The 71678-nt window shown below is 42.6% G+C and overlaps 7 protein-coding genes across 7 annotated transcripts; 3 read left to right on the top strand and 4 right to left on the bottom strand.

Moving 5' to 3' along the window:
• Window positions 1-12335: 12335 nt before the first annotated feature.
• LOC128714671 (insulin-like growth factor-binding protein complex acid labile subunit) lies at window positions 12336-14240 on the bottom strand. The gene is made up of 2 exons (XM_053809547.1): window positions 14215-14240; window positions 12336-13623 (listed from the first exon to the last, which is right to left on the bottom strand). Exons 1-2 carry the CDS (start codon window positions 14238-14240, stop codon window positions 12336-12338), a joined length of 1314 nt encoding a protein of 437 aa, XP_053665522.1.
• A 21515-nt stretch (window positions 14241-35755) lies between these two features.
• Window positions 35756-36658, top strand: LOC128712094 (brachyurin-like). Its single transcript, XM_053806990.1, has one exon. It carries the CDS (start codon window positions 35756-35758, stop codon window positions 36656-36658), a length of 903 nt encoding a protein of 300 aa, XP_053662965.1.
• A 3323-nt stretch (window positions 36659-39981) lies between these two features.
• Window positions 39982-40530, top strand: LOC128712095 (protein LLP homolog). The gene is made up of 2 exons (XM_053806991.1): window positions 39982-40158; window positions 40231-40530. The coding sequence occupies exons 1-2, from the start codon at window positions 39982-39984 to the stop codon at window positions 40528-40530; spliced, it is 477 nt and encodes a 158-aa protein (XP_053662966.1).
• Window positions 40531-40820: 290 nt separating this feature from the next.
• Window positions 40821-41847, bottom strand: LOC128712093 (syntaxin-17). Its single transcript, XM_053806989.1, has 2 exons — window positions 41526-41847; window positions 40821-41440 (listed from the first exon to the last, which is right to left on the bottom strand). Exons 1-2 carry the CDS (start codon window positions 41845-41847, stop codon window positions 40821-40823), a joined length of 942 nt encoding a protein of 313 aa, XP_053662964.1.
• Window positions 41848-43081: 1234 nt separating this feature from the next.
• LOC128712091 (uncharacterized) lies at window positions 43082-44754 on the top strand. The gene is made up of 2 exons (XM_053806987.1): window positions 43082-43260; window positions 43590-44754. The coding sequence occupies exons 1-2, from the start codon at window positions 43082-43084 to the stop codon at window positions 44752-44754; spliced, it is 1344 nt and encodes a 447-aa protein (XP_053662962.1).
• A 483-nt stretch (window positions 44755-45237) lies between these two features.
• Window positions 45238-55120, bottom strand: LOC128712092 (epidermal growth factor-like protein 8). The gene is made up of 7 exons (XM_053806988.1): window positions 54588-55120; window positions 46180-46278; window positions 46006-46088; window positions 45705-45926; window positions 45525-45622; window positions 45356-45451; window positions 45238-45285 (listed from the first exon to the last, which is right to left on the bottom strand). Exons 1-7 carry the CDS (start codon window positions 55118-55120, stop codon window positions 45238-45240), a joined length of 1179 nt encoding a protein of 392 aa, XP_053662963.1.
• Window positions 55121-63040: 7920 nt separating this feature from the next.
• Window positions 63041-63464, bottom strand: LOC128715270 (uncharacterized). Its single transcript, XM_053810152.1, has 2 exons — window positions 63319-63464; window positions 63041-63224 (listed from the first exon to the last, which is right to left on the bottom strand). Exons 1-2 carry the CDS (start codon window positions 63462-63464, stop codon window positions 63041-63043), a joined length of 330 nt encoding a protein of 109 aa, XP_053666127.1.
• Window positions 63465-71678: the final 8214 nt, after the last annotated feature.

Below are 71678 nucleotides of genomic sequence, written 5' to 3'. Positions count from 1 at the left end.
GTTTCGCGCTTGCGTCCAGCAATGTTTCGCACTCGAAACATGTACATTAATTAGCAGCAACAAGAGTATGAGAGGAAAAAAAAAGCGGAAAATCTCCCTCGGAGTTTTCTTTTCCCCCAAACGTGGCCCTATCATCGCCATCATCAGCATCATGATCGTCAATGTCTTGGGCATTAACGAGCGCATAAAAAAAGCACAGAAAACGGACTGGAATATTCGCATGTATTTGTTTCGACGGAGGTTACGGCGTGGGCAAGCATACCGGCACGACCACCCAGATACGGGAAGGAAATTGAACCGTGCTGTGCTCCATGCTGGAAAACGGTAGAAGCATGGTTACCCACACCCAGTACTAAGGTTTCCTGTGAGGTTTCTTGCAGCGAGGCGGTTCTGATGGGCACTGTGTGTGTGTTTTTTTTCCTTTCGCTCCCATTCATCCAGCATGGCTTCGGTGAAGTGTCTTTTCCTGTTATTTATTACGCACGCAATAATCTGCACTCGAGATCTCGGGCATGAGCGCGGGGATGTGCAAAAGAAGCAAAACAAATCAACAAAACACTCCGTAACTAAACGGTGAACATCTTTGTCAAAACATTTCATGCGTTGAAACGATATATAATAAAATCAAAACAACAATCGAACTCCATGTAGCTAACGTATGTTTAGAAATTTGTTTAAAAACATAATCTTAGTTTGTATCGTACTAAATCCTTGCATCCTTAAACACAAGGACTAAAAATATGGATTGGTAGCAAAGATAATCTTTGATTTATTTGATCTTCTTTTCTTTTATGTATATTTATTCATTGGGAACTTGCTTAATCTATTGCTCTGTTTTCTTATAATTTTATTTATTTATGAAATTATCATCCTAATCAGGGAGTCATTATCGAGTAGATTTTTTTAACTATAAACCAAGCATAAATATAGTGAATAACACAACATTCTATAAAAATTAACCAGAATCGCCAATACACTTCACCCTTCCCATCGTTTCTGCTTAGTCCGACGATCAAAACACTTGTTTGTAACTGTGGCTGTGGAAGTCAACCGTTGGCAAACGAAACGCCATTCTGAATGAAAAGCCACTCTCCCGAAGCCTATGTACATGTGACAGTAGAAAAAAGAAATGACAAGCAAGGATAAAGCTGTTTTTCTCCACCAACTCCAACTCCAACGCTACCGCCTTAAATCCTTCAGGCTGCAGCCTCATCAAGGACAGCCCATCTCCATGGTCGCATCCAGGAATGTCTGGTCGAACGGGGATATCCAGAAACGTGGGCATCTGGAGCGGGAATGAATCGCGTCTGCTAATGAGGCCCCTAAAGATGCCGGTTGACGGTTTTTGACGAGTGGCGCACACTTTCATCAACCTCGCAACCAAGACGCACCCTAATGAAGAAAGAATCCGGCGACCGGAAGGGGTGGAACGCAGGTGTGCGGGTAGACGGTGGTACTATTCAAAAGATTTTTCAATTGCGCACTGGCTAGAGTGGAGCCTTTCGGTCGGTTCGCTCGGATAGAAACACTTCCGACGAGTGCCGGATGCGTCCTTCCAACCGCACCATTTCTATTGCTGTGAATTCGGTTGGATTCTTTTTTTTTCTGTCCCTGGTGTACTGCCGTGTACAATACGCGTGCATTTGTGTATGCAAGCAAAGTGTGCAAACCCGCTCGAAGCAATGGCATATGAGCCCGAGAGGAAGTATAGTGCAAAAATTGCATACAAATGCTAATTGCGATAATGCCGCTTAAGGCCCACCAGCGAAGGTGGTACTTCTCAACGCGATTTTTTGTTCCACATTACCTCGCATACGTGCATTGCGGTACAGTTTTGCACTTCCTCACACAATGCCCACACTTGCCACATTCATCGTTCGACAGCCGGTGCACATTCAATGTGCCCTACTCATGGTACAGCTTATGGTTCGCCTATTGTGAATATGTTGTCACCGGAAAACCCTATTGTTTTGTCCGCCGGGTACGCCCGGTGCACGGCGGTGAAGTGCAGCGCGTACAATTTTCCAACCATTTCACGCGAAAAGTGAATAAAGAACGCAACACACTGTGGTACGGGTTCAGCATTTTCCATTAGGCATATGCAAGTTACACTGCAAGAACATGTGTGCATAAGTGCGCATTTACAAGCGTCAATATATCATGCTGCTGCAAGTGTTTTCCTTGTGGCTATTGGTGGGTTTTACCGGGGTGTACAAAGTAGTGTAATTTGCACCATAATTATCATTCGGTATACGGGAAATGTCGTTTGTACACTTTCTTATCGATACGTTATGTTGAAAATGCCAGATTTTGCAGAATTTTCAGTGATAAAATTTGATGCAGGAAGGCTTTTTTTCTGTTTCAATAGAGCATTCGCTTAATTTAAATATAATAGAAGGGAAAACTGAAATTATAACGAATACTGTTTGTAAAAGCTATTCTACGATACTATTGCACGTGCTGGAAAGACGCTAAAAAAGAAGAACTAAAGAACTATATTCCAAACACGTGGAACATGGGACTTTTCCGAAATTATATGACTAAAATCCTTTTGATGAGTTTGTGACTCACGCGCGTTTAGTTGGACTTGAAACTCTGAGGTTTTTACACGTAATTTGGTTACGTAAAGAACTGTGGTGATCCTTTCTCTACAGACAGAAGCAGTCATCCACTCGCTAGATCTCAGATCGCGTTAAAATTGATTCTCTTTTATTATCATTACGAAAGCATCGTCCCTCTCAGTCCCATACCCCTCTCAGGACTTCATCATCATAAAATTCTTTTATTCTATATCACCCTCAGAGTGTGTTTTATGTTAGTCGATCCGATAGAAGAATGTTATATAATAATCGGCTATCCATAATCGAAACAATCGATCTCAAGAGCGACACATTGGTGCTTACTCTGGAGAGACCACAATTTCTTATCATCATAGTGATAACGTTGCCTTACACTCGGGCTGGAGTCACTAGTCAGCTAGTGAAATAATAATAAAGCTTTATTTCTTTATGTCGTGCTTGATGACAGCTTCGATACCGGAGTCGTATTGAAAATTATAAATATTCACGTATGCTGTCTTGTCATTAACAGCTATTTCTAAGTTATAACTGGAATTTTAAAGCGTGATGTATGATCTGCAACCAATCGTCTACACGTAGCGTCTTTAATCTCTTTTATTGCGCGCGTTTTTGTTTTGACAGCTTGTCGTACAATGGAAATGCATTGTGGGTAACGCATCAACGCCATAATGCCAACGCCACTTCATCTCAATTTGGGTCAACCACGATCCTCTATCGACTGCTCTATTCATGTGGACGGTTTAATGGGTTGGTGACTCATACGATCTCGTTGCCGGTCTCGGACCAGCTCAAAGTTGTCTCAGATTGCTAAAATAAACAAAAAATATCAGCCAACACTCGTAAGCAGCACAGTATGAAAGGTAAGCATGTACAGACGACATGAAGAAGGATATTAAGTATTTTTTTCTATTTTGTTTTGAATATATAATGAGGAAAATTTAAAATCAAGATAATTGATAAATATATCTATAAATACAAGAAGAAAAAAAAACTCAAATTAGGCACAGACATAAGCCAACTCCAAGACTGAAATTAATTACCTCCCACTGATTGTTTTCTATTACCCAGCGAACAAGTACCCACTCTAGAGCTGGTCTCCGTTGCATCGAGAGCACCAATTTACCTTACGAGACGCTAAATAATATCAAGTAATTTGTTTTTACCGTTTACCCACACGAACTCACACACTATCGGGAGTATTAGATTCCACCAATTAACGAGTCTATCGAACAGAGCAGATTTCCACTCACACGAACGTTATCGGAACCCACAAACCGGCACCCACCGTACCGATTAACCCAAAAAAGGATCGCACAAAATCGAGCTACCTTTCCACCACAGAGCTACTGCCTAGACCAATTCCAAAGCTTGCAAATGGTGGAAAATGAGAAAAATTACTTACCGGTGCACCGGTCGGGACATTCCGTGTTACAGCAAACGGAAGGCGGTGGCATCATAAATCAATTTAGTTAAATTGCACATGAAATTACCTTTCCCTGATAAATGGCACCGTTTAATAGATTGATTAATGTGCGCTACGTACCACGCGCGGTTCCGCCAACGACGCAAAGGAATACCCGGCAGCTAACGAGCTGCCGTCGCCTTGTAACGCCAGCCTTTGCCAGGATAGTCTCAAGGTGAAGGAGTTGCAGTTTGCACCACAGCGGGTCTCTGGTCTTTCGCAGCGGAAGACCCCTTTCGGAATCGATCCCGTAATTGGCCGTAACTTGAGTGGTCGGTTTCAATTTGTGTGTGTATTATGCTTGCGATCGGCAAGCGTTATAGATACCTTCGACATGTCGTCACAGGAACTGATAGGAAACCGATCGAGGAGTCCTACTCGATCATGCTTACTTAATTGTTCGATATTGAAACACTGATTAAGTTATTGAGCTTACCGGGACAAATAACGTTCCAGTGCCGAGGTGATTAATTGGACCGGGAGCTTATGGGAGGAGGGTGAACAGCCTTGGCCAATTTGCATGGAATGTCTTGGGTTCATTTATTTTTATGTGTACCATCAATTCCTTACCGCAAATCGTAAACGTGGCTGTTGGATCACCGGATCGGATGATGTCTGTGTGGTCTCAAATAGCCAAAGGAACAGGTTTAACTACGCCGAACGTAAAGTTTTACACGCGGCGCTCAAAGCCGCCACATTCGATCGGACCATTTTGTTATCCTCGCCACCATGGCTTGTCTTGGTAAACCATTTAAAATTGGTCATAAAAATCATAATCTCATTTCTACCCAATTACGCAGCCACGCGATGAAGCGGCAGTAGCCATTTTGCCGTCCACACACCGCACCACACCACACCTGTCCCACCTAACCCAAACGATGTCGGCCGTGGATTTGTGCAAAAGATCCCCTGGATAGAAAATCAATTTCCACCTGCTTCTTGCTCATTCCCGTTCGGTTTCCACAGCGGTGTACAAAGGAAAATGGGAAATTCTTCAGAAAAGAAGACAATTTTTCGATGAACGACAAACCGGAAGCAGTGCGAGGGAAAGAAACTTTTGCAAAGCAAAACCGGAGATTCGTTCTCTTCGTTGCCTAGTGGCTTACCCAACGGTTTTGTACGGAGGTTTGTACATTGAGCTCGGGGAAACTCCTACCGGTTAGAGGCGGGCAAGTGGGATGGAACGTAATAAATTTTCATTCAATTAGTGATTCGAAATCTAATTTTCGATACGGTTAGGGGGAGGAATTTGAAGAGCACGTCCAAAATTGGGATTTTATTTGTACGCTCGTTTGCATCGAGAGTGTGTGCAATCTAATTCGGTTTTTGAAAGAATTCCTGTTAAACAGTTTTTTTGTTAGCGCTTAAAACCATTCAACGCATATCAAAAATCAAACACTGGTTGCCACACTTTAGCAGCAACCTGTAAACTGTAATTCGAATTTTAAGATAAATGAATGCGTTTATAAATAATGTATGCAAACAATATTTGTTAAAATAACAACTTCTAATGTTATAAACATTCATTGAAAACAAATGAATGTCATCACAAATCTTATGAATAACGAAAAATAATCTTCCGGTAAACAATACTCAATAGAAATGAAACAATAATCATAGAAAAATTTGGACTAAGTACAAGTGATCTAAGTCAATTTAAGTAACACCTGTAACTATATAAATACGAAGGTTTATGACAACGATAAAACAACGCTAAAAACGCAAAAAATAAACATCGAATAAGATTCCAACAAAAAAGAAAAAAAAATATAAACGAATATTCAATCACTTTGTTAATATTACATTACATCTTGAGGATCTTAATAAGCTAAAGTTAGTACTACATATCCAAAGAAGGCAACCATCGAGTGCCTTTTCGAAATGTTTAATTATCAGAAGAACATCACCGAACGTCCAAAATAGGATCCAAAATCAAATAATCTGTTCGTCTTCCATAATCCCCAGAGTCGTTCTGCAAATGCAATAAGAAAAAAAGTCCTCTTTGAAAGAAAATCCTCAAGATGCCTGCCATCCCGTAGAAAGCCATACAAGTTGTCGAAAAATGCCTCAACTTCATTTTGTTTTTCTTCGGAAATGAAAAACTCCGTGGGTGGGAAAAAGTAAAATGGTAAACCCACCACCACCGCCACCCTCCTTTTCCGCTCACATTTCAACGCGGCCAGTCGATCCAGTCGACGCAAATCCGTCCGGAAATGGTTTCCTTCTGCAGAGGGCTGCCAATCTGTCCGGCGGACTGGGAATGCAAACAGGGAGAAGTAAAAAAAAACACACACACACACCAACGTCCAACACGATAATGAACGACTCGGCGAGATCCATTTTATTTTTTCTTACCCCCTGGCGCGTTCGTTTCAACCGAGGGGGTGGTCAATATGGTTCGCGGCTCATCAGGAGGTTTGCTAACGCCATCATCGTAGGGGCAAATATTGCCACCGCGCTCCGGAATTGGTCGGGGAGTGGAAAAATGAAAATCAACGTCCACACCGCAAAAGGTTTCTGCCTATCCCCGCTACCGATGGCTTTTCCATTGCGTCCTGAACTTAATGGACTTTGACATGTACTTCTTTCGCTCATGGTTTTGCTTTTATCGTTTTGGCTTTTATGTGTTTGTGTGTGTGTATTTGTCCGGGAGAGTGAATGTACTTTTTTTTGCTTTGGTTTCCTCATAAAAGTCAAGACATTTTTAAAACGAAAATGTTCATCTCCGAACATTGAACGGGGGATCCACTCAGGAAATAGCGGCTTGAACCTTACAGAGCTCTCCTGTCCGTTCTAACCGCCTTTTGGAAACCATTATTTCTTAAGACAAGAAATGTCCCTCAGAGAACTGAGCCACCCTGAGGCAATGTGTACTAGAATGTTATTTCTATATTTGGACAGCCATTAGCGAATGGAAAAAATGTTCGATTGTTTGCATATCAAATTGGCATAATGAGAATGATGCAACTATTGAGAATTTTATAAGAGTTTTAGGCTGTTTGATGCAAATACTTTCGAATTCTTCTTGTTGCTTGTTGTTATAATTGAATCATTTGTAACTAATAATACAATGATCAAGTTTATTTAAAAGACATAAAACAATTTGATCAAATTATTGTTTTTTAACTGTGTATAGCTTCAAGCATTATATTGCCAATTTTATTTGTTTTCTGCATTCGTTATAAACAGTTATTAATAAAGAGAGCGATTTGTTTTATTACTTTCGCTCATAATAAGCCTAATTAAACACTCCCCGAACCCAATGAATCGATCGCAGTTAACAAACAAACTGCAATTACCAATTGCATCTTGCATGCTCACAAAAACTCTTCAACCCTCAAGGCGTTCCAGAATTCCATTTTTTATGGCAATAATATACCAAATAATTGGTGTAATATTTTCTGGATTTTTTTTGTTACCAACCAGATGATTGTTATTATTTGATGCTTTTATATATAAATTTTTTACTGCTTCTGCAGGCAGTATCATTGGATCGATCGTATAGATAAAGGTTAAAGAGCGGTGCAAAGAAAGAAAGCAAAAACAACCACCAAGCGTTCCCGATCGTTGCGTCACACGTCAGTGCATTTTTGCAGCCATTTTATTTTTTATTTCCACCCAGTGCAGTTGGAATTTGTCCCAGAGGGAGCACAACAAAAAAGCTATCACCCATTCGTCGCCTCAAAACACTCAAGTGGTAGCGCGTGAACAAACATACATTGGCTCCCTCCCATAGTTTACGCTGACACGACCGATCCTAGGCACGTCACTGCAGAACAGCACTCGTATTTTTGCACGCTTTACCCTTTCCGCTATCTGCCAGGGCTCGTGGGTAAAACCATTTCTTTTCACCCAAATAGCCCGCACATATCGTAGGGATTCATTGTGGCTTTCGTTCCCGTGCGTCTTTACCTTTTCCCAGCAAATGTGCAGTTTACTTCCCGGAGCAGCTTCTTCAAACATTCGTTCCAAAGAAAACCGAGAAAGAGAGTGGTTGGAAAACGATCTAAAGCTCACCGAAGCAACAACAAAAAAAACGGCCCCGTCCAACGTTTGACTGACGGTTTTCCTTGCACTTCACGCAAGAGTGACTCTTGAGGCGGTTTTCTGCAAACACACTCACAAACACACGATCGCATGCACACATTCACGTTCGATGCATTCGGGCAGTGCAGTTTCACCCGGGGGTTGCACAAAAGGATAAGCCCTCGAACGAACCGGCAACCCCTAACGACGTCGACAAATTGGCAAGTGCGAAATAGAGAGGGTATACGACGCTCAGCAGCAACCGACAAAAAAAATGGCGACTCGCTGCACCACACATAAAACTACTTCTAGCACTCGAAAATGGCTCTACGCTGCAAAAACCCAACCCCCTTATGGACGAACCCGAAACCCGTAGCCGGATTGATGATTACGAGCGAAACACACCGATGTTTGCCCTGCTTGCATCGCAATTTTTCCACCCGGAATATTTTCTAAGGAATATTTCTTTTTATTTGCATTTTTATTTTCCCCACTGCACTAGCGCTATCCGCCATTACTACGGTCTGTACGCCAGTACTCCTGGACGGATCCAGGGAAAAAAGCAAAACCGGTAAAACATTTCAGTGCAGCCGGCAGAAGAATTTGTAATTTGCACTTATGGTTAATGCACACGCTAGTGCTGCTCAGTAGCGCGTGTGTGTTTGTGTGGATTTGGATGCGTTTTTTCAAATCTTCACTATTACTTCTCATTGCCACTTAGACGCCCAAACCCATTCGAATGGGCGTAGACACAGTTTTTTTCAGTTTTTACATCTCACATTCGTTAGTAAACTTGCAGCACATCTTCCATTACAATCATACTTTGGGAGATAACCGTTAGGATGTACATGTCGAGTTGCCTGTTCAAGGTACGCCAAACGATGTCCTAAACTGATCTACAAACTTTGGTAGAACAGGAACCAGATATTTATATAGGTTTATGAAAGATTTTGCAGCGTTGAAATAAATATTTCACTGTTTTTCCTTTAATTTCTTGTTATCAACATATTGATTACATTCACTAAAAACAGTCAAAACCTAGTCAAAGCCTAGTAAGTTGTTGTGCAATAAATATGAGCTATACTTAATCAACTATTTTGAGTATCTTCAGTGTTCAGTTTGCTATTTAGTCATTTATTAAAGACTTATTTAGTGTTACAACAGTCATCCAACTTCATAACCATATTAAACAACAATAAACTAGGAGTAGAATAGTTTCGTTTGGGTCAAAACGTTCTTGAATTGAGCTACGCAAGGTTAGCTTAACTTATCCTAGCACTACGAACGACTAAGCTGTGAGTAATATGAGCTGAGCTGAAATTACTATTTATAATATATCAATATAACATAGTTTTATAATATAATAACAATCAAGTCATTAATTTCAAATTAGCTTAAAATGTCTGCAAGGGGCACGAAAGTTGGACATGAAAGTTCGAGAATCAATACCCCTTTAATGGACCACCCGATAATATTATTTTAAAAGGCATTATGCTGATATTTGCCTATATCTGAGGGATTCCAGCCTGAATAGATGACACCTAGCATGTCATGATAAATATGTCATATCACTAAACCAAGGCACACGATAAAAGAGCACAGGTGTAAATGCAAGCCCTTCTATTAAATAGAATAGAATAAGAATATAGAATAGAAATAGAAATAAAGTTTACCTGGTAATAGCAAAATAAAGAAAGGTTAGACTGTGAAGATTCTTAAGGCCCTTACCTACACGATAGTTAAATCCTAAGAAACAAAATACGTGAGACGTGTTGAGCTCATAATGTTTGCGATGAGTTAACACACAGTCTTTGTTTAATTTAATAACTCTTAGCTAAAATTCTACCTTATTAGTTAGTTATCCCGTGGCCCATATTTCTACTCCTTTTTATAAAATACAATAATTTTGCACTGTGATAAATTTAAAAGAAAAGTAAACGAGCAATATTCAAGCGTGATGTTTAAAAGCGTGTTGGCAATTCTTATTCTTTTATTGCTACAAGTTACCCAGTCGCTTATTTCTGCTGCAACATGAAAAAAACACACACGAGTCCCAATAAACAATGTTTCGCTCGTAACACAGCTGATCGAAGATACGAAGTACTAAGGTACAGAAAACCTCATTACAAACAATGTAATGGGTTGTGTATGATAACGTAACAAAGAGCCCATAATGTAATGTGCCTTACTGCATCATTACCACGGACACCATCTTTATGCCGCTTAAAACCGTTCGTTTCATCGTGATCGCGTGTGAATTCGGAAAGTACCCGAAATATCTGCCCAAAAAAAAAACAAACTCGTTCATCTCCACCTCAATAACGACCGGAACAGCAGTGGCCAGCTGTCGGAGTGTTGTGCACCGCAGGGGATGCTGAGCACTGCGATAATAACGGTCCGATTGGGCGATCTTGTACACCGCAGCACACTCTGGCGCTCGGGAGCAGTAGCAACACTCATTAAATTATGCATACACACTGTCCAAAAGCAGACGAGCAGGACGCATGTTAAACGGTGCGAAACGGCACGGCGACCCGCTAATTGTGGTGACCGACGGTGAGTGGCTTAAGGCTCCTGTCCAAAAGCAGATACGCAGCATCCGACGATGGCAGCTGCATCACTAATCAGCTGTTCCATCCTTTCCATGGCCGATTAGAAGACCTACAGCAGTGGACCATTATCCGGTAAAGTCCGATTGAACCGTTTTCCTTTCGTTAGGGATCCCAAAATTAGGTAAATTTTCATTCAACCTCGGCCGGCCTCAAGAATGTCCTTTCAAACAGCACTAGGTAAAATTATTGTTGTACATTTTTTGTTGTTCAATCCCTTTTTTATTCTTCCGCTACTAGGGCCAAACGGTCGGCCTTCCATGGTCGTCCTAACCCTTTCGCCAGCTTCTGGACATTCGCATCCGCGTGCCCTACCGTAGTGTGCGCATATGAGTGTGAATGTGTCCAGATGCGGTAAAAAAAGGACACCAAATCCCAAAAACCGTGCAAAGCAAACAATATCCCCTCCCCGAGCTGCATTCCACGAGGGCCAAACATCTTTCCGTGGCCGTGGTCCAAAACAAGAGAGTCTCAAACAGGCTGGTAAAAGGGGAAAAACAACACAAGCACAAACACACATACTTCGAAAGCTTTGTTTGCATTATTATCAATCTAGATATTATTCAATTTTCCCATTCTGGCGTTCCGTTTCGGCCACAGACCCGGCTTTTGTTTTGTTTGGTTCAACCCTTTCACGGGGTGCGCCACAGACCAGCGGAAGGGGTTTTCCTTCGATGCATTTGCGCTTCGCATGACAGCTGGAACGATGGAAAGGGAACGCACAGGACATTCACTACAACAATCGTCCGGGGACGCTCATGGGGTCAAATGGAAAGGACTCGCTGTGCGTTTGTTTCTCATGCACCAAATCACAACCAACGGATAGAGTTTTTTTTTTCCTTAGTACACTTTAATAGCAAGTTTGAAACCGACCCTTAACCCCTTTCCACATGCGAGTTCGCTTTATGCCACGCTGACAGGACACGCGGTACGTGATTCCTTTTATTCAAATTACCAAACCCGGCTTGTGACCCATTCCCGGTGCGAGCAGCTTGAATTCCGGAGCCGCATCAAGCTGGATGGAAAACCAGTTTTCTTTCGAGGAAAATTTAGCAGAGTTGGGATTTTTTTCCTTCATTTACACTCGCTAATGTGTGTGAAACTTTACGTCGCAGCGTTTTATTTCGCTCGTATGTAGTAAAAACTTCCCTCGTTTGTAGTGTGAAATAGGTAACGCTTCTAGCAAAAGGTACACCAAGTCTTTCTGCTGGCCATGGCTTAAGAACTATTCCTAATGGTGATGTCCAAAAGGAAAGATCGTGTGTATCAGTGCTCAGTAAAACTTAAAGAAAATGGTTAGTGATGGCATTCTTGGTGAAATACATCTTTTGGTGTAGGAGAAAAGCTTAAAATGCTACAACGATTTTGAAGTGACACAAATGAGAATAGCAATATTGTTGTATTAAGTTCGTTCAGGGTGTTCACTGTTAACTGCAAGGTCAATTAAGTGCTATATTAATATTGACATTTAAACAAAAGAACCGAATGTTTAACAGTAGTTGAATTCATGAAAACTAAAAGATCTATCGATAAGGTGTTTTTCTAAAGAATAACTTATTATTGAAAACACAAGCCCAGCACATCTACAAAATGCACGCTTTATTCATTCTGCATCATCGCATCAAATCACGCAAAAACCACATCAATCCTCTCAAACACCTACGAGCAACAGATTCCATCGATAAGATTCTGATCCTTGCGACAATCAGCGCGCGTCATGGCGTACGCCGTAATAGATCCTTTCAGTTGCTTCAGCAATGGCTGGCTATCCTCGCACCCGAACCGATTGCCCTCCAGCATCATGCGCACCATCACCGGGAACGAGCCGGACAAATCCGTCACCGTGATCCGTTCCAGCATGTTCCGACGCAGGTCCAGCTTAAGAACGCGCGGTACCGTCCGCAGCACGTCCAGATCGAGATGGACGAATTGATTGTCGGCCAGATGGACGTACTTGAGGTGTGTGATCGGTTCCGTCAAGCCATTGCTGATCGATCCCAGCTGGTTGCCATCCAGCTTGAGCAGTACCAGCTTCTCGAACCGTGCGACCGAACGGAAATCAAACTCACGGATCCTGTTGAACGACAGATCGAGACTGATCAGCTTGTTGAAAACGGGCAGATCGTCCATGCTCGTTAGCTTGTTGTGCGGCAGCTTGAGAAGTATCAGCTCCGACCCATTTATGGCAGTGCTTTCCACCGTGCGGATTCCATTTCCGATTGCGACCAGTTGGCGCAGGTTCGGTGGGATTCTCACCGACCCGAGATGGTTGTAACTGGCATCGATCAAATCGAAATTCCAACGGCGCTCGAACTGGGCCAAATTGAACGTTTTCAGTGCGTTGCGTGATACGTTCAGTGTCGTCAGCGAAGGACAGCCACTGAAAACTGCATCACGGATTGATGGCAGCGCATTCTGTTGCAGTTCCAAATTTTCCAGCTCGGATAAATCATCGAACACGTTAGCATCCAGCTCGGTGATTTTGTTGCCACCCAGCAGCAACGTCTTCAGGTCGCGCAACCGCTTGAACGCAGTGCCATCGATCGTGGTGATCGCATTGTTCGAAAGGTCTAGTAGCTGAAGCCGATTGGCACCGAAAAATGCTTCGCGCGGTAAATCATGGATCTTGTTGCCGTCCAGGAACAGCGACTGCAGTGATTTCGCACCAGCGAAGTTGTTCGGCTGCACCTGCTTAATGTCACTGGCGGTTGCGTTGAGTGTTTCCAGCTTGGTGAAGGTTTGGAACATGGCCGGTGGAATTGCTGCTAGTGTGGAGCGCGAGAACTGTACCCTGGCGAGGGTGGATGGGTTGGGACTGGTGAACCCGGTTGACGCGATCTCGTCCGTGGACACTTTTGCGCCGACCAAGCTGCAGCTTCGGTTCGGCTCCATGGTACAAACGAGTTGTTTCGAATAGGCGCTTTGAGGTAGCGCGATGGCTACCATCCTGGAAAGACGAAGGAGTTTCGTTGTTAAATTGTGCAGAGAAATTCGAAATACAAAGTGATGTTTAATAGAGTCTTAGTAAGAAAACACACAGATAACACAGAGTTTAGCTACTAGACCGGACATTTTGATCGAAACGCTTCATTTTAATCACATTATCACTTTCCTTAACGAACTCAAACAACAGAGGAAGGTTTTAAAATTAGTTTTTGGGACTTAAAGTATGCAATATGTAATGCGTGTCTTTGATTGCGTAACTACAGTCTTTCAGTTAGATTTGAGTGAATGTTATTGTGGTTCATCGCACTGTTTCTATTATCGCATAATGTTTCTGTGCATGAAAATTATTCACTACACTGGATAATCAAATTCATATTCAAAGTTGGATGTTATTTCGCATTCCAGCTCCTAGTAATGCCATAAAACATAAGCGTTTGCTATAAAACCCCCCAGAAATCACAAACACAACTACACAATTCACATACAGCTACACTTTTGCACACAAGATGCAAATAAAGCTTAAAACTAAATCATTTCACGGTCATTTTCACACAACGGATGTTAAAATCATCACATTATTCTGTATACTTACACCAAAACTACACACAGTTTAACCATCTTGAATAGTGAATGGAGTGAAACTGATTCGTCCGTACGCTGCCCGTCGGTTTTAACTCACCATTAGCCACGGTATCATCATCCACATGAGATAAGGAAGCGACCGGAATATGTTATTGCTTACCCTCAACTTTAACCCATCGGCCGTTTGTAATCGCAATTCCTCATGTATTCTTATAGCTGGCAGTGCTTATTGTGACAGAACGTATTTTCCTAGTAAACTCATGCAACGCGTTTATTTTGCGTCCCATAAAACAAAACATGTTTACAAAGTGCGTTAAACTTCATCGTAAAAGATATGAGCTACATAAAATTTCCAAATCATTAAGCGTTGTTGGAATCTGACTATAAGATTATCGTACTGGGGCTACCTTGAACAGAATTCAACTCATCGCCAAAGCTTGTTATCGCGTGAAATTGCATTCAACGCACGTCATACGCCGTCCTGATCATCTTGGGAATCACCCGCTTCAGAGTGAATCGCTACACGGTCGCGTTACATCAAATCGGCATTCCGATCGCAATGTTTTTTTGCCGTCGGCATCTGGTTCGTTGCGGTTTTATGTCGTATTTAAAGCGAGCTCATTTGAAAGGAAATCGGTTTCATCCCACTAGTTTGTTTATATTCATGGCGTGTAGTAAAGCAAAAGCTCGAACATGGTCAAACACAACTAATGATGATTTTCCCACATTGGAAAACGATCTCAAGCGCTCCGGGTGAGAGCCGGATATCCTAATCACCAACAAACCTGTTCGATTCAATGATGTTTAGTGTTCAAATCATCTATTTCTAAATATATCTTGAAACAATTTGTTCAATTAATCAATAAAAAAGTAATTTCAAACCAGATAACCAATGTAACAATTATTTTCCCCAAGAGAGCTGCAAGCTGATCCGAATTAATTGCATCATTTGCTATATTTTTGTTAATTGAAGCAGCGATTACAAAATAATTCTATTCATCCGAATTGCAACACATCAATTATGCTTTCAATTGACACACTAATAGAAACAAATGATGCCCTAATAGATGAAGTTATCCACTGCAAGGCCCACATCCTACACCAACCACCAATCATCAAAACCAAGCGAAACAGCAACAACCAGTGGGCCCTATCTCACCCTAATGAGTCTAATTTATCAAAAACCACAGTAAAACTCCTCACTTTTGCACCTTACGCGCGCTAAACTTCCTTTTCCCTGGTTTCACACATTTTTCAGAGACAATCCGGTGGAGCGACACGATACGGGCTCACGCTAATTTAGTCGACGGTCACGGTTGATTTAAAAGCCGCCGAATAAATCATACTCAAACGCATCGTTCTAGCCTCTGGAAGGTTGGACCAACGCTACTTACTCCGTCAATCAAAAGTCCATCAACATGCAGCCCAGCTGGGCCCTGGCAGCAAGGGCATTTGACCCATGGAAGACCCGTAAGAAAAGGGAGATCTTTTCCCGTTGAGAAGCAGACACAACATTCTTCGTGGTGCTTGCGTCAGCTGAGAACGCATATCGTCCCGTCAGCCCGGGAACGGGATGAATTCCTGCTTTTTTTTGGTCGATTTTTTTTTGCTGCCCCACGTGCTAGCCACCCCGAAAAACCAATACTTCGTGCAGGAAGCAAATGGGCCCACGGGTGCGGGAGATGGGCGTACAGCCGGCAGTGGTGGAACTGTCCATTACCGACCGTTTGGCCGTCAGCGGCAGCATCACCATAAACATCCACTTTAATAATCATTATTTGAAAACATTTATTATAAACTGCTTAATTACAGAGGCTCGCTCAGCCGGAGCGCTCACGTTGCTGGCACTTTCGGCTTTTCTTTGCTCTTTCGCATCTTCTACTCCAACTGTTTCGGCAAACCGTTCGGCAACGGGTTTTTGTGCAAGTGTTAGGGCTCTAAGGTTCACCGGGACAATACGGACCCGTGGATGACAGGACGACAGGCGTGTGCAAATTTTTTGAAGGTTATACCGAAACAGAAGGCCTGCTGTTGGAATGGTGCACGTAAAAGCTTAACTGTTGAGAAGGCAAAAACCATCCATCGCTAACTGGATTGGTACCACCTGGAAGCTCTTCAGATCGCACCGGGAGTGTGTTCACGTAATCTTTCCGTAATGGTGATGAAAAAAAAAACTATTTACGCAAGGTTTCCTGGACTTCGTTTAAGGATAAAATAATAATGTTGAGTAACAAAAAAAAAACAAACAAGTTCCGACGATTTCGTAATATTGTCTTAAGTATTGCACACATTTTATTCCAGAAGACCTTTTTAATAGAACTTCATGGGAGTTGTACAAATCTTCGTAATCTCTCATACAATCAATTCACGAACCAAACACGATAAATCAATCAAATCTATTGGTCAAATCTAATTACATTTAACAGCATGTTTAACTAACATGAAACTCAATTACTCCAACGCACCTCATACTTCCGCAATCAATTCTGGACAAAATGCACCCAAATAGGTCAACACGTTAATCAATGATTCAATCATCAATGTAGAGTAATTGACGAATGAATTGGCTCGTGCAACAATGAGCGTTTTATTAGTTTTAACTAATTAGTTTTAACAATCGAATTTGTTTCACGAGTTCGTTTAATGCATCACTGCGATCTATTCCACATGCAAATGAATTGATTGCTGGTGGTAGATGTGTGAAGCCTCTTGCCAATTTCATCACATCAATACTAATATTGATGTTGTATGAATGTTAACTGGTAAAATACGATTGTAAACTACTCGAGCAAAATGAATTTTAAATCGAAATCTGCATTCATTTGTGCCCAAGCATCACTGTTGACTCTAGTGGAATCCGTCTCATTCCACAGTGCCATTGCAAACCACCTTCACACAGCCCCATATGCGGGTTAATAGTGTCATGAATTATTTTTAGCACCGATACGCGTCCAAACAACCGCGACCCGTCTTGTGGCAACATTGTGTGCATTCGTTGCGCCACACAGGACCTGCAAACGGGTCGGTGCTGGTCGATCATCATGCCGTCATAAACTTTATACGATCACCTACATCCGCCCGAGCAGCGAGCCCGATCGTTTACATGCGACCCGGCCAAAGCATTAGCGCGCGTGGTCAACACCCACCGGAGCGAGCGTGGTTTCTTCGCGGTTAAACGGCATCAGCATCGCACCGGTACGATCCATACGAGCTCCACACCAAGTTAGTTTTTTTATGAATGAATACACCACCCATAATGACCACCGCGCGCGGAAAAATACAACTGCAAGCGGAGGGCGTGTGTAATTTTGTCGATTCCCGATACAGCTTCCATGCCCGTCAGTTCAGGTTGTACGGTCCCACCACCGCGTGCACGAATTGCATCTTGGATTGGTTTCGAAGGGCCGAAGGTTTGGTGTGGCATTCCCCTTTTATTGCAACACCACCGGCACGAAACGCAAGGTTCGTCATCGTCTCGCGTGTACAAGTCACCGTGCATATTCCAGTGCTAGGATTTACTGTGTCATAAGTTACGTGAAATTGATTCGCGACGCATCGACGACCGCTTGTAACGATGGACAATTTTTCCCGAGCGTTGTGGTTGTGTGTCTATTTTCTATTACTTTGTGAACATGTGTGGAATCATTTCATATGTTTTCTACCGTTAATGATGCTGTGGAATAATGATGCAAGGGTAATTTGAGGTTAGATAATTCGATATTATTACAGCGTTTTTACTACTTCATAAGAATTGAAAAAAAGCATTATTAGTTCCCTTTTTGGATAGAAAGAGTAAAAAGTATAATAACGATCATACCAGCAAGTTAGTATCAATTCCTTCTCGGCTCCGCTCCAACGTGACTTTAAATTTGTACAATAATTTTCCCCCCAAACGACAACATCTTCTTTCATCATAAGTTAACTCTTTGTCATAATCCACTCGATAGATGATTTACCCTAAGTTGCCTTAATCCCGCAACGAAATACCCACTAAGTGGTTTTGCTTTAATCTGATCCACCATCATTACTTGATGTCTCCCAGTGCAATTACTCCGCTCGGCCCAGTATCAAAACCCAGCATGCATTCAATACAATTTCGCTCCCAAAGATACCACAATCACCCACAACCGAATGGGAAATGCACGCGTGGGAGCTATCGAACCGATCGAATCACCGTCGAATGCGAAGTAACCGGGCCCGCAACCGTTCAACCGTGGGTCGCTTCCAATAACCGGCGCAATAAACTGATGATGACGATAATTTGTTGTCTACATGTGTTTTGAATTATCGCAATCGTTTAACCGGACCGAGTTAGAAGCTACGGTCCCGAAAGCTAGCAGCCCTTTCTAATTCGCGAACACGGCGGTGGTATAGTCACAAACGATTACGAAGTCTTCAGTCTATCATCATTCACCGAAGCCCGGGAAGGAATAAACGATCCAGGCACACCACGACGGCAGAAGAGATGCGCAAACGCTTGATAAAACCACGAGGCACACGAGTATGGCACGGGTCAGGCAAAAGGTTAAGCCATAGCGGCGGTGCACGATTGTCGTCTGTGTTGTTCTCTAAAAACCAAGAGTCAGTCCCGTTCGTAACATCAAACGTTTGATCTTCTCTCTGGTTTGGGTACAAGCAAAGCTTTAGGAGTTCTGCCTATCCCAAGGGTATCGGGGCTATACCCTCACGGGAACGGGCATTAAGAGCTCCACTCGATCGTGGTCCGTTGATAGTGGAAAAGTGGAAAACGGTATTAACACCTTCGATAAAGTCCGGTGCGGGTTTGGCGAGATTTTCACATGCACATTCCTGGCCTTTTGACCGCACACATTTTTCCCATTCGCCGTGGAATGGAGGTAATTAAAGGTGAATTAAGGAGTTGGCGGCTTTTGCGGTTAGATGTGTAAATCTTTATGTTGTTTCATAGCGTTAAAGGATCGCCTAGTCACAACAACAATTTCGTCCCTTCTGGTTTATCTCTAAAGTTGTGGCCATCTAATGTGGTGGTCTACCTTGCTGGCTAATAACGGATTTAATCCGTTTTAAATAGTTTTGTATACCTGGATGACGATCTCGCGTGTTACTGAATCACTCGTCATCACAGTCCATCTAGTAATCTATCTAGTAATGTCCATAAACAGGTGACTTGTGCTCTGTATTAGTTAAACCAACTTCGATAGTAGAAAATTCTTAAGAATAAGATTTAATTTAACCTCTACAACTTTTGTACAAGCATCTGTTTTACAATTATCATTCTTACAGTTTGTCATTTTGTCACAATTGAATACAATATATAGAATCTTTTAAAAATTTGAATTTTGATATCAGTTAATCCGAAGTTTGTACACTGCATAAAACAACAAAAACGACCCAGTATTGAACCCCGTTCAAAGCTAGCTGGACACTTTACTTGTATATATCAAGTCTAAAAGATCCTTCCAGGAGAAAACCGAATATTCTAAAGAATTACTCCTGATCAAAGATTAACAATATACACATTCAAGGGTGCTTTACAAAATTTTACTTCAAAATAACTCTAAATTTGACATATATAAGGGTTTTGTTCGGAGAAATTTTATTTAAAAAAATATCAGCAATCAGTACTTGTCACGGGAGATTATTAAATTTTCATTTTATGTTTTACAAAGTGGCGGTGGAAGTAAAGAATTGCAAATTCACATCGAAAATTAGTTAATATGTTATAGATGATACAAATAGACATCATTTTTTTAATCGAACAAATACTTTTAAATCATGCAGACCACAGATTTTGATGAATTTTCGGTGCCGATTTGCAAAACATTGTTCTGATAAAAACGCATTTGAATTCGTAAATTTGCGTTTCGTTGGTGTATTGGTTTGATTTTTACTAGGTATTCCTGAAAACTTTAGTTCCCAGAAAATGAAAGTTTTTTGCAATGCTTTTTGCATTTTTGTTCGTGCTTACTGTATATCCTTCGTAAACCATCGAGGAACTTTAAAGATTATGAATTTTAGGTTCTGATTCTTGATTTCCCGGATTCAGAGAATCTTTATCTTTACAGGTTGAATTGAGCTGTGATTAAACATCACCGCAATAACTATTATATGTCTCCAGTGTAATAGGTCCAGCTTTTAATTGAGTAATATAGGAATTTTCTCGGTTAATTTTTTGAAAGAAGCTTCAATAGTTGAATATGTATTCTTTGTTTGTCTTATTCTAACTAATTCATTTATAATAAACTATTGCACTGTATCATTCCTTCGCTAAATCAAATCAACGTACAATGTAAAGGTTGCGTAAAGATTTCGCTACCATTAAAATACACCTCTGCTGGGACATTAAACGGAACCACCAGCCACCGTCCACCATTTACCCGCTTCGTACCTGCATCAGCTATATCTTCATCATTACGTCTGTATGCTGATTATACATGCTCCCGCCGAACCGAACCTTATTATCATAAACCGTTAGCCCGTTATCATTGCTAATGCGTTCGCTTTACGGCTCCGTCACGATCACACTTCGCTCCGGCTGGTGCGCGATGCGAGCCGTTCCGTGGTAAAACAACATAATGAAAGGTCCTTTTTGGCTTTGTCTTGCCTCGTACGGTGAAAATGCATGCGGAGCGAGCGAGCGAATTGCGTGCTTCGAGCAACGTGTCAATAATTTCTTCGGCAAAAATAATAAATTCGAGCCACCTCGCACCGCAGAAGGACACCCGAGCGAATGGAGGGAAACGTTTTTGCTTTTTTATTTTAATTTTTGTTTTGCTTTTTTTTCGGTAGCAACATGATTGATGACGAACAGAAAACATCTTTTTGACCCCACCTTAACAGGCCCAGGACTCCGGGAGTGGATGGGGCTGACAAGGGCCTTTTGCCTTGCGGTTCAATCGATAATGAAAAAGCGATAAGAAGTCCGAAGTGGCAAGAGTTTACTTTTCCTGCTGCAAGTGATTTTTTGTTACTTTCCAAATCCACAACTCATTGGATCATGGTACAGACGGAATGGAAGGATGAACTGTGCTTTTTAAACTGCACAAAGCGATGATAAATTAACTCACGAACCAATAAAAGTGCAACGGAAAACGGTGCATCGCGAAGACTTGGAATCGGCTGCAGATATTGCAATAAAAGAAAATACGCAGTAAGAAGCACCTTCTCATGCCGATTGCACGATTGTTCCGTGGGACCCTGGAGACCCTTTCCCAATGCTGAAGTATCACCGCAGGTCTATACGCAGGATATTAATCAAGCACTTTGTCGATGATTGTGAAATTGTCATGTCAGCACAAACTATTCCTTTACAGTTTCATTTGCTTCATGCTTTATTGTTTTATTGCAGTGATAGTTTTCGGGGTTTTCCCCCTCGCAATGCCTTCGTTTTAATTTCCCCGAGGACCCTCCGGGTTGGGCATGATGGCGCCCGCCCGCTCCATCGCAAACCCGCTCAAAGTAGGTCATTGAAATTCTGTACTTTATTTCCGCCCGAACCAGTTCTGACCCCGTTGCCAGCTGGACGGCAGCGTACGGTTTTGGATCTCATCATGCTTCACCGTTCCACAATCGTCCCACAGTGTACATGGGGCGCCCGGACTGTGCCGATCGACATCCTTCCGCCCTAAAGCACCCATTATGGAGATGCAACATTGGCAGCAGCAAAAACAGCAACAAAATCAATTACATGTATCATGTTTCGATGAAATTATGATTGCTGTCGATTCTTATTTATCGCTTCGCATACCCTCAATCCCCGTCCCACTCTCCGAGGCCGGGCGATGATCGTCCGACCGAATGGAGTCCAATTACGCACAAAAGCGACATTTTGGGCCGATCGCGGTGAATCTGGCATAATGACCGATTATCGTAGCTGGTGGGCAATTGGCACGAAACGGAAAGGAAGGCATACTGAAATACCTGTCCGTTTGGAATGCGAGCTTTAGCGTACCGGTTGGTATGCATGGTTGTGTGGTCATTTCAACCAGTAGGACACATTTACACACTGGTTCAGTGCTAGCGAAAAAGACACAACTGATACATCATACATTAAAGAGTGATACATCATTCGTTTTATTTATTAATTGTTTAATGATTTCATAAAATTTATTATGTTGAGACCTAAATCATCAAATTAGGATGAACATGCACGTGAAATAATCTATATTGGTCTGGTATAATGGACCGGAGACTTATTGAAGTAAATGGGCCAAATATCACGTAAATACAAATGCAATGTGTTTTAAAGAGCGAAGCTGTTCACGAAAAAAGAAGCCTGATGGAAAATAAACTGCTGATGGCAAGGAAGGACCAGATTAGGCTCCAAATGAGATGTTATGAGATGAGATGTCCAAATGAGAATTTATGAGATGTTGATCACAAATTACTCTGCCTGTTGAACACGTCGTATATCATGGTAGAATTATTTGTGACCATAGAAATGCGATACCTTGCAAATAGGCAAAAATTGTCAGAGAATGTCTCCAAGCCATTTATTCTAATATTAAATCGAAAATGAAGGACCACGGGTTAGTAAATCATGCTGTTTCCATCGACTAATGCTCTTTTCTACCCGGTTTGCATCAAGAAACCATCACTTCTAATAGTTTTTTGTTCCTTCGGTCATTTTTGCTTTCTTTTCATTAAACTTTAAATTGGTCTAAAACATTTCAACATTTAACGAAAAACATGTGACGCATCATCATGGCCCAAAAATTAAATCTGGTTAATGCTATCATTCTGGGACACAGTAGCATGGCTCAAGCATGAAGTCATTTATTGGAATCGGCAATAGTTTATATGCTTTAAGTGTTACAATTTGTGATGAAATTTTAGCTAGCTTGATTTGGGAAGAATCGTTTTCGATAAAGCGCCACAATGAAAATGTAGAAAACTCACCTGCAGCCGCGTGTCAAAACCTTGCCGACCACTGGTCTAGTCTAGCCTAGTAACTCTGCATAGTAGTGTACATGGGAATGATAAAGAAGATGAATTAAATTTCGTGTTTAGGCCCTTATTTACTTGTAAGGATCAAACTGAAAATTGATTATTTGATAAATAAACGAGCTTTCAGATTTAAGTTTGGCAACTAATTATATTCATAACTATCGACTAATCCCTTCTATCAAATAGGGCCATGGCTTTATGAACAAAAAAAGGTAATGTAGTCAGTTTCAATATTTACAAAACGTTTACCATCAATACAACCGAACGCACGGCATCGCTCCCTGTCGTATGCTGTCTATTATACCATTAGACGAAGAGTTTGAATGCAGTACGCCCCATCATCGAACGGGAGGTCTGACTGATTCATTAGGTTAACCTGCAACCTCCACGACCCGGGTGGTGCCAACAGCGATCAGGCGAAAGCAAACGTCGTCTTCTTAGCCTAAAGGTTCGTCTCCTTCTTTGCTTTACTCTCCAGACCGCCTCGATCAAACTCAAAAGTCGTGGGGTTGATTCAATTGACACCATTTTCGAAAAACCACACAACTCCTAACTCATGCTAACTTGCATTGCTCGTTCACTGTGCCGTCGCGCAATGCTACAATCCTTCCCCAATGGGGTCCACCACTGTGTCGTAGATCCTATGTTTGCATCGTTTTGTTGCTGGATGAAAATCCCACTTGACAGCACCGTTCGTACCCGGTTTCCCTACCCAAAGTGCACGCGCAAGAGGTCATCTCTCGGTGACGTTTTCATTTATTATTCCGAGCCCGATGCTTGTGCACGGTACGTCGAAGTTCCGATGCACTCATGCACTTTACCCGCTTTTGCTGCATTTTGTCTTCAGCAATCGGACACGGTGCAAACGCAAAGACGAAACCCCCGTACGTAACCAAGACAGTTCTCGCTAAACGGTACTGGCCGGTGTTGTTTTGTTTTCTTCTCTTAATTTAATCGTTCAAACGAACGGCATGCAAAAGGATCGGCTCAGGTGCATTCGTAAATCATGCAGACAACATGAGAGAAAGACCCACACACACACACACGCTCCTTGTCGTTGTGGCCGTCGTCATCGTAATAAAGTTGTGCAACATGTCGATGGACATGGTTTGATCTTGTAGTATAACCTTTGCTGGCACCGTACCATCAAACCGTCGTGGATTTGGTCGATGATCGTCGGTTTTGTACGGAGCACCGAACGGAACCTCAAAGCTGAACATACGGAACATACATAACAAACTGAACCCAATTAGGGAAATACTTAAGATCGTAAGTTCGTTGCATTTAATAACAATTGTTAGTGAAAATAACGCCATTGGTGAAGGAGCGCAGGATTCATTAAAGGTGGAGCTGAAATTGAAGACGGCCTGATTTCAGTTATTTTTACGTATTATCTTATAATTATGAATTAATAATTTTTGAGACTACCAATGATGAGGTATGAGCTAGAAGGATGTATATAACAACTAGCAGTTCAAATTCGATCTTCCAATCGACATGTCTCTGTTTTCTCTCAAGCTTTTCGTCAATGTTTTGTTGAGAGATGTTATAAATATGTATTATTTCCAAAACATTAGGCTTTTATCAATACCTAGCTGTAATCGCATTCTTTATTGTTACCAGATTGTTTTATGCTCAATAAGTTTTCGGTAACTGATAATGCAAGATGAAAGGTTTAACTTCAGTCTAATTCAGCAAACAATTGTGTAAAATTTATCCACATAATTTAGACTTTATAGATGGAGCGCTTTCTTGGGATTTACGATAAATTTCAAAGAATGCGCATCAATCTTTATGCTAAACATCCTGATTTCATAATTAATTCTTTTAAAAAAATGTACTCCACAACCCAAAATGAACTGCAAATAGAATCATTATTATTTTATCATCGTTATTGTTATTATAAATATTAATCACAAGTATTTTGCAATACGCAGTACGCCGAAAACAATCAATCGGCGCTATGTGTGCTATTGTGCAACAAAAATCGAAATAATTTATGAGGTTTTCCTCAAAAATACAATTGATAAGTGATTCTAGCTATGGAAAATGTAATGTTTTGACAGAAAGATTTACCATTCTGATTTTAAATAAATCTCTACAATACGCATCGTCTAGAGACGCTGTTATGATATAACGATGATTTATTTTAAGATAAGTCTCCATACTGCAGACATTTATTTTTAGTTGTGTCGTATTACCTCGTATATTTTGTATATGGTATTTATGATGATGAGTCCCATAAAAAAACTTACAATTACAATACAAACATTATTTTTATTATACACTATAATATATTATCGGGTATAACTAATCACTGTTTTCTAGCAAATTTTATTTTCTTTATTCTGGGGAATTTCCAACATTGTGAAGTTTTCTTCAGGATAGGTTGTTAGGAAGTTAGGTTATAATATTAAAAATACTTGAATAACAGAAAAGTTTAACAATATAAACATACTTTTAAGCTTTGTCATCTAGTAGAGAGTAGCTCACGGGTATGGAATCAGATACTGTGCAATATTTGTCTGGTCTAAGCAAACGTCTGTCATTCTAAAATTCAAACATACCACCAACAATGTAAATGTCTCCTCCCGAACGAATCATTTCTATCAGCATTCCAATCTTTGAATTCTTTTTAGAACAAATTTTTCCTACTAACCGCTACCATATGGCAAGCTTCAACCCGTTTTGCACCAATCTTGTATTCAATGTAATGTCAAGGGTTTGATTTTTTTGTGCAAATAAAATTCTTCCATCCCTACCGTATGCTATCTGTCTAGCTGCATCGAGCATTGAAATGCCATTGTTCCATTGAACAAAACCCCATTTAAACGGAAACATGACACGGACCACATAAGCCCGAAAAGAAAAACCATCCATCCAACTTTGCTAAAAAAAAAAGACATCAGAAACAAACCTGCAGAATGCAAACAGACAAACTTGTCACAAAAGAAATTTCACCAAACAAACCTCATCTGTCGGACAGCCTTGATTTTGGTCCAAGCGTTTATATGTGTGTGTGTGTGTGTGTGCTGCCTTGCGGTCGATTCACTCTTTCGGCAGCGCCACCAAATTAAGTGCATGTTGTGTGCACTTTCCACCCTTCCAGTTGGATCATGCACCATCCCCATAATTTTCGTGTCGAAAGTATGCCCTTTTTTCCTCTTTTGCCTTTGCCCGAATTCAACAAAGAACGCGTCTGCCCCAGGCAAGGTAAAGGACGTCGGCCCTCGTTGCTATTATGAGCGGTGCATTCGGTGCAGCACACACCGGTCAAAAATGCTTTACACCGTGCACGCATGTGTGTATGTGTCGGGGTGCGCGGGGTCATGCTTGGGGAGGGATTGCTTGAGCTGAAGAAAGAAAAATATGCAATCTCATCATATTTCCGTACCGAAATACAACAACAAAAAAATCCCCCAAATTGCATCCAACCGGGTGGTCATGTGGTGTGCAACGGAGAAAGAAGAATTGCATCGGATCAGTCGCGTTCGCGGAACGCCATCCGCTTCCCCGGCAGCGATCCCCCCTTTTGGCTTGAAGTTAATTAGTTTGATATCGGCCACAGTTTTCCGTCACACCACGTCCACGAGTACGTCCACCAAAGGGGTTCATTGGCCTGCCCCGTCCTATCGGCATCCGCGCAACAGTTTGCAGTGCAGTTATTTTGCAGTTATAATAATGATATCAGCTGTAACAATAATGAAAAGCACATCCGTCGATAATGATTTCTCGCAATCGGCGACTCCTTCAGCTTCCGCCTGCTGCGCACAGTTTTTTTGAAGATTGGCCCAGACCACTCCTTCGGCTGACGGAGTCGAGAACTCTCGGTGGCACACACGGATCTTTGGTTGGATTTTTTTGCCTGTCTGCCTGTTACACCACCATCGCCACCGTGCTCGAAATCCCTTTTGTGGGGTGGTCCGGGTACGCAGTTTTCCACGTATTTCGCGGCTAAAAGAAAGCAACCCGTACCGAGGTCTACCGGCAAAAGGGAGGTTTACTTACCAAACATTAATTAAGTAAATGTAACTCAACTGTAACCATCAAGATTAATACATTTTTTTTTGGTTGGTGCGTTCATTCCTTTTTCTGCGGCCCCCTTGTACAAGTGCGATCACAGTACGATCGCTTTTGTTTCACCAAGATCGTCCCTTGGCCCGCCGAGAAGATAGTCTGGTTCTTTGCTCTCCCACTCGCGCGTCATCGTAATGGGGTACGGGCTGATGAAATTAATTACCCGAGATAACATTTTTCGAAATTGTTTCATTGGAAAACCATCGGCCGGTCTTAGACGGCAGCCGGCAGCGAGAGGAACGTATGCGAATAATAAAATAATTAGATTCCATGTAATAATTACCACCGGATGGTGAATCAGTGATGTGTGGCGAGAAATTGCACAAAGAACAAAGCTGCGAGAGTGTGTGTGTGTTTTTTTGTAGCTAAATGTTTAATGTTATTGTGAATGTAACGAAACGTTGTAAAATAAAACAATGTTGGGCAAATTGGATTAATTAAAACTTCATTAAAATAACAGCAGTGGATTAATACATTCGCAAACTTATGTTTTATCCATGTCTGTTTATTAGTTTTGCATGAGGTGATCTTTTCCAAATCAACATATGCATTTTAAAATTATATTGATTTTTTTTTTGCTATTATTCATAAAGCTGCACTGTCAGCTAGAGACGAGTCCAGCTAAGCTATAACTTTTGTGGCTTGCTATTCTGCATAGACTAGTTCCGTGACGAAGTGACGTAGTTAGACGACACAATGCATTGCCTGTCTGCCGGATGTAACCAAGAATTGAAGATCCAGAGCTCAAGAAACCTATAGACGAATCCAGCGAAGCTTAGACTTTTCCTGCATAGACATGCTCAATGCCGAAGTGAAGAAGTGAGACACCTTGAGGTATTTCGGGTCTCTCGGATATAATCAAAAATTAGAGATCCAGAGTCTAATTGTATCCTTCTAATTGTATTGTATTGTATTATTGTATTGTAAGAGTCAAAAAATGTCTAGTTTTAAGAATAAGGTGTAAAATCCTATCCAAAAGCATTTGTTAAGGCCATCCGCATCTGCTCAGCAAGTAACCCTGTAAGAACGACTGAAGGTGCTGAAGAAAAATATCATTCCATAGAAGTTAATTGATGGATACGGACGTATCCAAGGACGTATGGATCGTATACTTGATGTAATTTCTCAAGAATCTACAAGATATGGTTCCAGGACCATATGACTCTAGTAGTCGAAAACCAAAGAGACTGAAAGCTCCTTAGTCATAGTAGTATCCTTAGTATCCTGCTCAATTAGTAGTATAGGGTAGTATCCTGCTCAATTGATTTAAGAAGCAGAAAGCTTACTCAGCATTTTTCTGTAAAATGTTCTTGTATGGTTAACAATTAGCAAAACAAACATATGATAGCCTGAGTTATGGTAATTCAGTCTCCTCCGAAAACAGCCGCTTTCGTCATGAAAATTTTTGCACAAGTATACACGAAATAAAACTAAAGCGATTGCTCTAAAATCTTAAAAAATATATGTTTCTTTTTTAATTTTCTCTATTTTACAACACCCTAAAAGGGAAGTTAAAGAATCTTCTTTGATATGATGCAAGCAAATCTATTTCTGCGCACGATTTAGGCATAGAAATACATCAAACAGACCGTGCCAAACATCACACCACAAACCAATTCACCCTGCATGACTCGACGATCTCGACGACACTTATTATCTGATCCAGGTGCATAACGAAGTTGTAGGTATTTAATTATTTTTGGCATTCTAATTCACTCCACCAGTGCTTGCAGCATCACGGGCCTGGCAATAAACAAACAGTTAATCGTTACTCCAATCATCCATGTTCACGCTCGCTCGGTACACTACCATTTTTTCCCCCGCACACACATGTGCCTTCGATTGGTGCCGATGACTTTACAGCCATCGGTGCCCATTCTGGCACCAAGCAAAGGCCATAAAGTCTCGCTTTCATTCGCCCCTGCTGCACGGGGACGGAATCTTAAAGTGGCCCAGCAACATCGGCTAGTCACGCTTTTGGCTCACTTTCTGCTGCATTGCCACGGGATTAGCCGAGCCGCCGAGAGCCGCCTTGGGAAATGGGTGCCGTGTGTCAAACAAATTACCTAGCCCCGGCTTTTGGCAAAACACGGCTGCACACAGCATAATTGAATCTGATATTGATATATCCTGCACAATTTTGTCCCCCGACACCCTCTTCGGGAAAGGGTCTTTACACAGGCCGGGACAACAGACTCGATCGTCGTTTGGTTTCCGCTGCTCTGCCGTGACTTGCCACTGCGACGAACCTTTTTTGCCAATGGGATAGGTGAATCGTGTTGGTTGATTCGGTTAAAACTCTTCCACTGTTTACCATATTCATCGTACATTTGCGCAACGTTTGCCAAAGCTACACATCGAGGCGAGCGTTTAGGATTAAGTTAGCTGGTCTGTTTAATCGTAAAACCCCGTTGGGAAGATAGATGGAATGGTAATATGCGGAGGGGTGTTATAAAAAAAGTATTATAAAAATAAAGTATAAAACAAAAATAAGACTTTTGGTGGAGTTTTGATGTGCAAAACCCATACAAATTGAACCAACACCTAAAGATTGTGTTACAAAAGGTAAGAATTTGGGTAGAAAATGCTTGTAATTGTATCTTCTTGTAGTGCCCTTTAGAATCAAATCTTCGCAATCTAAATTCGTATCGAATCGATTAGTATCTTAAAGCAAAGCTTAGAATAAAATCCATCTGATATTATTTTGATTTCATTTACAATTTACACATTTGTTAATTCAATTGATTTTTTGTATAATCAACTACAACGTTAAGTTAAGTTTGTAATCGATTCGAGTTACAATCAGCGACGCACTACACGAAGGGAGTTGTTTACTAATCGAATCAAAACACTCGCGTATATTAGCCATGGAAGTGAAGGTACCTTTTGGGAAAGCAAACCTTTGACAAGTTTAAAAAAAAAGGCCAGTACGCTACGGACGCGTTCGCGTAGCAACGGAGCGCGTGCGAAAGGAGCGCCATAATGAAGCAAACACAGAATAATGCGCATCGGCCGTACGGGTAGTGCAAATGTTTGCATTCATAATACAATGATCGTGTGTAAACATTAACCTTAGCGCTTGGGTGTCAGCCCTTACGCCTTCGCTGTGCATTGGCTTCATCCTAGGTCGTTTGTAGGCAGTCGAACCGTTTGCAGAATCCGCCCCACTCACCGTCCGAACCATCTGCACACCGGTTGCTACACGTGGTTCGAATATTGGACGAGGAAAAAGATAATTAAGTACGCGCTCATCACTTCATCAAAACGTCAGACGAAAAATTAACAATCGAGGAGTATTTAAGTTTAAAAAAATTGACAATGGCTCGTTCTTTAGATCTTGTTGGTTTGCTTCTTTACTATTATATGTGCTAATTTAAGATTTTTTTGAGTGCTATTTTGAAAGCCCCTAAATTGTTGTTTATAAAACTGTTTAGTAAATCGTTTATCATACATCTCAGACTAATAGATTCAATAAGTTATGTCCAATAAAAGAAATCGTTTTATCCTTACTTATTCTTGAAAGCGTAATTTAAAACTTACACTTAAAATAAATTATTTAATGCTAAGTATTCTTAAGCTTTGTTAGAATTGCTGTATTTCATGAATTAAATTCAATTAATTTATTCACAAAATCATTTGTTCCCGATATACTGCATCTCCATGTGACTACTCACGATTACTTATTAAAATACGTTACACGAAAATTCCAATAGTTTTACAAAAACGGTGTATCTTACCGAGTCTAAAAAACCTAAAGCTCATTCATGTGTACAAGTTGTATACCATTTTTTTAACCAGTTTGTAATGCTAATAGCAAGCGTTGAAGTTTACTAATTTGACCAAACGTAAACGTTCGATAAATATTTCAACAATTCAGCACCACCAACCAAATTAATTGACCACGGCGGGGCATGGTTCAATCGTGTGCTACCTCGTTGTACAAATTATCATAACAACATGCCCGAAACTAGGTGCAGTAGCAAACATCAACAGCATATCGTTACACAAGTTGGCAGCAAGCTTGTAACTTCGAACTGCCACCAACCAATTGAGTGTGCCTTCTGCATCCTCATCCTTTGCTTCGGGTGCGGGTTTATCCCTTTTTTCCCTTTTTTGACACAAACTAGACATCGTGCACAAGGGAACCTGCAGGCAACACCTGACGTGTAGTCCTGCGAGAGCACGAACACAACGCAATTGGCAGTTGGTGCACTAGTCGTGTGCTGTTGTTGCCGTTGTTCTGTGTGTTTTAATTTATCTCCGAGGCCCGTGCGAGACGAATGCATTTTTAATTTGATTTTTGCTGATGCTCCAAGTCTCGCAGGATTGGCGCTATAAATATACATAAAACGGACGTCCGGTAGGTTAAGGACGAAAAAGAATCTCATGGTTAAAAGTAAAAGTGAACCAAGCAGAGAAAGGAGAACACGGGGAAAATGGCGACCTCTTCAGGGGGAATGGTTACGCAAACAGTGCAAGCTGCCACTGCTGCAGCAATCCTGGAATCGAAGCGAACCAACACCAGAAGGCCACCTTTGAATTGCAAAATGGAGCTCGGCAGGTCACCATCTGGGCGACGGGGTGTAGACACTACCGTCGTCACCGGACCATTGGCAACCGGAGCGCGATCATTATCGGAACCGGACACACGCCTGCTGCAAAAAAAGGGCCCAACATGTTATCGATGAAGCTGTTGCAGGTCCGAGGTGCAGCGAGCGGTATAATTCAAATAAATGCTCCCATCCAGCAGAGCCCCATTTACCGTCGACCCGGTTTTTTCCCTGACAGCTCACTTACTCGGGGTGGAATAACCCGGTTGAAGTTATCTTACTGCACGCTGCAGCTCAACATCGTCGTTGATTGAGCGATGATTGAACGGTCAAACCTTCCCTCCAAATCGTTTGGAGCCTTCGTCCCCGGTAAATGGCTTCGTGTGTGAAAGATCCATTTAACCAGCGCAAGGCAGAGCCAGAGTGTGGGATGGACAAATTACGTCCCGAGCGATCTTGGTATGGTACAGCCTGAATAAGGTTCCCTTTTGGTCTAATCTTCTCATGGGTGCTATTTTAGGTCACTGCATTGCATTGCACTGGGCGTTCAATCAAACCGATCGCATGATCGCATCTCCACCAACAGTTGGACCAACCGACCGAGGGATCTCCAAGGAGCGGGGTAATAATTTAACTTCACTGTTGCCATATTTTTGACGAGCCCGCAAGGCAATCGGCTCGGTTGTTGTTTTGCAAAACAAACCACTGCGAACCGACCGAAACCATCCGCTCACGTTGAAACTCGGCTACGAAAAGAGTGTCCAGGACACTCGGCCACTCCCAGGACACCCATGCGAACCTGTCACGCCATCTCGTTCGAGCTTAAGGGCATAATGGGACCGCCGCAGCCACGTACGGATCATCCGATCCGATGGCAGCACAAACTATGTAAATAAACCTTCCTGGTGCAACTGATGCATCATGATCGTGAGGGCTGCACTTGCAAATATTAGACAAATTTGCACAGCACCAACCGAAGCTCCTTCCCTCGCCCGGAGGGGGCAGGTTTTACCCGTAATCATCAGCCGTAGCCCTATAATTTCGTTCAACAGCTTTATAACGCAAACTGTTACGCCTAGACGCTGCTGGGTACTTACAAGGGAAACCAATGCTAGACATTAGCGCTACGCGAGACCGCGACCCCGCGTGTTGCGTGATGATAGCGTGAAAATATCTTCGACGACCACTCGAAAACAATGTTTTGCTCGCAAAAGTGGAACGCGTAATTGAACACGTATTTCTAAGCCTTAAAATTTGCACTTGCTGTTTAAAGAGAGTTTCAATAGACGAAACACACACATCAAGAACATCATATTGCTGGGTAATTTTTTGGACGTAGGAAGTTTTATATAATTTCAGGTGATCGTTCTCTCACCTTCTTCTTGACGTAACGACCTTCTAGGTCATAAGCCTGCCATTTCTGGCTTACTAGACTTAATCTTACTAGGCAACCGGATAATCAGTCTTTGCTACGAGAGATTGGTCCGGATGGAATTCGAACCACAATTTTTGAGTGAGATTTTTGAAGCATATAAGAATATGGACCATCATCGAACGCGCTATAACCGCTTCGGGGTCTTGACTTGCTGCCTGAGTTATCTAAACCGCTTACGGGCAATATCCCGGCCTTCATGGAGGACGCAGCAACGCAATCACTTCATCAACTGTTAATTCCGTTTCAGAAATTCCTGACGGTTTCCTTAGCGTTCAATATACTTCAGGCTAGATGTTTCGCTCTTCGCTCAAGTCCCCAAGTACACCTGAAGAGCCTCGTGACAGCATGGTTTACCGACGTTCAGGTAGTTCAGAAACCTAGACGTTTTTTATGTTATAAACCTGTGGTAAACCGCGTAATTATATACAGATATGTAGTGACACGTGTTTCCACTCTGAACGACGCGAACTTGAGGTCATAATAGTTTAGAAAGCGATCCTGCTGTACCTTTAAGAGTTTTTGGGAAAAGTGAGATCTTCGAGCTAGTCGAGGCTAAACTCTGGAGATCGATGGATATTATGCCTTTATATTCAGACCGGAATGCCATATTAGAGATTCTTATGTAGAAGATTCCTGTGTTACGTTTACGTTTTCGTTCCTCAACATTGTGATCGAGTTTTTTTTTCTGAGGAAGAATTCTGGCAACCGGATGACAATCATAAAGGTGTCAGAATACCAGTCGGAGAATTTATTCGACCGTACGATTTTGTTAGACAATATGAGGTGCTTTCTTATAAAGTTTATATCAATCCCAAAACTAATCCTCCTGAAACTTTTTTGTAACCAAATGCTATTCTAATAAAATTAAGCTAATGGTTGACAAAGGAAAGATAATAGAAAGATGTACGACTTTGTACAACAAATTGCAAAATAGCTAAGCGGATTGTATTTTTCGAAGCCTCTGCACCTGCACCGTAATAACGGATGTGAAGAGCGTATGCATCATCTCGTTCCCGGCACGCTTAGTCACTCTCCCTGACCGGGCATGGTCCATAAACTAGCGAAGGGAATGAACACAAAATCGCACCTTCGATCGATCGATTCCCTTCAGCAACCGAACCGGACGACGGGGCACACTTCATTACGGGGCCATATATTTTTTTGCAAAACATCACCCACCCGCCTCTCGGATCGTTTATCGTTGTGCGAAAAACGACGCGAAAACGCGGCGAACGGCCTCGGGGTCTGGTCTTTCAAACGGAAGACCCACCTACGTTGAAGGGCTATTAATTTATTAATCCATAATCAAGCCCGCCGTAAATCTTTCTCGCAAGTGAACTTTTTTTGTTCCGCACTATTCACACCCATCTATTCGCACTGATGTGATAGAACCCGCTCATCATGTGATTCATCATATCACGCTGCTTTGCGGGACCATTGAGCAGCCAGCGGTTTCACCGAGTGGTCGGCAATGGTAATCAATACCGGTACAATTCCGTTTAGATACTTTTTGCGACTCTCAAATGATATGGTTAATGGAACACCTGTTGTTGCTGTTTAGAACGGTTTAGTCTCGTTAGTCTATAAATTGAAAAAGGAGTTGCACATAAATACTATCAAACTGATTAATAAGCCTGTATATCAGAAAGAATCTCATTCAGTGACTTAATTTCAGCAAAAAATCCCCTGAACTCCTCTGTTCCTACGAATACATCCCGATATGAAGTTATACTGTAATAATATAGCCTTGGACCTCTTGATTGTTTAAGCCTCTTTATCAATACCTCACAATATTCCTTTAGCCAAAAACACCTGGGATACGATGCCTTTTCACATGCTTCATGCAAAACTATTAGGTCTATTAGGTCTATTAACTATTATGTCTCCAAACTATTAGGAATTGTACATCAGCATAGGTTCCAATAGGTTTAAGCAATACAACCTGACCGTTTCTTTATGAATAAAAATAATCTCTTTACTTATTTGATTCTACGATCGATATCCGTCTGTAAATCGATATGTTCAACCGATTGCACAACTATTATTATTCATTACCAATTGTATGTAATATTCGGTCTTTTGGAGCTGGAACATCAACATCAAGCATTGCTAAATACATATTAAGTACTCGTATTGTACTGGCGCTAGTAGAGCGAATGTCAACGTTCCCAGTCTCTTAGTTAATTGTAGTGCGACACCTGTATACTAAACAGTAAGTAAATAAAAGATGCATAATATTTAAGACAAGTGGTAAATATAGCACTCGAATAACACTGGCAATTTCGGAATAAGATTTCATTGCCCAGAAGACTGGTTTACGTACGTTCCGTTGTAATCTAACCTACATCTTCGTTTTTTTTTTGGAACTCGAATGCAACGTGCTGCTCCTTTCCAGCGGCAAAGCCTGTAACACCTGCTTATCGTAAATCGTCCAAAGTTGCCAGTTCGGTTGATCGAGTTTCTTACCACGGATGTGCAGTGACAGGAAATTTGGCTACCAAATATCATTTTCGTATAAATAGCGCCATCTTCCAGCAGTCTCGATCACACCATTCCGTGACGGGATGAAAACGTTTGTGTTTCTGGTTGGTCTACTGGCCGTTGTTGGTGCCGAATGGATTGAGATCGATTGGCCATCGGTGCGTCCGATCGAAGAGTTCGATCACTACTGGGACCGTTTGCCGGCCGAGCTACAAGTCTACCGTACGATGCGTGGATCGCACCGCATCACCAACGGACAGGAAGCAACACCCGGGCAGTTCCCGTACCAGATCGCTTTGCTGATTGATTTTTCCCAAGGAACGGCACTGTGTGGAGGTTCCGTGTTGACCCGCAACTTCATCCTGACCGCTGCGCACTGCGTTGTGGAGAAAGCATCGACATTGGCTATGGGTGGTGTCGCCATCATGGGAGTACACAATCGAACCGCCCGGGAGGACTCACAGCAGCGTATTCGTTTCACGTCAAGCGGCATACGGCGTCATCCGCAGTTCAATTCCACCAGCCTTCGGAATGATATTGCCATTGTACGGCTGGATTCGTCGATGAGTTTCACCGCTCGCATCCAGCCTATCCGTCTGCCGGCTCGTTCGGACGTGCGGCTGTTTGGAGGGTACATCGGAACCGTGTCTGGATTCGGGCGTACCTCGGATACCAGTTGGAGCATCTCCGCTGTGCTCAGGTACACGACCAATGCGATCATGACCAACACGGAATGCGTTACTCAGTGGAGCTATGATACCATCTCGAACCAGAACCTGTGTATGTGGGGCACGGGTGGACGTTCTACCTGCAATGGGGATTCCGGTGGGCCACTTGCCATCCAGGATGGTGACCCGATTCAGATCGGAGTGGTATCGTTCGTATCTGCTCGCGGTTGTACCGTCGGTAAACCATCGGTGTACACTCGTGTCTCCAGCTACGTGGACTGGATTGAGGTCAACTCCGATTATGTTGGTCGTCCGTAAATCCAAGCATTTTAATAGATAAAACAACGAAATAAGGTTATAACATTAGCTTAAAGTAGAAGCTTTTTTTCGAATGGAGATGAAAGAAATAATTAAAAAAGGTAATCGTATGAAGCATCAAACAGAAGCACAGATGTGCTTTAACCAGCACCTTTAATCGATCCTTCCAAGTGACAATCATTGTTCAGATGTGGTCTGCCTTGACTTACAAGTGTCACATAGTAATATCCTTCTTGTGCTGGTACTACTTCAACGTTTGGCTTATTGTTTCAATGTTTCAATGATAGGTTGATGCGATTGGACTTTGCGATCTTCATAGGCTGCATTCAAAGGTTAGTAGTGAAGTCAAGTGATCAAACCAATCTTCTTTTCGATTCTCTGGTCTGGTTCTTCAGAAGCTCAGTTCAACTATATCCGGCGAACAAAACGATCCTCAAGACGTCTAACTTTATTGCTTCGGCATGGAGTTCGCAGTATAAACAATTTATCGCCATCAAATTATCACGGAGTGCACAGGCTAAACACTCTGGATTAGTCTGTCCTACAAACATAGCCTGTAGAATATCTGCAATAGTCAATGCATTGGTGGCGAAGGGCAAGTATCAAAAATCTAAAGAATAAGTCGACTTAACTAGACTTAATATTAAGATATTTCCTTTTCTTTTGTGCTTATTTACTTCAAATCACAATACGCAGCGATGTTTCATGTATATTAGTGATTCAGATATTGCAGATAACGCTTCAATATTTCGAAAAATTCCCTCTAATTAGAACTCATGTAAAATTTCAATTACGAACGAAACAAGCACTTTGCTCAAAACTTTGCCCAACAAATCCCACCCCACCAACACGTTCCAAAGCTTTCCTTCACGATAAGCAGCAGTGCTGCTATGGGAAACTTCCCTCGTTAATAAAAATGTCCTTACCGACCGTTGCCGTCCCGCTGGCAAAACCCGAAAGACTTGCAAATATGGCTGCCGTCCGAGTCGAAGAAATGAATAGCAAATACTTGTATTGTTTTCATTTTTTCTTTCGCGTGCGAGTACGCTATAGAAAAAAAAACGAAACGGTCCTCACGGTCCGGAAACCTCAGCTTCCCCACGCTGGTACTGATGATGGTCCGAGATGGTGCTGTTTTACAAAATGTAACGATGGCATGGCAAGCATACCGCGAAAGGAAAAACCTCATTAATTCCTTGAAGTCTTCGCCTATTCCTTGCCTCCCGGGCCGGGAGAAAATTTCCTCCCAGGCATAAGAGGCATTTCCTTTCATTTTCTCACCAGAGAACTAATACCACCATGAGAAGTGTCCCGATGCGCGGGAGTGTACGTGCAATTGACCAACTTCATCAGCATAGCACTGATGGACCGCTGGCAGAATATCCGTAGTTCTGGGAAAACCTTTGCGAATACAAAAAAAACACACACACAAACATTTCAAAAGTTTCCATTACTCGGGAGGAAAGTATTTGGAAAGAAAATTCGCCACCCTCTCGTCCCTATTCGCTGCAGCATCGTAACGTGTCTGTGTGTGTTTAGCGAGCAACGGAAACGGCAGCCATATTGATTTTTTTTTATGTTCCCTTCCACAACGTACATTCAAAGAGGGGTGTCATTTTTTCATTCAGTCACCCAAGAACCACCCGCCGCATGGTTTGATGCGCTGCAGGGTGAACCTGACGAGGGTGTGAAAAGCATCCCTAGAAGTGCGTTCCGGGGGCGGGCATTGAGTGGTTTTTCTGTCCACGGTTCGATGCTTCACCGGTGCCGGCGAATGAAATGCAGGGAAAAATCAAAGCAAAACCATCATCCATCCATCAATTACCCGCTGCCGTCAAACGAATGGGCGTTGACTGGATAGAAATTGTAAAAGACTACAGAAGCGTAAGCGGGTATGCTTTTTTTGCATGCTGTAATGTGTTTTTGTAGATTTCTATGCCGCATTTCTAAACATTGAGTGATTGCTCAAATACACAGCTATTGTGATAATTTAAATCGTGTTTATCAGGGATCGGCACAACTTTGAAGCTGCGGGTCAAACATTCCGATCGAGTTTTTAGACATATGATGTAGGTGTAGCCATTGAAAAAAACACTTAGAATGTTTCCAAGCTGTATAGGTTCTGCTGGTGCACGAACGTCTTTTCAAAATTATTATTGTAAACTATTCGGAGTGTTTTTTTTTTATGTTTCCAACATTTTTGTTTCACTTGTTTGCTTTTTGTTCCAATATTACTTGACTCAAAATACTTACAATACCTGCAGAATGTGACAAAGCATTGCTTTTCAATCGGATTTGGAACTTTTTAACAAAACTTTGCCATTCTCGAGGCTTGTTATCTGATATCGATAATCGTTACAATATGGACATCAAGTTTCGATTTGTACGTGAAATAATTCTTACACACAACTGCCTTCGTTACATGCGTTCTGAACTTCGCGTTGAAGCATAAGATTTAGTAGCGAGCGAGCTTTAGTTGAAAAATGTAGCCAAATATGACAAAGTTAATGTCAATGATGAATCACATATAAACATTGTTAGTGCCGTGATGGTGGTGAAGATATATTGTGTTATTTGTAAGGTCTTTCAAAATTTTCTATCGAGACGGAAAAACCTATTGGCAGGCCGCACTTTGCCGACCCCTGGTATAGAAACTCGAAATTTGACTCTCCTTTTTCAAACATTTGATTTTCTACGAACGCTTTTTATCGTTAGTTTTGATCTTGATTAGTCTCATAACAGAAAAAGGCAAGGTTTAAACCATAAAGTAGATGAAAGTGTGAAAAAGTTATACAGTTCTTTATTTTTGAATAGGCAATGGAACGTAACGGAATATTTCATGAAATATTTCATCAGTTTAAACTTGACAGCCATCATATGTACGTTTATGTTTCTGTAGCTGAAAGGTTGAAGTGCCAATTAGTACGATTTTAATTTATTATCTCCAAATATTGAAATAAAATCAACTAACAACTATATTGAACTATCGGATTACTGAAAATGATTATCACGTTTGTTTCTCGTGATGAAACACTTGTGAAGGCATTAAAAACAACGAATAAAAATTACACTCACGTGTTTTCTGCCTACAATTCGATCCCTTACGTCATCTTTCAAAACGTCACATTGCTACGATATTCGCCACCCGTATTTCTTTTCAAAATACGACAAAGTAGAAGCACCACGTTTTTGTGTTGCTTTCTACAATTGTTTGTATTTAGCAGTGCAAAAGCACTTGTTTTCGCGTTAAAACAGCTTGAAACGTTGCAAGCCTTTGTGCCCTTTGGTCTGCCAGTGAAAACCCACCAGAAAAGCCTTCCAACATGACTGCTCGTTGTAAAAAGCGGCGTAGCAAAAACAAAGCCATCCGCCGGGTTAAAAACAAGGCGAAGGAGGTAAAGAAATTGAAGAAAATGCTCGGATTCATCGAAGAGGATGCAACCGAGGGGAATTTGATGGACAAACTGAAGGATATTACCGAGCAGAAGAAAAAGGAACAGGTAAGTCGAATCTGTTCTCATTTTAACGTAAGAATTTACTAAACGGCTCTGATACCCCCACTGCGTGTACAGGAGCTGGAGTTGTTAAAGCAGGAAGCGCTGGAAGAGCTAATCAAGGAGGAAACCAAGGAGATAGTCAACCACGAGAAGTACGTTACGGTGGTTCACCCGAAGTCGAACGTCAAGCACGTGTACAACATGAAAACAAAACGGGATCAGTTTGGCCAGTATCCGGTCTGGTATAACGTGAAGAAAGCGCGCAAGAAGCAGTTGCTTCGCGAGGGTAAGGCTACCAAGCGCAAGCAGTTCCGTGGCAAACGTATGCACTTTATCGACCGGACGTGCAATTGGAAGGCACTGCTTGGGAAATAAAACGAAACTTTGATTGTTATTAGTAACACAAAGAACGTAGATCTATATTTCCATTCTAACAACGGTACATTAGCAGCTAGTGAGTGTAGGATAATAGTAATGCATTTCGCTGATTTGCGTATCAAATACGGGGAAGCGATTGTTCAAGGAATTGGTAAGCATTCCGAAACAATTCCAACGGGCTCGAGCAACAATGTACATAGCGCTTAACAAAACTAAACCAACCGACCGGCTGAACGTGATGTTCTCTTCGACAGTTGTTACTGAATCGTGCAGTGATTGAGCAGCTGTCATGTTTTCGAAGCAACCGGTTGAGTTTCTCCCGGTTCTGCGGGTGTACCGGCCATCGCTTCGGTAGCACTGTCTCCCGAACCGCACTCATCACTATCCGGTATAGCGTCCACGTTTTTGATGAACTTCCCGCTGGCAAACCCAACCAAACCGCCACCCAGTGCTGCGAGGCCACCCGCCTTCAGTCCAACCACCAGCCCAATGGGACCACCGATGCAAGAACCGAGGAATGCTCCGGCCAGCGGATAAACGGCTTTTTTGTATGCTAACGCTTTCTGCAGGGCTGTTACACCGGCTTCCACCTGGATCTGTGCTACATCCACGTTCTCCTCCACCCGGGTCACCGTTTCACCCTGCTCGTGTACCAATTCGTGCACCTTTTGATAGAGCTCCTGAATGTCCTCCATTTCGTGCTGCAAGTGTTCCATCTGACGGAGACATTCCTCTCTTTGGCGTAGCTCGTGCTCCTCCATGTTGTACGAGCTGGTAATCTGAGGAACATATGCCAATCGTCCGCCTGTAGGAAACTGCGCACTACCCGCACCGGAAGATATTTCCTCATCGTACTGTTGTTGCTGATAATTTTGTGCTGACTGTGCACGCAAAGCTTGCTGCATAGCTATTTTTGAGAACAAAACACGTTCGAGATAGGGTTAAAAACAAGTCCGTAACTTTCCTTCCCACTGTTGCAAAGCGTCTCTTACCCAGGTATTCGGCCATGCTGTTGAACGCATCCTTCTTTGTCGCCTCAATCCCTTCGTCGAAACGGTCATAATCGCTGACACGCAACCGTTGGCGCACTTTATCTATTTCCACCAGCATGAAACGGATCTGTTTCACAATGCGTGTCGCATTTAGCTGCTCTCGTTTGACCTTCTCCCAATCGTTCAGTGAACCCGCCTTTTCAATGTTGCATTTGTGGTTTCGTAGCTGCGTCAAGTACTGTGGTATCGTTTGGTTAAATTTGTCGATCGATATTTGCGCTAGCTTTAATGGGATTTTCTCGTCCACTTCGTTCGATTCCATATTTTTCACTGGTCTGTGGTTACGGAACGGGACGGGCCTTCTACCCACCAAACACGGAACTGTTGCGTTGCTACACGCTGCTTTGTATAGTACTGGCACGATTCTGGTGATGAAACGCACGTAAAACTAGAGCGCACAACAAACAGAGTTATCAAAACAACGAATTAACGTCAAATCTTATCAAAATCGAAAGTGGAAACAAAGAACGCAAATCGATCGTGATTAGATTTTACACTGCTCCGTTCCCTCCCTGTTTTCGAGGCTGAATCACTGGGTTTGTTTTTGTTTTTCTTTCTACGCATTCTTTTGACGGTTCGATTTCTTGCATCGGGAGGTGTGTCTTTGCTAAGTTTGTCGCATACGAAGAAAAGGCTGCGTTAACCTTTATGTACATTAGTGATGTTTGGATCATATTTTTTAAAATTCAGTTACGATCGTACAATCGCGGAGAAACGCAAGCACGAAGTACGAAGCAAGTACATTTATAAGAAAACAGGCAGTGATAGGAGAAACGAGTATACAAACGGCTAGAGCCGGTACCAAATTTCATCTGATTTTCACTAGGTTTGTCCTGGGACTTGCAATTCACTGGATTACCTGACCCAGGCTAGTGAGTGGATATAGCATTGGTGTTTACTAATTTTACAGAAAATATATGAGCACGGTTGTCTTTTATGAATTCATCATAATTTTTACAATTTAGAAGCCTTTAAAATGCAATTGTTTCACAATTTTGATGCTTATTTTTCGACTTTATTGTACTCATAATTTGCGCTCTACAAAACGCAACACAAACAACGGAACGTAAAATTTAAAGCAAAAGTTTACAGTGTTGTAATTCAAGTAAAACAATGGTAACATAATATTCAAAAATTATAAACTTATTCCGTCCTTCTGAAACATGCAACTGCCATGTTTGAACCCGTTTTCAAAGTTGTCCCAATTTGGAACACGATGAAAATGGTTGCTCTCGCGTTTACAAGCGCCAGAGTTCAGTTCTCTGCAACACAGCGTAGCTTTGGGTTTTTAGGGGTGGTTGCGTGCCTGTGTGTGTTCTTCGCGTCATCGAGTATCGGTGGCGATAGGTAAACAATCGGAAGCAAAAATATTCCAATATTCGTCGTAAGTGAAAAATCACTTCCTTTTCCCTATACTACCATCGTGCAGCAAGTAGATTAGCTCCTCAACTAAATCCCTGTGCAGTAGCAGCGAAAGTCCAGCGAACGGAAAAACTATGGAAGGAGATGCGCGTTTCGTGGTGGATCGGACGAACGATCTCGAGGAGCAGCTATCTCCCGGTTTCCAGAAGGCTTACACCTTTAGCCTGCCGACGGTAACGCGACAGATGCTGTGGGACTACATGTTGCATCTGATGAAAGCGGTTTCCGGCAACGATAGCCACCTGAAGGCGCTGTAAGTAACGGTGCGATGCGGTGATGCCCGGGTGCGCGCGCTAGTGGGCGCTCGCGGTTGTCGCAGGTCTTGGCGCGGTCAACGGATCCTAGTGTCGTTTGTGGAACGTCAATCTGAATATGGCAGATATGTTTGGTGTCTGTCATTTGTGTGACCGTCAAAATTAACGTCGGTGACTTGATGCTTGTCCGATCGACAGACAGGCAGACGAACATTTGTTCCGTTCAAAACAATTCATACTTCGTGACACCATGACCACCAGCGCCTAGAACTCCCTTATAACACGAAAGAACCCTCTAACTGAGTGTGTCCTTTTCTTCCACTTGCAGCCAATCGTGTGCGGAAAACAATCCCGAGTATGGCGACGATTCGGTCGGCTGTGTGCAATTGCGGCGCGAGGACTCCTACTGCACGGTGAAGGGTCAAATACATTCGATTGGCCCGTGTGACGATGGAGAAAATATGGAAATCAAAATCTATACACTGACGGTCACAATAGACGAGGTGCACCATAAGGTGGAATCGGCCGCGTGCGACGATTGTGCCGAGCTCGGATTCTGCCAGCACACGATCAGCTTCCTGCTGTGGCTACATACGCAAGACCAGCCCGGTACGCATCAGGATGTGGAGTGTTTCTTCCGTTCACCGCTCGCTACCGAGCTGGAGCAGCTACCGGAAAAGCCCCCGGTCAACAAGACCAAAACCAAAAACTTTATCCGCGAGGTTGTGCACGGGCTGCAGACGGAGGACATTGACTGTCCGCTGCGATGGAACTTTTCCTCGGCTAGCAAAAAGTTCGCCAACCTATCGATCCACGAGCTGATCATTTGTGGCGTGAAAAATCGGTACACGGTTTCGCAGTTCTTTGAGCATGCGCAAGCCGTCGTCGCGTCCGCTTCGGGTGTGCTGGCGGATAAGGTGAAATTTCAACCGCGGTTCCATCCATGGTTCCAGGAGCTACGGTACGGGCGTATAACAGGCGCGAAGGTGTACGAATGTACCCTGCCGAAGGTGTCGCCCGAGCTGCTGCACGAGAAGATACTCGGCTGCAACAAGGAGATGGATATGCAGATGCAGCGCAAGAAGCTGGCCATTCGTCAGCGGCTGGAGAAGTACACCAAGCGAACGTACGAGAGTCCGCGCATCACCATGAACGCCTCCTTTCCGATCATCTTCAACGTGCCGGACGGTATCTGCACGCAGCACGTGGTGGAAATCAAATGCCCCAGGTCGCACGAGAACATGAAGAAGTACGTCACCAACGATGGTAGCCTGCAGGAGAAGTACTATCTGGAGATGCAGGTCCACATGCTGATGTACGGCGTCTCGTCCGGAGTGGTATGCGTGGCCGATCCCAACTTTGAGACGAACAACGAGCTGTTTATGCACTCGTTCAATCTCAACAAACCGTTCGTGATGAAGAAGCTCCAGAGAGCGCTCGAATACTGGGAGAGCCATGTGTTCCCGGAGCTGATGGCGAGCTGGTCGGAGTGAGCGCATGCAACGTGCGCTTTGGTTCGTAATTCGGGCGCCGATCCCTCCACAATTTGAGAAGGATTATATCTATGTAACGTAGGTTCGAACAATTACTAAGACAACCATTGCAGTTTTGGGAATAGAAGCGACAACCAGCAAGACCGGGAAAGCATGGCATGGTCCACCTTCGTTGAGATGGGAAAAAACAAGCAACGGAAAACACAAGTTCGATTTTCGGTAATAGTCTATTTTTAATCTTCCTTCTTTTGACAACATTACACAGATAGAAACACAAACACACCACTCGCACACATACGCACACACACACATACACACAGGCAATAGCATTTTAAGGACAATAAATGTAAGACTTTCATTCTATTGAACATAGCACGTCGGAACGGAGTTAACTTAAAAGGTACTGCTGCTATTGAACAGCCAGCCATTGCGTCGTTAAGATGATGTTCCATTTGTCCGCGATGGAGTCGCGCGTCCACTACTTCAGTGTACCCGGTTACCATAATTTACCGAGGGAAATATTCGTTGGCTCTGTAAAACATACCAATTATTCGGGGTTAGTGTGTGACACGGTGATTGAAGTTGGGAAACACATCCTTACCAATCGTGAGACCTGTGACTTTAGCACCGAAACAGCATCCATCGCGTATTGGATCTTTTTGTTAAGCTCCTGTCTATCGTCACGGGAAGCCATCTGCTATCCAGATAAGCAAAAAGAGGATCTTATTGGGAATGAAAACTTACGGCAGAACAATCCGGCGAAAGCTCACCTGTTCCAACTTCCTTAACCGAATATCCAGACTGTCGTAGTCGACGTTCAGATCATTCTCCATATCGCGCGCTTCTGTAGCGAGGTCGTTCGTTTCCACTGCAATTCAAAGCAGAACCAGCGCATGAATAAGAGACACGAAGCTCTCGGTGTTCCTCCCGAGCATCCCGATGCTACCTACCGATCTGTTTGCAACTTTGTCGATCGCTCTGCAGCATAAACCCTTCACGGCATGTACAGTAGTACGAGCCTTCGGTATTGTAGCACGTCTGATCGCACGGTTTGTGCTCCTTACACTCGTTCACGTCCAGCTCGCAGTACCTGCCAGTGTATCCTGCCGGACAGGTGCAGCGGTCCGGTGCAGTACATCGACCTCCATTTCGGCAAGGCGTTTGACAGACAGCTGTGAAGACGGAACGCAAGGAAAGTTTAAATCCTGAACGAAGTGAAGGAAATCACCCTGGCAAAAGGAAGCAACTTACGCTTAAAACACCCATCAGCGACGGTTGTTGTTGTGTCCCAGCCAGGGCAACAGGCTCGCTTTGCAACCGGCACCATGTACGTCCTTACAAGAGAGTCGAATAGAATACAAATCGTTATCGTACCATGTCTGTTTATAAGCTTCGTGCGCTGCGTGCCACGTGCGTGCCACTTACCGATGCCCGGAACAGTTGGACGGATCCGTGCAGCGGCCGTTGGGGTACGTCTTTATCACCGACTTCGGATGGATGTAAACGATGCACACGTTTCTGTTGCTGTGAAAGAAGCATGCAAACAAACCAAACATCAACAAAACGTGTAAGCGGCAACAGATTGACAAGGAAAAGGCACGTTCTTGTGCGATGTCGTGAGAAGCAGAATGAAAGAAAAATCTAGGTAGCATGGTATAGAAAAAGTGTCTGTACTGAAATAATAGATGAAGAATTGTTTACATCCATACGAGACATGAAGGGTGAACAGATGCACTTCTCGGTTAATCGTTTAATCGTTCTTCAAGGCCACTAAATGACCGAAGGCCTGAGCACCGAGTGTGATTGTTCTAAAGATTTATCGGGTTTGTCTTATTGCAAGCGCCTGGCCGTTATGAACACATTTGCACGCTGCACTAATGCGACTGGAAGTGGATTCGACGTTTTGTTCGCTTGTTTTGAATTACTCGTTGGAAAACGTGACGGCAAAACCTGGTGATTGACATTTTACCGTCTTGCGTATGCGACACATGCCGGAAATTGTACTGCAAACTAAGCTGAGGCGCTTGTCTGTTTGCTCAATACGCACCTTAATGTGTGTTGATACACGATCGATCAGTTCAATCAAACACACCAATACACTATTGACCGCGCGTAAACGTAAACTGTGCACCACGTCCAACGTTGCTAAAAATGGTTGGCTAATTTTAGGAAATAAATAATTCCCCAATCCCTCTTTTCCCCTCCCCATGGCTCTCGTCCTCCGCTTGAAGATCGCGCTTAAACGGTCACTTCCTGCCACCGACACTTGGACGTGTCAATATACTAACAAGCGGCACCATCACCACGAGATAACGATCTGATGAGTGTCTCACTTCAGCGAACCCTGCGATCATTTGCAACTCTCGCGCACACCCCCATCGTAGGTCGCGATCGGGTTCTCTCGATCAGATAGCGATTTGTTGAGGTTTTAATTTAACCACACACAAACACTCACCCTCCATCCGATAAACGAAGTGAACACGTGTGAAGGAGTGAAGAAGTACATCATCCAAGTAGGAGTCATCTCATAGAGTGAGCCGTTGTGTGTGTGTGGTTGCCGTTTCCTCCCTGCGCGAGAAGTTCTCACCGGTAAGACGGTGCGACATTCGCGGACGATTTGTTTTGAATTTCCCACTTTTCCGCCAAATTTACGATCACATCAAATGATCCTCCCCGAACGTAATCTTTCACTCGCTTGGAAGTTCTCGCGGCGAGAGAGATCTCCCACTGTCCCTCTCTTGCTCTTTCTGCTTGCATTTCTCACGCGATCGCGGGGACAGATCTCACATTCCCAAGGATGCTCTAATTGGCAGAAGGAAATCATCGGCGGTGAGTTTAGTTTTATCAAAATCGCCAATTAAATCGGATCGGGCATGGTGACGGACGCGCTCGTGTTTGTTGGGTTTGCTTGCTGTGCATTCGGTGGGAAGTGTATTGGTTAAGCGCCGATCGTTTTCCAGACGCAGGAAAAACATCCCAAATTGTACGTATCCTGAACCTTGTCCTGAAGTAAGTCGAGTGCTTCTCGATCTTTTTCCTCCCCACCACCCCCCAACCCTGCTTCCTATATTTGTTGCGTGCGCCAATTTTCCGCCCGCTTCCGTAATTATATCGTAAGCGGACGCGCGTAAGTGTGATCGCGCTCGTGTGAAATGTGTGTTTATTTTTATGAAAATATATACGCGCGATCGTGATCATAATCGAGAAAGTGTCCGCGCCTAGCGCCACACTCGATATCGGTGTGTGCAAATATGTGTGTGTGTGTGAGAAAGAAAAAATGTTCAAAAAAGAAAGCGAAGTAGAAGAAATATTTGCGTGCGATGTGGGGCAAATTGTTTTGCGATGTTTTGTTTTTCTTCCTCATTTTGTTTTGTGTAGTTTTAATGTCTGTTGCAATGTTTTGAAATGTGGGTGTTTTTTTTTTGCTTCTAATTCTTGCCCGTCCTCAAGTGATCGGTGTGTTTCGTATGTTAATGTGGCATCTCAATCGCTTTTCCTTATAGTTCAATGTCTTCTGTTACCGCCCGTTGAAGGTACGGGAAACAGTCGTTCGATTCGAAAGGGACCAAACCCTACTTTTCTCCCCCGGTTCCGTTGCCTGGGTTTGTTCTTTAGCGCGTGTTTATTAATAAATTCAATGAAATACGATCACGGTGGGTCGATGCTGCTAATCTGATATTTAGCCAGATTGGCTATGGCCGTGCGCTGCATCTGTTACGATAGTTTGCCGGGTTTTTTTCCTTTCTGAATGACAGACAATAAATATGCATCGGTTCTGCCCAGCCACAATCGCCTGGCGGTACGGCGGACAACATCGGCTACCGTAGGCGCGAAGCACGTTTGAAGTTCAGATTGTCGCAAATGTGACTTGCGTGACAATTGGCAACGGTCGGTGTTTGGTGGAAAGAAGAAATAGATCGGATACGAACTGCTAGTTCTCACTCTAGTAGGTCGGTTTATTGGTGAGTACGGTGGATATTAGCCCAAAAGTTTAATGGGATGTGTAGTTGCGCTCTGGGATCCTGAAAGACCTTTAGGGGTTTGATTGTGACTTATGTTTGTTGGATTAAAAATAAGATATGACATTTTTGAAGTAGTTTAAACATGGAAAGAGTCATGAAACATTGCGTTATTTTCGATTTAGTAATAGTTTATCCTTGCATAATTACTATGGTAAAGAGGGTAGTACACTGTGAAATTTTCGTAAAAATATTCTAAAAAAAAAGTTACAGTGTCTACTTTATAGTAAAGTCTACCCGAAGTTCATAAGACACTTTGTTCCAAAATTACTGGCTGATTAGAGAAGCAGTGTTGTGAATATCAAAACTATGCTTCAACTATCAACTATGTTTTCCGAAATATGTTTTCGAAATTCTAGGACATTTAAGCTTGGCAGATTTGTTTTTTTCTGCCCACAGTTTTTCTCTTCCACTCTCCATAGTAAATTTCCAATAAATAAAGAAATAACCTTTTCGGGGCAAATTACTTTCTGTAAAATTTTACTCTAAATGTCGAAATAATCGTAGAAAAATCAATTATCAATCGTAACAATTCCAAGTGCTTCGTAACGCGAAAAGAAATGTTCGATCCATGAATACGAAATATAAATGATGTTATAAAGGGAATTCGACTCACGCGAATCATGAATGAGATAATTCATGAATCTGAATCAAGTAAACCCAACACTAATTCCATCTAATGCATACATTTCTATAAATGTTAAAAAAGACCCCTGAAAATCACTAACTATGAGTATATTGCTCCCATTAGAAGTGAAAAATAATACTTTATAATATATTTATGTATCCTTCCTGTTCTCTAAATTCCCCTTTTGATGGGAATGAAAGTGATGTGAATGAGAATGGGAATGAGATGTGAATTGCCATTCAAGTTTGGTAAAAATGCAATAGGGGTATTTAACAAATATTATTGTTGAGAAATAGACATCAAAATTCAGACAACCAAAGTTTAATGTTGAAATGTAACATCCGAACTTCAACTTCGGAATCTCATGGAAAACTGATCAGAGTCTTGTTCTTAAATCAACCTTTAACACTACTATACAAATCTAGTTAAATACCACAAAAAAGCTTCAAAGGACATGAAGTTAAGTTCAAAAAAGTATAGTTTTATACAATGTTTATAACGATCTCATCGTTGGGATTAAAATTCCTGCATTAAAGGGCACGCCTCACTGATTGGAATCCTTAAATCACGCCAAACCGCGTCACGGTGCTAAATTTAAACCCATTTTAATATCGTCAATTATCGCTTTAAAAGTGCATTCTGCAGAAGAAATCATCCCGCTTCGTTGGCCTCCCCTTTTTCGCATGCTAAACACCCGTCCGCCGATGGGAGTTCTTTCTTTCCATACAAAAACACATTGGCCACACGTGGAAAGCAGGCTAGTAAAATCTTAATTAAGCCGTTACCCACGAAACGTACCCCCGGTGCTGGTACGGGGTTTGCATTCCGAGTGCCTCCATTGCCCTTCGACACGACACGTATGCGGCGGGTGTGCATTAAATTGCATCGGGGGTTTTACTTGTAGTTGCAATCATCGTCCACCACGCCACCCCCTCCCAAAACCAGGCCTGCGTAATCGTCGTCCTTGTTGGATTGAACCGGGCTATAAATCATTCCCCGTTCGAATCACTTGGCTGATGATTCGCAACTGCAAACGATCAATCAAGGTCCGTGCCGATTAGCTGGGGTCGATCGCATAACTCACCACCACCCAACGCCAGCCTCGCGGTGTGCCAGGGATTCGGCCACTACTAGGGTTGGGTGGAAAAAAGGAAATGGCCGATTATTTTAAGAACTTACTCCCGACTCCCCCTGGTAACACACGGAGAAGATATCACGCTACCGCGTGTCAAGAAGCTTGGCTCAGGAGTTAACAGTGTTGACTTTATTAATCAACACTCCAAGGTTTGCCCACTGCTGGAACTGATGACCTGCGCGAGTAGCAGTAAACGGAAGGTGCAGAGGGTGGTAAAAGAACAGAACAAAATAAATCCCAGTTCCCAACCCGTCAGTCCGTAAATATGCACATATGATGAGCTAATCGTGTTGATAACATGAGGCATATGCAAATGGAGAAACCCCCGTCCAGGTTATGGCCAGAGATATAGCCATCAAATGCAGAACCACACTCGGCACTTCTCACTTAACATTCGGGATGAATCGCGTCCACTTATATCTCCATACGTCACGGATCGCATAAATATGATGAAGTGGTATCTCCATAAATGGGTGCAAAGTTGTTGCAGCTCCACAACTGCCTAGTCCTTTCGGTTTCTCAGTTGGAAGCGAAACCTCTTTCCCGCACACTAGATTGAGTTTGAACAAGTGTGTGCGGAACGGTATCTATTTGTCAGCGCCTTTTTTCGTTTTCCTATTCAAATCTTGCTTGTTCTCACCTGAGACAATAAGGAAGTTAGTGTGAGGAAATTATGCATACAACTGGTGAACCACTGCAACATCATAACAGGTGTGAATTGGGACATCATTTGGGGGTTTTAGCACGTTTTGAGGCATAAAGCATGAAATTTAGCGCTTAATAACTTAAAACTTAGTTGGCAATAAATTCAAAATATGTTAGTGAGATGAAATAATGCAAATAATTTGAACTTTGATTCATGATTATCAGGAAGAATATCTTCATCGTTTCTTCTCTGTTTAAGATCTTTCTTTTATGAATACTGATATGGTGTTAACAAACTAAACTCTTTCACAATAACGTCAAACTAGAGTCTAACAATGTTTTCTCACCTTTTGAAACTGATAGCTTCAAAAGATACCACTTCCTCACACCAATTAACCACCAGTTTGTGATCGTTTTACCTTAGCATCTTGTTCCTCCCTCTCTTTCACAAAAAAAGGGCCAGCTCTCGTTTTGCTGTCGAATTGTAAGAACATACGAAACACATGTTCACCGCGTAGTGCCCTTCGGTCTATCGCCGACGTCGTCGCCGATAGCTATGCCTTCGCCCAGACGGTGGCCCCAGTTATTAATAGCCGGACGCGTGCGAAAGTGTCGGCGAGGGCGAATTTTTATTTTTCCTCCTTCCTGCCCACCGTTACATTTCGCGCGCGCTCGTTAACGTTAACACACGCGGGACGGTCGCGGCAAAAGGCCCCAACTCGCGGTGGAAGTCGAAAGAAAGCGGGGCCGGGAAAAGCCTGTCTGCTGAGGTGCAGTGCTTGTGTTTGCTTGCACGGGGTGGAAACACGCGGAAGTAACGTCTAACGTGTTGAGGAAGATTATGAGTCACAAACGGTGGGCCATGCGAGTCGGTCGACTCGGCCAAGGGTTTGGCCAGGATGTGAATTATGTTCGAATGCAGTCCGTCTGCCTGGTACGCTACTAGGCTAATGGGAAGGAAATGTACCATTAAAAGTATTGCACGCCGTTCGCTAGACGATTGCGCTTTTGGGCAGTGTGTACCGAGAGAAGAGAGAAGCGTTGTGCAAAAGATACACCGTTTTCGAATAAAAATATGCTGCCATAAAACAAAAACCCTTCCATCAAATCACTCATCCACACCCATAAACATATCGATAATCGTTTTCCATTTGAGTAGTAGCGTGTTATAGCACCACGATGAGTTAATGCTGCAGCACTTGCATTATTGCATTACCACATTGCAGCGTGTGCGGTGCGGTGTGTAAGGCGAGCGCAATAATCACGACTTCCATGTGGGCTATCCACATGTAGAACTCATATTACACCAATCATTGTCCGGTGACAACAGAACAACGACAACGACCACTACGAAAAAAAAAGACTTATTATTGACTCATAGCCATGTCGATAGAGGGAAGTCGTTGCAAGTCACGCATTCAGTCGCACTACGCACTGTTCGGTTCGGCTTGACCGGAGCCATCTCTTTATGACTTATTGCCTCCATTATTCATTAATCCGAAAGGGAATTGTCATTAGAACGCTTACTGCGGGGTGAGCCAGTACGGTTGCGGAAGGTTTTGTGGTTTTGATTGATGTGTTTGTAGAATCCCATTATCGTGGCATGGGAAGCTCCCGTAGGAAAATCCCTTCCTACTGAGAGAGAGAGAGAGTTGCTGATTTATTTCTTACATTCTTACTGCTTCTCATGTGGTTAATAGATAAATCTGTGTTTGAAGAGTAGGAAGTGTTGGTACATTACTCCACTCCAGATTGCTTTGGGACGTATCATTACATTTAATTTTGAACTTTATTAAATTGAAATCCTAAGAGTTTTGACGGGATTAACTGCTGTTACTATAAAGTTAGAACAAGTATTTATTTATTCCATTTTCTCTACGAAATACTCCACACAAGTCTACAACCTGGAGGTCTTAGACGAAGTAGGCTTGCAGAAGGTTATGGGGTGAGGTTTTATTTAAATCATTTTACTCAATCTTTCATAAAAAAAGCATTCTAAATGACATTTCTTAAAATTGTCCTCTTTCCAAAGTAAAATCCTACAATATGTTCTCAATGCCTTTAAGACGCCTCAAACAATTGCTATAAAATCCTTGTACGAGACCGCATAAATTCCATTCCACTAGAACCTTTTTTTATTGCCGCACAAAACTGTCATTTGTTTCCCATCATCAAAATAAACGACACCGTTATTGAGAGATTTACTTCCCAACTCCAAACAAGGTGTCGGAGCCCATCAATCAGTTGCTCGCGCCCCATAACAATTCGTCGGCCGTGTATGCTTGCTCCCAAAAATGCATTTGCATGCAAATGGGTGCAAAAGCGGAAAGCGAAAAGTGTCCCTGCCATTGGTTCTCGGTGGTGTTTCGGAACAGAATCCATGGGTTGCGTCGGTCGACGGGACGCCCCGGGTCGCCATTTGTGTTCCGTGCAGATACGCTGAATGCATTTCACCACATTCCTTGTTCTTTCCGCTGTTTGCTTTCGCGGAAAGCGATTTAGATTTCTATCAGATTATAAAATAAATAAACCAGCTACCCCGAGCAGCTGAGGGATGTTAGTGGCAAACAGAACAATCAATGTGCTTGTTGGTTTTTCTGGAACATCAAATGTTGCGACACAAATCAGCTTTCGGTTCAACCGCTTGCGGTATGGATGTGGTTTTAATTATAAAATCCACACACAAAATAAAACATCTCCCAGGAAAAAAAACAATCACAAAATTTGCCTGCCAAACGTTAAAATGTCTTCGTCCGATCTTTTGCTGCACAAGCGTAACAGTCTTTTTAACCTTGATCCTGATGGAGAACGAAAAGAATAGCATTTCCAATGTCGGTGGTTTAGACACCGCGCCGTGCGGGACGACTGTGGCACCAGCGGTTTAAAATAAAACCCTCGGCAACATCGCTCCAGCAGGAAGAGAACCTTCACACCGCCCGGCATTAAGAAGTCGAAGAAGTTACATTAATCTTCTCCAACCCGTGAGGCATCCTGCATGGAATCCGTGGGCAGAGATCCGTCGGATGGAAGGTCTTTTTTGCCACGGTTTGAGATGATCATTGCATTCGTGCACGGCTCGTTCGAGGGGAAGAAATATTAATACGACAGACGGTAAACGATCGTATCAGACAGCTTGACGGGCGTACTAGTAGGCTGTGCTGGAAGGATGCCATAAGCGGGATTTTTTTTTAGACAGAAGGAAGTAAGCCATTTGTTTTGACATTTTCTATTACTAAACAGTGAGATCTAACAGCCATAACAAATGAATCTCAAGTGAGTGATCGTTGAAAATAGCTCTTAGTACAATTTGTTGTACTAAAGTCGTCAATCGTGTGTACTATAAACTATCATGTTTTATAGCAAATATTGAACCATCAAATCAAGGTATTGTTGAATTCCTTCCTACCTGGTGGTGTTGGATGGCTGGCGGGAACCTCCGGACAGGTTAGTACCACTTCGTGTTAGCATCCGGTTGACGGGACGTGCCGCGGGTATGCTACCATTCCTGGATGTCCTGCGCCAACCGTTCACTCCCGGTTGCTGCTGAGGCGGCGACTGACCACGATGGTGGCGCCGATGCTGGGGTGGAGTTTCCCGGTGTCCACCTTGGGGCTGTCCATGTGCCCAGTGCTGTTGCACCGTTCCCTGGTACGGTGGCCGATAATCGGTACCAGCGCCATTACCGTACCCGGGGCCACTTATTAGCGAGTAGTTTAAGGACGTCTGGTTCCGGCTTCTACTCTGCTCCGACCGTTGCCTATGGGCGTGATGGTTGTGGTTGTGGTGATGTGGGAGATTCTGCTGCTGGTGCTGACTCCTCGCATGGTGATGCTGAGCGGTGTAATCATCGGCTTCTTGCAATGCCCGCGAGAAACTTTCGACAGCTAGCACAAGCAGTGCGCCTGCCAGCACCAGATGGTGCGCCAATTTCCTGCCCATCGTTAACGGCCACCTATGATTATGGCCACTACACTATCGTGCACTTATACCTTTCGCCTTCTGGGCTGTCTTTGTTGCTTTCGCTTTTTTTTTTATTGCGCCGTTGTTTTCGAACCCCGCCAAGGGAACACTTGCGTGCGTGTCGGATTACGAGATCAGCAGTGCAAGAATGTGGTAGCAAAACGGGCACGGACAAATGCGCGCAATTATTTCCAGCGCCCCGCGAATCTTTCGCACACAATTAGAGACCCTGGCGCGCTAAGTACTAAAAGCATGCAGCAAAGGGCTATCGTTGCACCTGGATGACCCGTGCACGGATGGTTCGATTTTCTCACTGCCTTGTTCCGCACCTTTTTCGCAACGCGTATCACAATCGCAAACGGGCACAAAACTTCAACCCTAAGCACAATTCGCGCCCGATTTGGGTACGCGATCACACGCTATCTTCTCACTGCAGCTTCTTCGCCTAGTGCCGCTTCTGTGACCGGCGGTCAAACGGACGGTAATTCGATCTAAAAGCACACCAAACACGCCAATGCAAACACGTGCGTCGATCAAATTACCGACAATTTTCGGGAAAAACGGCACAGCAAACACAAACACTTTCCGCAAAGTTGCGCTAGCTTCGCATAGATGCTGCAAGGGTCCGCTGGGTGGGCTCGCTTCGGTCGACCGCTCTTTTGCGCACGGCAAACACGCGGTCGAATCACAAGATCGTCGTCGGTACACACAACACCGGCTGGCACAATGCTCACGGGCGGACTAAAATCTCGCGCTCGCGCGCACCCGATCCGTTCTGGCGATGGCGATCAGAAGGCAAACCCGGCCCGAGAGTGGTTCAGCGGTGCTTTGGTGGTTCTTCCTGCTTGATGGTCTCTCCCTTGTGCGCATGGTAAACCACCCTACAAATTACATCTTACCCTCTCGCGCTTTCTCTTTCGCTCGCGTCGATGTGCTGGAATCCTTTGTGATGGGGTTGGGTACGTTTACTACGCGTACAAGTCGTTGCGGCTCGTGGTTAGAACGAACGGTCGTATGTTGGTGTATCATTTTGTGACCGTCGTGTGTTTTTTTGTTTGTTTCGCTTGCAAAGTTTATTTTTCTGTTTGCTGATTTTGCTCTCTTGCTCTCTTCTTTGAATGGTGAAGGAGCCTTGTGGAGGATCATTATGGGAGCTTCTGGAATCTTAAGTAGTCTCTTATGCTTTGATTTTCCCATTACAAAACATTTTTTGCTAATTAGGTATTTGTTTAATACAGTTATACATTTTAATATTTTAATTAGAGTAAAACTTTTGCAAAAATTACAAAACAAAATGCTTACAAACACTTTTCTCTTGGTTTATTGCCCCATAGTGTCCGATCTTTATCGATACCTTGACTGCACATTCTCCGATGCTCGCTGCATCTTTTGCCTTTCGAGCTGCAGTTTTGCTCTCCGCGAGTGCATTGTGTTGCCTGTTCACGTAGGTTGCAACACGAGGACGCACTTTTGTTTATTCGCAGCGAAAAGTAATACGGCAGGCATTGGTTTAGAATTACCAAGACGATCGTACAGCATCGCTAGGGCAAGCAAGGCCTGAGCAAAACAGACGATATATTCTCGATTGTTGATCATCGCCCATGGCATACGAAAGAGCCGACCGAAAAGGTAACTGAGGTAACTTCTGAGACATTCATGAATGGAGACAGACAAAGCTACAGAGAAGAGAAGGCTTCTCTCCTAACCTTTCCTTAACCACGGGTACGAACTTAGTTTGTTGAAACTTAATTTTGTCTTCCTATTTTTCTCCATCATTCTCACCGTTGATGCTGCGTTAGGTTTTTGTGGTTGCATATTTTTGTTTATTGTCTTATCCCCAGATGTTACCCTTTCGCTATCGGTGATTGTTGCCCACTTATCTTATCACCTGTGCGGTGCAAAAACAGAACAAAAACACAACATCAGCAAGTATAATGTCAGTGTTTGAGTTGCCGCGTTTATTTGCGGATTACAGGCGACTGCACCCGCTCAGATGTAGACTTAGCCAGAGCCACCGGTTACATTTTGTGGAGCTGCGTGCTGCATCAGTTAAACATTGTCTCAGACAACTACAACTATTTATTTATGGCTTACAGACAGATTATTGCACTAGTGGAGGGATGCGCTATTGCGTTACGATGTAATAATCTCTTTGTCTCTTCTATTACTAGCATTAGAATTCCAGCATATCAATGAAAATCATTTGGAAAAAAATTGGTTTTGTTTTTTAAGTTATTTTTTGTCCTCCACCTTCGTAACGCATAAGGCTTACCTTCCACATGCCACATTCGAGCAACACGCGTAATCCGGAAATCAGCTCCCGTGGCATGGAAAACAGCCGCTAAACTCTTCCCTTTACCGGACGGAGGTTAAATCAACACCTCTACTGAGTGCGCATACCACTTAAACGCCAATCGACCCCCTTGCCAATTAAAGCTTGACTCATCCTTGCTATATCCAAGTGGCTGCGAACATCAACTTCCCGTTTTTTTTTTTCGTTTTGCTGCCGCTACACTCTTTATTTGTACACCGTTTGTGCTCTCCAAATCTGTGTTTCTTTGTGTGTTGCGTTTTTTTTTCTTTAACTTCCTTCATTGCTATGCTGATTGGAGCTGGGCTGGCTCGGTTGGCTGAAGAGATACCTCTCGCGTCATTTTATCCCTCCGCTTGTCTATGTTTAAATTTGTGTTAATGTTGGCTTTTTTGTTTTGTTTTTGCACCCAACGGGGACCATTCTCCACCTCTCCGTTGGCTTATTAGAACGTACGGATTCTGGGGCGGATTCTGAGAGTTTCTATGATCACGTACTGCGAAATTGATAGAAAATGCGCTGTTTAGCTGGAAGTGGACGGAGAATGAAAGAACAGAACACAAAACGAGAACACCGAATGTCTCGAGACGTACCATTTTTTATGGTGTTTTCTGTTTTGCCTATTCAGGTCACTCAGACCGATCGCCATTCATTGCCTCGACTCATGCACCTTTCTGCAGTTCCATATATCATGGGAGTTCTAACATTGGAGCTAAACGAATTGAAGTTGTGTGTAACTATAAGGACGTGTGTCATAAATGTTACTTTATTCTTAATTAGAACTTTGAAGAGTTTAGGTACTTTGAAAATGTTTAAGTCTTGAAGTTTATAAGACAGAACTTTTACACCAGTTCCCACCTTTTTTTGAATGCAGCACGTAATGGGTTTTGGGTAGCTAAAGTGAAGGATTGAGATCTCTTGAAAGAGACGAACCAAACCTGGGAACTTGAAGTCTCTTTAGTAGATAGTAATAGTAAGAACTGGATGTTCTAAGGCTCAGGACTACCAAGGAATCATGATTTACATGATCGAATATGATACAAAGTCTTCTCAATGTTTAGGAAGTACCTGTACTGATTGTCTTATACAATTATGTTAATTTCAACAAAACTGTTCATAAAACACTCATTATCTGTAGCAACAGTGCTAACATATTCATAACGCCACCGAAAATACTTTAAGTACTAAATAGTACTAAACCGAAGCAATAAACTCCCATTTCGCCATGCTACATGCACACGTTCCAGAACATTAGCATCCATTCAAGGGTTGATCATGTCTGTCTTTCCGTTCTGTTGATCTTTTGATTTTATTGCACAAGAAATGACACTAGCACACCAGAGACGAGATAACGGAACGCGACGGATTCGCTTGCGGTAAAGCGGTTTCATATTGCAAATGCCCATTAGCAACCCTAATGCCCTCCATGGGCGACCATTGGGAGATGGGGATCATCCGTCGTTCTTCCGGACGGCGTTTGAATAAACGATGACTTACCCAAGAAGGGACTCCTACCCGCAGGGGCCAAGTATCATGTTCGCAAGTTTGTGTCCGTAGAAATGGATTCTATTTCTTGGCGCTTTCCTCCATAGAGCCTCCCATTCGTAGACCGCTCATCGCAGACGCATCCGTGGCCGCAACGCTGATGACCTGCAACGCACCGGATATTGACCTTTTGTGCACGATTCGCTTTACCGCCCGTACGCGAAATAGGCAGCGTCCTCGATCGTCCAGGTCCCGGAATTGTTTAATCCAAATGGGCTGACCCGTACCGTACGATCGCACACGAGATCGTCGATCAATTGCCCTTCTTTCCTTTCGGTGTGAACTGACCTCGGTTCAGCACACGGTGCACGTCAATTCAGGTGAAGTTCCTGAAGCGGGTATAGCGAGACCTCGCCTTACCTGGCCTCAGCAAAACTCACCAAGCACTTCCTGACTGAGTCAACAACTACACACACACACACAAGCGGTTGTTGTTGACGTCGTTTGCTTATTGGGTGTCTTATTTTGGTTTCTTCCATGCACTCGACGCCTTCCGATACGATCGTCGGTCACGCTATGCTCGGTCGAGGAGATCGAAGATACACTTATGCTGCCCGTTCAGCAGCTCACCTCCGCGCCGACTCCACTCCGCTTCGCGCGACTCGCGGAACCAAAAAGAAAAGAGTAGAGCAAAACCTGTTCCTGGCAGTTTCAGTGGAGTGTGTTATCAAATCGCGTCCTCCCGGGTGCTGGTGGCAAGTCGAGCTCTTGACCATAGATGGGCAAGACCGGCTGTCGAGAGCCTTCCCGCAAATGGAAGGTACCGAAAAATTAGCGTGCAGCGCGTGGCTTGCTGTCGGAACTACCTGCAAGATGACCTTCCGAAGTTGGGAAACGGTCGCTCGTTCTCGGCGTGACAACGTTTGGACCGTTTGTTTGGAAACGATGACTTGAATCGGTTTTGTTGTCCATCAGCAGTCACCCATTTCGTTGCAGTTGCATTTCCACACCTTAAAGTAAAAGTTAAATAATACCACACCTGTCGCATACAAGAACCACGTGGGGAATAAAGCGGGAGTGGTTTTTTTTCCTAAACTTTATCTGTACCCTTTTTTTCATTCTTCGCTGTAAACCGGTAGCCAGAGGTTCCTTTTACGGGTGGCGACGGTTAAATTAAATCACAGCACAGTGACGCTACACGGCCTGGTGGGCACGAAATGTAGTGATATGATTGGACACCCAGGCACACTATACGGCTTAACAGCTCGTTATGCAGCCTGCAAGTCAACTGTCTGGGGCTGAGGTTTTTTTTTTGCCTTTGCAACACTACTTTGCTACTTCTCTTTCAAACTGAAGCCTGCGAGACGTTGATAAACCGCGCAAGAAATCTCTTTGTAGCATGTGGGGTGTTTTATTTATTTGTTTACGTTATGGGCCACACGGTGGCGCTGCGTTATGATGGGGCTGCAGTTGATACTTCGGGTGCACCATGTGGCGCCCGTCTGGCAAATCGGTTCGCTCTAGACGAAGTAAACATTTCACGTAACGTAGCGAGAAGGAACTTGTTTGGGCAAAAAAAAAGATCTACAAAGCATGATTTTATGGCTTTCTTCTTATAAGGTTTGCTGCTAAAGGAGAGATATGATGAAGAGAATTTCTAAGAAAAAGATATGTACAAGACGGAACTATTGTCATCATTAAGGACCTGATCTTTATAAAATCTCTCTCTGTTGTTGTTTGATAGAGTTATTTTACTGATTTTACCCTAAAATAAGTTTTGATTTGGACCGATTAATCGATGACCAAATCTAGGAAAGTATTAACAATTGGTTTAATTTGCACATTTTGTATCAGTATAGTTATTGAACCACAAGAAATGGGTCTTCAGTTTTAAAATGTCAATATATTTTAAAACAATATGGTCTCTAAGACCTTAAGAATAAAAGAACATTTTTAATGTGCAAATATTTTACATCAAACATCAAGATGTCAGTTGTTAGTGGCCATAAAGTCCACAGCCAGCAATATTTTCCAGAGAATTACCACTGTCAGCATGCCTTATTCTGCTCAGACGACAATAACCCCACAAAGGGGGGCCATCTAACACGTGTCGCTTTGAGCGCAAAACATCTTCCGGAAGTGCGGCGTTTACCATTCACATTTCACTTCGATCATTTCAAATGATTGTTTTGCACTTTGCAAATATTATTTCTTAACACCATTTGCCAAGCACACACACACACACACACCGTGCCATCTGTCAATCACCGGGGAACCATTGGTATAAACTAACGCCCTGCCCATCTTGTCCGTTTTGTTCTGTATGTTCATTAACAAATAAATTGCGCACAGCGCGCGAGAAAGTGGTTAATAAAACCGTCCACCACGTTGACACCTTACGCGTTTGCAGGCGTTCACCACCGGAAAGCAATATGGAAGAAAGAACCCATCTGTACTCGGTCCGTTCGTTTTGATGAGTTCAACTTGAACTTTCGATGAGCCGGGATGGAGCACTGGAGGCCTGTTTTGGCCTTGTGGAGGGGGGACACAGATTGCATCTTGGTGCAGGGTCTTCAAATGGAATTGAAGCCATGCACTGTTCTGTAAGAAACTTCTCCCCCGGTACCGGTCACTGTCAATGTTAATTGAGTGTAACGTGCGTTGGCCGGGCGGATTATGACCTTTAGGGGGTCGAGAAGGAAATTAAGACAACGATCGGCTGGGTCAAACAATGGTAGCTCTTTGGTTCAATAAGATTGTGGTAGTTTGACATGATTAATGGGTGTGAATTGAATGCAAATATTAGTTTTTGAATGTTTTGTTGCTATCGTACACACATTAAACAAAGTTTCTTCTATGGATCGCGTTTTTTTACATAAAGTTCTAAAATTTATGTATTGCCGGTTGTTTTGGAAGTATCAATATATTAATTGTAAGTCATTTTATTTCATTTCATTTCATATTTATATGCTGATATTAAAATTTAAATCGATGAAAACCCACAATATGGGTACAACATTTTAATCCAAATGGTATGAAACTTTATAGATTTCCTAAAAATGACGCTAAACGAGAGGATTAGTACATTATGTTCATTTGGCCATATTCAAACCTCAAGATATCTGCCACAAGAATAAAATTGTTTCTTACACATTTTTTTATCATTTTATCAGTTATTATTATTTTATCACAAATTTAATTAATCCAGTTCCTCAATTCAGTCAATAAGTGACATTATAATTAAACCGAGCATGCCCGACAATAGACAATAGACGGAGGAAATGCCTTGAAGAATTTGTGCCCTCTGCAGTCAATATATACGGCTAACAGTTGTTTTAATTATACTAAATAAATAAAATTAAATAATTAAATGAATAAATTTCATTATAACTTTTTTCAAATTTTAGACTCATTTTTTTTAACACTGCATAAATGACCTTAATTGATCCACTTAAGTGTTCCTGGCACTAAAGGTACTCTTCAGTTATCATCTGATACCATTAGAAATAGGCTGGGCCATTTAGATTAATGAATACATCATTTTAATAAAAAGTGGTATGTAATTTTAAGGGGTTATGATAATTTTGGTGAAATAAACTCCAAACCCTGGCTTAATAATGGCTTGAATTTAACATAGTTTAATCTATTAGCATAAAGCTATAGGATTGTAATTTACAATAGAATTTCAATCATCTTTTTTATCACTTAAACCAGGTTATAAATTACTCTCAAATCTGCCTACATTTCACTCAAACTATTTGCCGTGTAGTGTAACGATATCCGTTGATTGACGTGGTGACGTTTGCCAGATACAAACACTCTTCACATGCCTCCGGAAGACATTTACAACGAACCCTTTTATTTTTTCCAAACCCTCACAAGTGGAAAGTTGCGTGAGATTAGCAGGATCATCCTCTAGCAAATGATCGTGCTGCGTTGCATCGTGCTACCTCTATGGACCAATTGCACTTGCGGTTTATAGCGGTGGAAAATACTTATCGAGATTTCGCGTAGAATGATTTATAGCTTGTGCGGGTATATGTTCCACATCCAGTGCAATTGCTTTCCAGAGCCATGCACAGACCATTCTTTTTCGTTCTCCTCTATGGTGGCAGGGGTATCGCCCGTATATCTCCACCCGGGGTGTAGATCAACTTCCAACGGGGCCCATCACTGTGCAGATGAACCCGCGGCGAGAGTTGATTGATTTTGTGCAGCATGCGCCGTGTGATCAGTTTCGTTCGATGGCGATTGGTGTACTTTTGAGCTGCCGTATGATGTCTTCGGCTTCGGTGAGTCAACGTTGAACTTTGAAATAAAAATATAACAAACAAGCAAGAATTTAAATCATTTGCTCACAATGGACAGCGCAAAAGCTTACTCTTCGTAAAACTGTCGAAAGGTCGCATTCTCCAAAACAATGCGCAAGTTTCGCTGCTGGCAGATGTTAAACAGTCCCAAGTAAACTACCGAAACGACAAATCCAATACCGGCTGCCGTGTAGCCATAGAAAAAGATCGGATTCATGCCTGCTGATTGCACAGTTTCCGAGCGGCTTCAATTAAATGGAGTAATACAATAAATAGACAAAATGCACTTATAATTTTGACCACCAAGCGCCGAAAACAGCGAACCACTAAATCCCTTATTCCGTCATCCCAGCCTGCTTTGTGTTTGCTGCCGACATCATTAAAGGCTAATAAAACTCAACGCTTGCTGAAGCGCTAAATTTAAATCATCCACAGTGCTCAACTGTCAAAAATGAGTTACCTTCGGTTATCATTTTTCCCCACTGGTAATGCTCCACTTGGCCAAGCTAAATGGATGGAGCATTATACGATTCGCAAATCACAATCAAATCGTTCGTATGATCACTCGCCTGTACTTGAGTGATACTTTTGCTGCTTGTTAGCATTTGTTCCATGGCGAAGATACCATCGTGGATGACCATTGCCCGGGCATCGGAATGACGTCACCGATTTGGGTTCGTATTTTTCTTTCCCCCGCACGGAAGCTCCAGTGTTGTGTGTTCGGAAATTCGGAATGGTTTTTGTACCGAAGGAACTCATCCTTTGGAGAGCATTTTCCCGAGCCGTTAAGGATTCGTGGTATAATGCAATGGCATGACTGCCATTGAAGCGACACTATACTCTCCTGCTTGCGTGTGTGTGGGATTGGTCGTGATATCTGCTCGAAGTTATTCTCCCGGGATGTGCGGAGAGTACTTCCTACGCTAAGTAGGAGCGGTTCGGTACGTGGTTAATCTTGGTCCTTGTTACAGTGAATGGTCCGTCACTTGCTACAACGTGCTTCCGGGCATGTTGGTGGTTTGTAGTGGTGGAATTCACTCGCTCTAATCAAGCATCTTGTGGTTTGTGTTTCGTTACAACAATTCTTCGCCCAGCCAATGGGCCACCTCCTGTCTGCTCGCACTTAAGAATGCTTGCTTAGCAAAGTCGATATTGATACTCCATTACTGAACAAAGAATGTTACTGTTTCCTACGAAAGATTCAAACAATTGGAATGTGAGCTATCTTCACCAGTCACCACAACCAAATACTATTGCACAGTAGCATGCCGAACAAGCAAAGCAACATTATCATTGAAATCCATCTACTGCGTTATAATAACACATCACACACCTGTGCACGATTGTTAGGAGGAAGTGCAATACGATTTCCTGAGTGTTTCCCTAGGGGATAAACGCTTTAGCTTCGTTCATGATAAGAATAGGGAATTCCGGTTTGGTGGATAGAATTGAGGTACGCTATTTATAGTGCTGCTTATCGGAACAGGTGTCTGTTTACGCATTGACGGGCGGGAAGTCGATACATACCGGAACGAATACATATACACACTGGCCCTGGCAGGAAATTACCCTTTACGCGCTACCGACAAGGGTGGATTGTTGCTGCGTGGAAAAATCGAAGCTTATTACGCGGTGGAAATCGTTTTGTGAACGACTGCCATAATAGCCTTTCATAACCGTTTGTTTCAGTCTTGCTTCATCATATTATATCTAAGTATAATTTGTTAATTTAACAGAATAATGACAGTTTACTAGATTAGATGTGTTCAGTGATACACCTAATGAGATTGTCTTAAAAACTTTTTGTGTTTTTGCAACAAATTTTTATCCATTATGAGAGTCATCCACATATTTCTTATGATTTGATAATTTTGGTACAGTTTTAGAACTTATTGTACTAATTTTTATAGCAAGTATTAGTATACGGGAAATACATTGTTTTATATTGCTGTAAGAACAATATTAAACTGTCTATTCATCTAATATCTATTAGTTAACTTATTTTCATGGGATTAAGGCTAATTCAACCAATTTCAAATCTGTTTTCAATTACTGATACCACAGTACGTGAAAAAAAACCCCTTTAACAGTCTTATTCATTCAACAAAATACGCCGATAAGCTTCCGTTCCGATCCCTTATCGATGTGTGCGCGTCTATCGTACGGTTATCTAAAAGCTAATCACCATCACCATCGCATAATCCGAGGTCAGTGTTCCCGTCAGCAAGCGTACGGAAGGGTACGGGCGTACGGTCTTCTGCCACCGACCCAAAGCCCAGTTTACTGGTACCCTGTTACGCAACCTACTACCAAAGCTTCCAAGCACCCTCGAGGGCGAGCCTTCGACGAGGGAAACACACCACCACCACACCAGTGGGTGCTCGGACACGAGAGCCACCCAAAGCTCTGGACGCTCGTTCGCATTATCCTGTCGGAGCTGTGTGGGAAAATGAGTGCCAACGTAGTTCCGAACCGGGTGGGAATCGTTTCGCGCGTTCGGGCTTTTCAGTCTGTTGAGTGCGAAGCGAGCGTTAACGTCGTCGTGGTGCTTGTTGGCTGCTGACCGTATCGCAGGATTTACCCTTCACCTTGGAGGGTTTTGCAGCAGGGAGTGAGTGAGAAGCGAGTGAGCGTATCTGCAAACCAGCGTGAGTGGAAAAGAAAGAACGACCCGAAAGGAAAAAGGACTTTTGCATTGGTTTTGTTTGATCGAAAAAGCATTGCGACTGTGAACGAAAAGCTAAACCCGTCCGGGAAAAGGGGTAGAATTGTGTGGATACTGTGGAGGATGTATTTGGCATTTTTGGTTTAGTACAGATTACATTTAAAATTTCACTTATCTACAATAAAGATAGAGTTTCTGGGCGTTTGTTAGATATATCTAGATATGTTAGATATATATATCTATCGCCAATGCAATGAACTAAATAGTATTACAAAATATACAAATAATCAGTGTATCTTCCAAATCGCCCTGTAAAGCCATTGTCTTCAATTAAGAACAGATTTGCAACAACAAAAAACAACAAAATTTACACTTTCAACTGCTTTTATCATTGTTCGTGTTGTGATTTATCCTTTTTACAAGTTGCAATTAGAGCACGACGGTAGCAATTTTCACTGACGGCGCTTAAACGCTTTGTCGCAAGGGAGGAAAAGCCTTTGCTTTGATTATACTCGTTAAAATGCGTACGTGTGTATGTGAGCGATATTTTGTGCTTGTACTTTTTTAGTAAAACACTTTTTATTTCTTACTTTCTTATTATCCTTCCAGAGCCTACTCTGGGAAAAGAAAAGATCCTTGTGCTATCCTTGTAGTGTTGTGGGTGTTTGTGTGCTTAAAGTGAATGAAAGCAGAGTGCCCTAGAGCAGTGTGGGTGAGTGTGAGAGTGTTGAAAAAAAGAAGAGGAAAATCGACAGAAGAGTGATTAAACGTGGGAAAACGAAGAAAAAGCATCCCTCAACCCCAAACCCACCCCCGAACACTGGGGGAGCACCGAAGGGGGAGGCTCCCATTGTGTGCGTGAGTGTGGGTTCGGGTCCTTCCGCAAGAGAACGCGAGTGTCGGAAAACAACAGTGAGAGAGCTCGTTAGGATGCGATGTGGGAGAGTGATGCTCTCGCATTGTGGTTGAATTTCCGTTGCAAGTGCTGAGTTTTGTTCGCGCTTTACCGAATCGATGCTGAAGCCCAAAGTTCCAGCAAGGGCAGCAGCAGTAGCAGCAATAGTACCAGCATTGTGCAAGTGGTGGAAAGCAGATTTTTGGTGCGGTTAAAGTATATCAGTGAAGTACAAATAATACTCGAAACGTATGCAAAGTTGCACGATAAGAACGTGTAAAGTGAAAGGAGAATTGCAAGAATCTTCGAGTTATCGAGTTCCGTGTGCGAGAAACGCGTTTGTTTTTGAGGTTATGGTGCTGTGAAGTGTGTTTGTGAGTGTGTTAAAACGTCACGCAAAAAGGAGCAATTCCTGTGTCGGCTAGATCGAGCTCTTCCATTTACGGCAACTGTCTGGGGATACGGTACCGTTCAACCGGGAGTATTCACGGATTAGTAGCAGATTGTGGCAGATTTTTTGTCATAAAACTGTAAGTATATCGTGATGTCTCGCAACGAGATTCGGGAAAATTTTGTTCGTCCTTCGACGCGAGCAAGAAGGGCGTGGAGCTTTCAGTTAGCTTTGTGTGTCTGATTTGGCAAATCTTTCGTCGCGTCAGATCCTGGGAATAATTTTCCCGTTTTAATCCATTATTTTGGTGCCATTTATTCTTGGAAACTTTGAAATCATACCGGATGCTCAAACGACAGTCACCAAGCACCATGATAAGGTGCCATCATTCTAAAACAGGACACGAAAGAGCTCGATTACAGTGTCGCCCATGCGATACTCTTTTTTTTAAATCCTAGTTTGGCTTTATTTCACATAAAACACCACGCCAAACCCCCCACCAAGGAGCGTTTAATTAAAAGCGACGAGATTGTGCTAGTTACTTAAAAAAATACCCACACAAACACACTAAGAAAAACTTTTCTCATTATCCTTGGGCGGCACATTTGTGCAACCGGTGCGGATGGGAATGCTTGTTCGCTTGTCTCGTTCGTTATCAGTCCGCATGAACGGGGACCGCCTGAAGGTATCCGAAAAACCTGCTGGAACGTCGCGACATGACGTTTTGGTAGGCAAATTTGCATTCCTGCACGGTACACGCTAAAGGCCCAATTTTACCTTTTACATCGCCCTTAAAGGTTTGGCCATTGGCCAAAAGTGGTCGACCTGGCGCAGGGAAACGTCACGGCAACGTGCTGGATCTGCTGACGCTATTGCTTCGCATCACTGCCCGGGGCGGTTAGTACTGGCCGCTATGTAAATTTATTGCCGACGGAGGTCGGAATACTTGGAATGCACGGGGAAATACCTGGTTGGTGCTATCGTGCTGGGGACAATTTTGTGTTGCAAGATATGCCCGGTATGGAGTAAGATCATGATCGGTTTCCAGGCTGAATAATTTTTATTTTAATGTATTGCGTCTGGTAAGATGTTGGATGACATTTTATTAATATTGCTAATAATCTAATACAAAGTATAAACAACAAATAGACTACTCTTTAAAGCAGGTCGAAAAACACCGCTTATGAAGCTCAAACTGAAATAATCTGAAACTGTGTGCTTGTTGAGAAAATTTTGTTCTGTGTGGAAAAAGTAACCAAAACAACAAACTCTACAAAAATTCGACACTGGAAACATTGTAAAACAAAACACACGACCCTTTGCTACCTACACATTCACACACACACAGTGTGCCGGTATCGTTGCGTGTCGGGAAAATCGATTTTCCCTGTCCCGGGCGTTGTCAAAATTAACTGTTTGACTTTTCGTTACCGATTCAATTCTGGCTGGCGTGGCTCGGAAAACCGTGTCCAATTGTTCGCATTTCACCTTCAATGCTTCCACACACATACACACACTCACACATACATACCTAACAACCCCACAAAGCACGCTCATGTGACCTCATCTGTCCATTGTTGGGTACCACCAACGGGGGTGCCTATCATTGGCCGTGCAAGTTTAGTCAGGACATCAAAACCATGAGAATGGAGAGAATAATTTTATGCTGTCCGCTTGGTGGCAGCGATTGAAGAAGGTGCATCGATCGGTAGTCAAAAAAGTTTTGCCCCATTATGCAGGTTTGCTGCAGCGCTAGCATGAGTTGTGCTGATTTTGCAGAAATGAGAAGCCTAATATAATTTGTACTGAATAAAGGGTTTTCTTGTAAGTCTTAAAGTTTTTGATGAAATGGTAAAATGAATAGAGCATATTTTGCAAAAAATGAGAAATGAATCCAATGGGATGGAAGCAAAGTTTTATTAAAGGTGTTAGAAATTTAAAAGACATTGAGGCAATTTTTAGAACTCTTACCAGCCAATTATCTATTGAAATGGTATTCAAAAATCATAGATACAATTTATTTGTACGTGAACCATGCTATAAATGAAAACTCTCCACAGAAACCACTATGATCCAGCGTTCAATAATTCCATTCATATTAAAATTGGTTCAAAATTTGTTAGGTACAATATTATTTTATAGCTTCAAGTTTTGTTAACATTAGAATTTTTACTTATCACAAAGCTTATAGTTTTGTTAACACCAGGCCTACCGAATCAAACTTTTTTTTAATGTTCCAGTTTCTTCCAACCATGTTAATTTTTTAGATTATATAATACCACCGCAGTTATTGTACAATTCAAACTAAGTAGCTCTCTTCAAACTTGTTAAACTCTTGATGGTTAAAGTGTTAAAAATATCATATCAACAGTCGAAACTAACAAGACTTTATTCTACTTCGTTGATAATTTTTTTTAAATATTTCCAAACCAAAGTTCAATTGGTAATTGTTAAAAAATATGTTATAAAATCAGAATATGCTCAGCTGAACCCTACACGGTACCTAAAAAATCCCTCCATTGCCCAGTTATTATTTACCGAAACCCGTATTGATCAAACACTTTTCGTCTGATTGATTTTTGAATCACACTGAGCACACCATTGTATCCAGTGCCATGGAGTGTCATCATGCCACCCACCGTGCGCTCGTCATCAATGTTCATCAGGGTATCGCATAGAGCACTCGCACCACAACTCAGCCCAACCACCCATTCGGGGAATTGAATTTGAATGCGATGCGGAACCGAAACTCAACTCGCACAAGCTTTACGTAAATTAATTTTGATGTCGCCATTAAATATGTTCCGAGGCCCCCACCCCGAAAGCAAAGACCACCATCCCGCCCATCAACAACAACAAGAACAACACTGACCCGAACAGTGTCGTGTGTGATTTTCGGGTAATTTGGAAAATTAAATCACTACCTCGACGGTCTGTTCATACCATCCACACCACCCGCCCCATGCAATATCTCAAGGCAAACGGCACGGCACCGGATAGTTTGGGTAAAGAAAAGTTTTCACACTGTCAATGGACGTCCGGTGCAAAAGTCGTCGGGTTGAAGCTAATTGATAAATGAAGCACCCAACATCCGTACGTCCACAGCTGGCCGGGGTTTGCACCCGAAAATGAGCATCTCCGATCGGCACCGGGGGTGGTTTGCAGCGAAAGTTGGTGACATCTTATTGTACCAAATCACGTGCATAATCGATTGGCAAAGGCATTCGCCTGGACCGTCTGGGAATGGTGGCGCTGCTAGTTGGCCATTTGCCAGCATGCCATAGTGCTGCGGTCGGTTGCATCGATGCGCTGCGCTGTGCGGCAGAGTGTTTTCCGTTTCGGGTTTTCCCGGCTCACGGCTAGCAGCTAGGGGGGTGTATGTTAGTTGGCAGATGCATCACCCTTTTATGCGAAGGGGAACCAGAAGGTGAAATGGTTCGCTGCAGTTGTGCAAATGACTTCATCGGCAAAACAAATCGATCGAGCATTGGTAGCAGTGTACGGGCTGTTCGGAGTTTGGTTTGAGATCAAAGTGATATTTGTTTATTGGGAAAAAGAAAACTTGTCCAGAAATTACTGCATCCAATCCATTTTGCACGGTTTCCGGGTGTAATTAAAGCTCAATTGTACGCTTGTGTATTTCTGGGAACGTTAAACTCAACGGGCATTTAACTGGCTTACTCAAGATTGCACACTATTGCTAAGCGTTTGGCGCTTGTTTCGGCGTGTTTTATTACACAATTTCACGGTTTCAAGGAGTTGAATAAACACATTAAGACCTACAAAACGTGCCTTTCTCTTAGAGAAGAATCATTTTGATTCAATAATGAATTTTAGGATTTAGGTAATTTTTTCGAATTTTTGGAATGACTAATAGACATTTTACGTAATCAGAAATTATTTATTAGTTTTTTTATATGAATTCCATAGCAATACTTTTTTGTTCCTCTATTTTTCCTTTTTTTATACTTTTTTCCATAGCAATACTGCAAGATATTTTGATTCACAGTATTTCATATTGTAAATATTAGTTGATTATAACCCAAGGCTATGAAATCTTAAGCCAAATGGCATTAAACTTTGTAGCCGATCTAGGAATATCTCAAACAAGGGGGCTTTTACACTTTTTATCCTTTAGAAATCTTCTAACCTTGAAATACCTATTGAATATAAATTAATACTTCCAAAGTTGTGTTATGTTATTTTGACATTTTCTTGAATTTTTATGTCAAAAATCAGTGTTATTGTTGTCCGTCAACATTGTAACGCAAATTAAAGCAATGAAGATTCTTTAAAACGCTTTTTTCTATGAAATTATCAACAATTAGTTAAAGCAAAAACAAGCACTAACAACCGCAATAGATGGTAACGTAAACGGAAAAATTATTATTTTTCATGACGAAATACATTGCATATCAATAAAGGTACAAAACTACTGTTTTGCTGTTTATTTCTAATTTACACTAAAGAACTTATTCTA

The sequence above is a fragment of the Anopheles marshallii genome, chromosome 3, assembly GCF_943734725.1.
Source record: "Anopheles marshallii chromosome 3, idAnoMarsDA_429_01, whole genome shotgun sequence".
Lineage (NCBI taxonomy): Eukaryota > Metazoa > Arthropoda > Insecta > Diptera > Culicidae > Anopheles > Anopheles marshallii.
The sequence above is the reverse complement of the archived record's forward strand: the minus strand, read 5'-3'. Positions and strand labels throughout refer to the sequence as shown.

Bases quoted from the DNA above. Each gene is read 5' to 3' on its own strand.
- LOC128714671 (XM_053809547.1), bottom strand. From the start codon at position 14,240: ATGGTTAAACTGTGTGTAGTTTTGGT. The intron at 13,624-14,214 runs GTAAGTATACAG...TCGTCTTTCCAG, and splicing joins AAACTGTGTGTAGTTTTGGT to GATGGTAGCCATCGCGCTAC.
- LOC128712094 (XM_053806990.1), top strand. From the start codon at position 35,756: ATGAAAACGTTTGTGTTTCTGGTTGGTCTACTGGCCGTTGTTGGTGCC.
- LOC128712095 (XM_053806991.1), top strand. From the start codon at position 39,982: ATGACTGCTCGTTGTAAAAAGCGGCGTAGCAAAAACAAAGCCATCCGC. The intron at 40,159-40,230 runs GTAAGTCGAATC...CTGCGTGTACAG, and splicing joins AGCAGAAGAAAAAGGAACAG to GAGCTGGAGTTGTTAAAGCA.
- LOC128712093 (XM_053806989.1), bottom strand. From the start codon at position 41,847: ATGGAATCGAACGAAGTGGACGAGAAAATCCCATTAAAGCTAGCGCAA. The intron at 41,441-41,525 runs GTAAGAGACGCT...TCTCAAAAATAG, and splicing joins CAGCATGGCCGAATACCTGG to CTATGCAGCAAGCTTTGCGT.
- LOC128712091 (XM_053806987.1), top strand. From the start codon at position 43,082: ATGGAAGGAGATGCGCGTTTCGTGGTGGATCGGACGAACGATCTCGAG. The intron at 43,261-43,589 runs GTAAGTAACGGT...TTCCACTTGCAG, and splicing joins GATAGCCACCTGAAGGCGCT to CCAATCGTGTGCGGAAAACA.
- LOC128712092 (XM_053806988.1), bottom strand. From the start codon at position 55,120: ATGGGCAGGAAATTGGCGCACCATCTGGTGCTGGCAGGCGCACTGCTT. The intron at 46,279-54,587 runs GTAGGAAGGAAT...CTTCTTTCACAG, and splicing joins CAGCCATCCAACACCACCAG to CAACAGAAACGTGTGCATCG. The intron at 45,927-46,005 runs GTAAGTTGCTTC...CCGTCTTCACAG, and splicing joins CGCTGATGGGTGTTTTAAGC to CTGTCTGTCAAACGCCTTGC.
- LOC128715270 (XM_053810152.1), bottom strand. From the start codon at position 63,464: ATGAATCCGATCTTTTTCTATGGCTACACGGCAGCCGGTATTGGATTT. The intron at 63,225-63,318 runs GTAAGCTTTTGC...GACTCACCGAAG, and splicing joins TTTCGACAGTTTTACGAAGA to CCGAAGACATCATACGGCAG.